Source organism: Sabethes cyaneus, chromosome 3 (assembly GCF_943734655.1).
Source record: "Sabethes cyaneus chromosome 3, idSabCyanKW18_F2, whole genome shotgun sequence".
In the NCBI taxonomy this organism is placed as follows: Eukaryota; Metazoa; Arthropoda; class Insecta; order Diptera; family Culicidae; genus Sabethes; species Sabethes cyaneus.
Genome location: NC_071355.1, coordinates 28,241,434 through 28,313,522, shown reverse-complemented (window position 1 = coordinate 28,313,522; position 72,089 = coordinate 28,241,434). Strand labels below are relative to the sequence as shown.

Genomic DNA, 72,089 nt, shown 5'->3' with positions numbered 1-72,089 from the left:
TACAATTGCGATTTTAAATCCAATTTTAAGTGAAGTAATGATGGAAAACTGCAAAGAAAAGTTGGAAAATTATGTTCTGCCACAAGGAATTTGTTTCCTGTTTATCAATTTCTAATCTGTTATCGATAAAATTGTCCTGATAACATTTTTTGTTGTTCCTGAGTTTTAGCTGAAAAATTTGGTTTTCCTGAATATTTGCCTAACTTAAAAATTCATATCCCATAAACCAATCAACGTAGACCAAATAGTTTCTTATGATGTAACTCATGTAATCAAAAACTGCGGACTTCTAGGAAACAGAAAATATTTTATGTTTCAATAAATTTAACAGAGAAGGTGGGGCATGTGCCCCCACCTGGGCACGCCAGAGAAACATACGGTAAAATCTAGCCGCAATGTGCTAACTTTTTTAACATTCACTGTCAGCGGGATAGCTGGTCCTTGGAACAAGCCCGCAGCTCGCAGAGAATACAGAAATGAAATAATGATATTTTATGGCAACAGTATAAAACAAAACCCAAGAATCCGTGTTTCACTTCTCGGTACTACCAACACAATATTCGAAATCCCTTCAGCAGCCCCAGGCCCAGCCCCAGTCGGACGAAAAAGGAGCATACCGCATTCAATCCCCTACCCCGCAGCACCCCCGTCGAGCACTACCCGCGAGCGCACCCGCAGCGCAGCGAGAAGGAGCATAAACGAGCTCTTTGTGGAAAATATGTCATACACGTCGACTCGACGGTACCGTGCGAATGGTCCTGCTGCACACCCCTGCCTGTCACCACCCGGAAACTGCATCCACCGTCGCGACGTTGCTATGTGACTTTGGTTGCTTCGTCGAGGTGACTCCTTTTTATTCATCCGATCATCACATCATCCTTGCAGCCAGCATCACGGAGCACCAACAACGCCAAGCAATCAACAGCCGTCGGAGGATCGCGCCGAGTTGGCCATGAGTTGGTGGCCTAAAAATAAACCATGGCACGATTGCGCACTTGCGACTCGGCGCAACAGCAAGGAGCGTCCACCCGTAAGTTGTTTCTGCTGGTATTGGTATTTCGTGGAAGGAGACAAAAGCCGAGTCATCGCGTTTTGCCAGCCAGCCAACGCAGCTCCCGTTGAATACCTCCACTTGGCTTGCATATATTTATATACACACGGCGTTCGTGTTTGTACGGGACTTCGACTTGTATCAAGGAACGGCTAAAAAAGGGTGCGATATTTCAGGATTCAACGTCAGCATTATTTTGTTGGCCTTTTTTTCGCTGTGTTGCAGAGCTCCTTCGCGAGCGAAGCGCGATCGGGTTTAGTGTTTTTTTTTTTCTTTGTTAATTTCATTCCAACGAGCGAGGCCACAGCGAAGCCGGCGTTGCCATGTTGGACATCGAAAGGAGCACCACTTTTCAACATGGTCTAGACTGGTTTTGATTTTAAACGGTAGGTTCTATTTTGGGACAACAAATTGACTAGAGTCAGTCCATGTGGCTCATCGGCTAGGGATGGATAGGAATTGAGTTGAAAGGACACACATTTTTATACCGTGGTATGGCAATCGACCTGTGCCAGAATGTGGTTACCGTAGAATTTAGACTAGTATCTAACTTGTTGTAAATTTTTTTACGAAGAGATAGATAATGTCTTTAGCTATTCCTACATCTGGGACAGCCAAAAACTGCTATCAACATTTTTTGGTATTATTTAGTTAACTTGTATTGAAGAATCTTGCCATCAAGCTCTCCTTTTACAAAAAATCTGGCTCGTTGCTTTATTTCTATATTCCTACACTGAAGAAGGGGTTTATACGAAGAATACATTCCGCGTAAAAAACGTATAAGTTCCAAAATCCGGGTAAAAATCGCAAAATTGGTGTATCAAACCGCGTAAATTCCTAAATTTACCTGAAAAAATCCTCGCGAATCCAAAACTATGCATGAAAATAGTCGCGTAAATTCTGAAAACTACGTACGAAGCAGCTTATGTGATTACACGGACGAGACAAAGGCATACAGGCCCCGTGGTGTGACCTAAATATAGAGTACACTAGCTGATTGCCCGATCTTTCTCGGGGCTCATTTGCCTCTCAGTCACTTGTATATTTGTTGTTGTAACAAAAATTCTCATAATGCAAGAAACAAACCCCTTCTTCTTCATTTGAATGTGTCTACTCTTGGTCAGTTCCCCCTTCAGTTGTTCCCAGTCACTTGTAAATCTGTCTTCTTGTCCTATAGCCTTTTTTACGTTTTTGAGCCTCCGCCTTATCAATGGCGCCACCCTTTTCCCGCCTTTCATGTGTTCAATGTGTTTTTGTGAAGAAAGAACATTGGAAGAACTGAGAAAAAAGATATGCAAACAGTGGAAACTAATTGACTCTCTAGGTGGCCCCACTTGGATTTGATTTCAGACTTCAACTTGGACTTGGGTGTTTTATTTAAAATTGAACTCAAAATGAACTTCAAACTAAACTTGAAAATGGACTTAAAGTCGAACATAAATTGGAATTAAATTCGATTAGAAATTGGACTTTAAATAAGACATGAAATTGAACTCGACATTGAACTTGAAATAGGCTTGAAATCAGACTTGAAATTGGCCTTGATGTTGGATTGAAAATTGGACACGAAATTATACGTATAATTGGACTTCATTTGATATTAAAATGGACTACAAAATGAAATTAGACTAAACTTGAAATTGAATTTCAAATGGGACATTATATTGCATTAGAAATTGGGCTTGATATCGGAGGTAAAATTGGAATTAAAATAGACATTAAATTTGACTTAAAATTCTATCCAGCCAGTGGTATCGTTGCATTGGCCCGGTAATTCTCTTCTTCTTACACAGCCGGCTGCGAAGTTTGTCATAAAGAAGGGTCAAGGCTTAGAAAATCGTTTAAGTTCAAAGTGTTGCTTTTTGGACTTGAAATTTGCTTTAATTGGACTTGAATGAACTTGAATTTAGAGGTGAAATTGTATTTAAATTGAATTGACTTGAATTAGACTTAAATGAGGACATTAAATTAGACTAGAACTTGGCCTTCAATTGGCCTTGAAATTAAATTTGTGGTTGGACATGAAATTGCTCTTGAATTTACTCTCCGAATCGTACTTGAAACTAAAATTATATTAGACTCAAAATTACAGTTAAAATTCGACTTGAGACTAGACCAATTTTTTACATTTAAGTAATGTATGGCAAGAGGCTATCGAATTTATAACTTCAGATTTCCCGGTAGAACCTAGAGGTATTATTTGGTTGAACATTAGGTTTTTCAGAGAAGGTAGGGCATGTGCAAAAGGCATTCCTCGAAGTGTAACTAGTAAGTCTGTTTCGGAAGACTAATATTTTAATAAAAGCGGTATTTTTGCGATAAATAAATTAACTGCGTAAAAATAGATCCAGTCCCAAATCCAATTTCAAACCCAGTTTCAATTTCAATCCTAATTTCATGATCAATATGAAATCTAATTTCAAGTCAGGTTTGATGTCAAATTTTAACCCTCCGGTCCCCAAGTTTTTTTTTCTAAATTTTCATAATTTTTGACTTGACTTAAATTAATGTAACTTATCAAACTGAGAATTTAAATAGATAGATTAGAATATAATAACTATCAGAAATATAATAAACTATCAGAAATTACTGGTACCTTTTCAGATTTCAAAGTACGAAATTCTAAAATTTTCTTCGCTCCAGGGCACTGAAACTATGTGACATCTCAGAACTAGTTAAATTACAACATTTTATAAAATAAGTTTTCATGTAGCACTTAAGGGGCTGGAAAGGGGGGGCTTCGAAATTTTTTACCCTTTAAGTGCTCGACAAGGGGTTGTGGGTGTCCGACAAATTGAAACGCTTGTAACTTTGGCAGTTTTCGACCGACTTGGACTCTCTTACCACCCAAAGATTCAGGAACTTATCCACTTTCAGTGTGGTTACAACAGAACTGGAAGTGGTTCATCTGGTTCCCGGAAATCCGGTATTCGAGGATGTGTTCCAGAATTAAAGCACTTTTTATGTTTTTGGATATAATCATAGTAATATGGGTATCCAAAACACCTCAAATTACTCCGAAAGTCATTTTTCATTGTTTTAAAACTATATAATAATTTATCCTCGGAATGGCCATTCTGCAATAAGTTCCCGTGGGACCTCCTGTGGCTATAGAACTGTTTGGATTGCAACACTGGCAATACGGGTATTTAAATTCATGAAATTACTCCGGGGAAGGTCATTTTCTATTGTTTTGGCTCTATCTGATGATTTTGCCCTGGCGTGGCCATTTCGGAACATAACCCGAATTAAACCCGAAAACCAAAAAACCCGAATTAATCCACCTAGCGGCGTGACCTGGCCTTTCTACTGCAACAATAATTATTTTTTATTTCTCAGTACCATCTATAATTAAGGCACAGAACAGAAGTGGAAGTAGAAATACAAACACGTACATGCTACTTTCTACAAATACTAGCGAACCTGGCGGTAGCGAGTCACCTGTTTCTACGAAAACACACGAACACGCATACGAATACACACGAAAGCATGTGAAAGCTACTATGCGATTGGCAGCGAGCGTTCTGCTTATATTGTAGTTATTCGCCTCTATACGAAAACCTTCCCAAAGAAAAAGAAAAACAAAAAAGACTCTGTCACCATTTTTGATCGCCGAATCGTTCGGACTTCCATTTCTGTTCTGTGATTAAAAGGTTATATACTACAGTTAGAATTTTCGAAAAATCGATTTTCTGTTTATACCATGATCGTAGTGTACATATATTTAAGTAGCTATGCACACAGAAAATTTCATGCCAATATGGTAAATATTAACGAAGTTAAACGCATATTTGTAACGTCGTGTCTGAGCGATTGCAGAAGGAACGCGAAACGGGCTTTCAAACCGTTTCTCAAAACCGTATTTTCAATTTCAAGATTTCACAAAAACGGCTGAACCGAATCACTTCAAATTTTGACACAAGTGTTCTAAGGATATATTCTACAGATTAATCGAAGGTTTTTCCTCGCCGATCAATATTTCTCATTTTATGGACAATTTAATAGCAAAATTTACCCCAAAAATCGATTTTTTACGTTTAACAAGCTGCCATTTCGTCAAAAATGATTATATTGCTAAATCCATTGATCAATCTATAGATAATATATTTTATTACCGATTCCTTTTTGGTTTTCCGATTTTCGACGATTCGGTCCAAAGATATCGTGCTCACGCGCATCGTGCACGCCTCATTTTAGAAGAGTTCCAGGAGATTACCTGTAGCAGCTATTTAAATAACTTTTTTCAATAACAAAATATGTTAAAATATAGCCAAAAGCTATTGTAAGATGTACACAAATTTTCACTTTAATCAGTTAAAGGGTTTTCTCTAAAAAAAATCTAGAAAACCCCACTTTTTTAAGCCTGTACTGTTTAACTGTAAGTAACCCTTAAGTTGACTATATTTTTAAATATCTGTTCCTTATTCTTCAAAATCCTTATTTAACAGTAAAATTGAAAAGAACGTACTGCATGCAATATTCTCTCTCCCAGCGTGCGTGTAATATTTGTAAGGCTCATTTAATTTACTTTATTACCACCTTATTTAGTTTTATTATAGTTATAAGTGATTCCTAAAAATATATTTAAAGAAAAACGATAATTTTTGCAGACTTGAAATGAGCAGAATGAATATATGTAGAAAATTATGAGTTAACCGTTTAACGGGTAAGGCTTCGTACGAAGGTCACATACGAATTTGAATTGACAATTCAAATTGAAAAATGTGTTCAGAAGCGATTTCTTGATATTAATGTCACAACATTATGACTATGCGTCAGAGTTATCATCTTTTAAAAAGAATTCAGAAAAATTTTGAAAAAAATATAGCGTGAATATTTCCTTTTTACTTTAAATGAAAATGGGCATCTAGAACAAAATGGTTGATCTTCAAAATTTTTCTATGATTAATTTACATGCTTAATTTCAATTTTGTAATATATCTGAATTGCAGAATATCTGAAAATCTGAAAAATAACTGGGTAGAGCATTAGATATGGAATATTTCAAAGATTTTCGACTTTTTCTTAGTTGGCACTCCTGCTGATAATTGCTTTTGCATGAAAATCGAGACTGGAGCTTTTTTTGAATACTTTCATGAAAAAATAGTCATTGGTATGATCGCATTGCTTTTACGATGTTGTCCGTTAGAGAGTTAAGAAAACGAGATGAGATCAAAGAAACAATACAAAAGTAGCGCCATAAACATGCTTAAGAATGGCAAAAATAATGGTTTTCCAGCGCTAGTCTTTTTTGATGACACAAGCGATCCGATACGCGCAATATTTGTTAGAAATTGGTATAAATTTATATGGGAAAATCCATTTATTAGCATTTTCAGTTCTATACTCCACTATACTTAGGTATATGCCTAAATCAACCGCTTTTCTTAATTTTTCTGCTTTTCTAGTCCGATTGTGAATTACAGCTAGTGATGAATACATACGTCACTCATACCATCAACCCTTCATTGATGTATTTTGGTTTTACGCGTTTTGAGTGATTTAACATACGGTGCTTAAATGTTTAAGTTTGAATATCTTTTGAATGAATCGTCCGATTTTCAATAACTTGGTTTCGTTTGAAAGATGTGAACGGTTATTTTCAAATAATAATGAATCTTAGGATGTTGGATATTTAATTAATGCAAATATGTTACAAAAATGTATTTTAAATGCAGTAGAAGCCAGGACACACCGCTAGGTGGATTAATTCGTTTTTTTTTTCACATTTTTTTATGTAACTTTTAAATCAACAAAGAAATCACCATGAAAATTGGAGGTTATAGGAGGTTAAAACACACACACACACACACACACACACACACACACACACACACACACACACACACACACACACACACACACACACACACACACACACACACACACACACACACACACACACACACACACACACACACACACACACACACACACACACACACAATCCGGAGAGAATGCGGTGATCGCGGTATGCCCGATCCGAACGCTGATCATTTGGTTGAGGTACTGTCGCGAGCATGTGACGCTACCATGCCTAGGAAAGGTCGTCCTAGGTATGGCAGGTCACCGGCTTACTGGTGGACAGATGAAATTGCGGAACTCCGCGGAGCGTGCTTTCGTGCGAGGAGAATTATGCAAAGAGCTCGTTCGGATGAAAGCAGGGCTGAATGTCGAGTAGCACTTGTTGCTGCACGCGCAGCGCTTAAGAGCGGGATAAAAGCTAGTAAACGAGACTGCTTTGAAAGGTTATGTGCTAGTGCCAATGCGAACCCGTGGGGTGATGCCTACAGAGTCGTAATGGCAAAGACCAAGGGTGTGATGGCGCCCGCTGAGCAATCGCCAGAGATGCTGGAGCGGATCATCGAGGGCCTCTTTCCGCGCCACGAGCCAAGGCCCTGGCCCCAGGCCGCTGAGTCGTCCCACGGCCGACGTTCCAGTATCTCAGACCATAGCGTAGGATGGTCGGCCTCCCAGCCGAACATCCAAAGTAACGTGGGCGACGGCGGTTTGGAGGTCGGGGAGGAAGTGACGGTTACGAACGAGGAACTCATTGATATCGCTAAATCCCTAAAGGTGAGCAAGGCACCGGGGCCAGACGGTATCCCGAATATGGCCATTAAAGCGGCTATTTTAGAGGCTCCCGAATTATTCGGGGCAGTAATGAATAGATGCCTGGAAGCTGGCCACTTCCCGGACAGATGGAAGCGACAGAACCTGGTCCTATTGCCGAAGCCGGGAAAACCTCCGGGTGTCCCCTCGTCATATAGGCCGATCTGTCTACTCGATACTGCCGGCAAGGTGCTGGAGAGGGTTATTCTTAACAGACTCGTACAGTACACGGAGGGTACAAACGGTCTGTCAAGGAACCAATTCGGCTTCCGAAAAGGCAAATCTACGGTGGATGCCATCTTGTCTGTCACTAAGACAGCCGAGGTGGCAATCCAGCCCAAGAGGACAGGTATTCGTTATTGCGCAGTTGTCACGCTCGACGTGAGAAATGCGTTTAATAGCGCTAGCTGGGACTCCATAGCCAGCTCGCTTCGGAACGTCCAAGTGCCGGTGTCGCTGTACAGAATTCTGGAAAATTATTTCCAGAATCGTGTGCTATGCTACAACACGGAGGAGGGTCAGAAATGCGTTCCAATCACCTCAGGGGTTCCGCAAGGTTCCATACTGGGCCCGGTGTTGTGGAACGTCATGTATGACGAGGTGTTGAAGCTGAAGTTTCCGGTAGGGGTGGCGATTGTCGGCTTTGCGGACGATATCACCTTGGAAGTCTACGGTGAATCTATCAGAGAGGTTGAGTTGACGGCTGCCCACTCTATAAGCATTGTTGAAGATTGGATGCGATCCAGGAAACTGGACCTAGCGCATCATAAAACGGAGGTTATCGTGGTTAACAACCGCAAGTCGGTACAGCAAGCAAATATCAGCGTCGGGGACTGCACTATTTCGTCAACGCGGTTCTTAAAACTCCTTGGAGTCATGGTCGACGACAAGCTCAAGTTCGGGAGTCACGTCGACTATGCCTGCAAGAAGGCTTCCACAGCTATTTCGGCATTGTCTCGTATGATGTCTAATAGCTCTGCGGTATATGGCAGCAAGCGAAGGCTTTTAGCCAACGTGGTCCAGTCCATACTCAGGTATGGCGGGCCGGTGTGGTCATCGGCGTTAGGTACCAAAAGCTATCTAGCCAAGCTGGAAAGCACCTATCGTCTCATGTGCTTAAGAGTGACGAGTGCGTACCGCACAGTTTCACATGACGCAATCTGCGTCTTAGCGGGTATGATGCCTATTGGTATCATCATCAGCGAGGACGTAGAGTGCTTCAACCAACGTGGAACTAGAGGCATACGGAGTACCACGAGATCGGCCTCGATGATCACATGGCAGCGGGCATGGTCTGATTCCACAAAAGGCCGGTGGACACATAGACTTATCCCGGAACTATCCGGATGGGTCAACAGGCGTCATGGCGAAGTCAACTTCCACCTGACACAGATTCTGTCAGGGCATGGTTGTTTTAGACAGTATCTGCACAAGTTTGGGCATGCGGAGTCCCCCGAGTGTCCGGAATGCGCGGACGTCGAGGAAACTGCAGAACATGCTTTCTTCATGTGCCCTCGTTTCGCGGGCGTGAGAAGCAACATGATGGCAGTTAGCGGACAGGACACTACTCCGGATAACTTAGTCCAAAGGATGTGTTCTAGCTCGGACGTCTGGGGTGCGGTCAATGCGGCTGCTACTCAGATCGTACTTGAGCTACAAAACCGCTGGAAAGCCGATCAACGGCGAATAAACAGCCTAACTACCATAGTCCAGTAGTTATCTAAGAGCGTGCGTGAAGCACAATAGCCCCTCCCTGAAGTAATACCGATAAGGTGGTTCCAGGGGGGATTGAGGCTGGAGACTCGAGTAGGGTTCTAGTGGGTCTGGATCTTCACGATCTTCACGAGATACCAAACCCCACTCCCTGAGCTGTCTTCTCAGGTGTCTGATAGCAGATTTCCCTACTCGTTAAAAAAAAAAAAAAAAAACACACACACACACACACACACACACACACACACACACACACACACACACACACACACACACACACACACACACACACACACACACACACACACATACACACACACACACACACACACACACACACACACACACACACACACACACACACACACACACACACACACACACACACACACACACACACACACACACACACACACACACACACACACACACACACACACACACACACACACACAGAAAATGCTCAGTTTTCGAAAGACCTTCTTTGCATTTTTGGTTTTTCAAGTGATTCCTATACACTCAAGTACTTTTTTTACACGGTTAGTTTTTTCGATTATAAAAAACGGGGCAACTTAGGGCCCATTCATTTATTTCTCAATACATTTGGGACCGGCCCGACATTCGTCACGTAGTTTGTAAACGGTCCCTAAGTTGCACCGTTGTTGAGTAATCGAAAAAAACAAACCGTGTAAAAAAAGACTTGAGTGTACCTTTATACTATATATTTATATAGTAGAAAGGCAAAAAACGTGCGCATTAGAGTTTTGAGTGGGAAAACTTGGTTTTAGGGCAGAATTAGGAACTGATCGGAATTACCTGCGTTCTCGGTTAAATTCTGTATCTAATATCAAGTGCATTTTCCGCTCCGATTTTTAAACTAGTATCAAATGCGATTTCAAATCCAATTTTAATCCCATTTCAAATTCAATTTCTTGTCACCTCAGGTCCTATTTCAATTTGAATTGGAAGTCCAAATTCAAGTTTTGAAATCCACTACAATTTCGAGTCTAATTTCTATTCTAGGTTCGAGTCCGCTGGGGTGCTCAGGCTGGGGCACGTAGCCCGCCTTCTCTATGAAATTTAATGTAAAATCGTCATGGTGCAAACTAGAATTTCGGATTTTTGAATCTAATCATTTGCGATAAGTAAATAAATTGCATGAAAAAAAAATCCGCTATCCTACAGTACCTAGATTTTTTTAGGCCAAAACATGCTTCTGAATGGTCGGTACCTGAGAGAGAGGAGCCACCTGGGATTGTTTTTGTGCATCGAACTGTCAGTGAAAACCGGGCATGAACTGTCACTGTGAACCGGGTAACTTGATTCAATAAAACAGGGGAAGTATTTCAAACCGCTCGCAAACCCGAACATGTTGACTGAAAAGGGAACAGTTTGAATTTTCTGCATGAAAAATAATAATAAGAAGACAACGAAAACAATCAATCTGTCACTGAGCTGGCTCCTCTCTCTCATGTCGGTATCCCACCTTATGTTTAGGTCTAGGCATGTCAGGGATCTGACGTTATTGTTTACCTCGTTGATGGTGGAAGTACCCTGTCCCCTTCCAGTCGTTGTTGTCCAGCGTCAAGTCGGTTTCCTCATCCATTATGAGCAAGACGCGACGTCGCGATATTTTTGACCGCTCCCTCTAGGTAGTTGCCTGCCACTCAGACACGACCGGTCTCAACCGATTCTTCCGCATGTCAATTTTGACTAGGTTACTCCAACTTCTGGGCCCAACCGCGGAGCAATCAGCCTTTCTCACTGCTCTTCTTTAGCATATGCTGAACTTTACAGTCACACAGCACGGTCGGGAGGCCGAACCCAGATTTCCGGTCGACGCTTGCGCCTAAGTACTGGATCGGCTATATCCGGCGGACATGAAGTGCCCCTCGATGTCCACCTCCTTCGCTCTGGGGTGGCGCTGGCAGTACGAACACAGATCGAGAGTAGTTGCTGGACCGTTTTCGCCATGGCTGCTGCAAGTCCAAATTCAAGTCCAATTTGCTTCCGATTTTGTATCGAAACAATTGGTACAGTGATTCAACAATTTATAAATTTAAACGAAGATCTCAAGGCAAAAATGATGATTTTTGGGACCAACATAACTCAAGACGGGGCGCAAAATAAAAAGCAGGTCTAAACGTTTACAAAACAAGTACAAAAGACAAGTACACATTGATTGAGCAAACTTATAGCTTTTTTTTATTTTGATATATTTATTTTCTATTAAATTGCTGCATTTAAACTTACTTTTGAAAAGAGTAGATGTAAATAAAATGATAATATAAATGAACTAGAAAATAGAAGATTCTTGATTATTGAACCAAAACATAACTCATGTTTTCTTATAGTTTAAAAATATTCAGACATAGTAAAGACACGGCTTTCACAGTCGAATGTCAGCCAGCGCACAAACAGTGCACTGATAAGAACCCTGCCTGCTATTTTAACACCCACTAAAATATGGAAATTTTCCAGCTGTGCCAGGAAAAAGTAATAAACCATCAGGAAAAATCAGCCCTCATTATCATCGACCCGCGTCAGGAGGGAAAGGCCCGCAAAACCATTGCCAGTTAGAGGCAGGCAGTGTGCACATCCATCGAAAACGTGCGCTGTGTCGCCGTTTCCAGTAAGGCAAAACATGTCCGTATAAACTAGGACAACAAAACTGCTGATAACGGGAAACTGTACACTCTATCAGGCTGCTGGCTGGCTGACTCGGTTATTGACGATGGTGGCCTGGCCTGGCCTGGCGGAATGGCACTCGACGAGGCTGGCTAGCTGCTAGCTAGCTAGCTAGCAATAACCAACCATTTCGTGTGTGTAACTGTTCAGTGTCACCGAGTGTGTAGCATGGAGTCGGTCTTTTTTCCCTCTCATTCTGCTATAATGCTTTTGTGGCATATCCGCTTTCTGTGGGTTTGTGGTGACGACGACCGAGAGGATCGACCGGCCCGACTGATATGAGTTATTTCACAGTTTTGCTGCCTCGGCAGAGCTACTTTTTTTCCTCAATTCAGTTCAGTTTACTACCAACGTTATTGATTTCACCCTCATCGGATGCAGCATGACAGCCTGTTTCATGGTTGTGATGATAGGAACTGTGCCTGTCTACTAGCTCGTTGTTGCCGCAGCTCTTCGGCAGTTAGTTTGATTAAAATTAATTAATTCGAATTAAAATTGGAACGCTTAGCCCCTTCGCCACCAGCATGCTTCACCGAGTGACGTTTTCATATTTATCTGCGTGTTATGCTTTGAACCTTCCTTGTTGGCCGCTGGTGCAGGATCAAAATGCTACATGTGTAGGAAAGCGGGTTTTATAGAAGGGTAAGGATATAAATGGGATTTTTATTGAGTGATCGACAATGGAAGCTTTATTGTAAGATTAGAAGAATACTAATAAATATTAGACTAACTACTACATCCAAAAGAATTCCAACTTAAAATTAGCTCAAATACTATTATGCTATTTATTTTTACATGGATAGCGTTTAAAAAGCGAAAACTACGACTGGTGAAACACGCGAGACAGCAGCATAGGCCAGTGTCACATTTTTTAATCTAAATGATGACAACTTTTCTCCCATGGCATGCCCGTAATGCCACCAGCAGCAATTTTTTATTCTAAAAAAGGGTGCCTAAATTTAAACCAAATAAGTGCGCGACGACGCGGCATGATGACTGCTGCGTATTCAATTGGAGATCGAGAGCAAACGAACGACGAGTGACCCCGTATGGAAAATTTGACTCCCTGCTGACGACCGCGGTGCGGTGGCAGCGAAGATTACATTTTTTTTATTTGCTGTTCGATTGCACGCACGGGGTGCGGCCGATTCGCTCCTGTCGATTTCGATGACAGCTATTATGAGCTATTCGCTGTCGATAGTTATGACGGTAGCACGCGTGTCAAGCCAGGATTGAAATTACCCACATAAAAACGTAGGTCAGCATTATAGATTTTTCTTTTGCATTCGGTAATCAAAGAATAGTGATTGCATTCGACAATATATCTTCATGCAAAATAAAAGAAAACATTATCACAGGGTGCACAGGGGAAATTGAAATTAGCTAAAAAAGTACACCCAGATTAAAATGCTCCGCATAATTTCGAGCCAGCATGAACGTTTAACTGCTTTTACAGTAATGAGCATCATCTGTCTGAGAAAGAAGTTAGTCCAAATAACTAACGTTTATCTACTTCACAGTTAATGCATACCATCCGCAAATAATCCAACTACGGCTATAATATAATGATGTTTCTAGATAGAATAAGAAGTCTTGTTATACTCTGTCGACCTGGATACGTTTGAAATTTCTGAAATTTCGCCCATCATGTTTGTCGCTGCCCTAAAAAAGTTAAACAGCTCTTACGTTCCTGAACCGGATGGGATTCCTGCTGTTGTTTTTTGTCGCTGTGCTAGTGCCTTTTCTAAGGCATTAGGCTTCATTTTAACATTTTCAAGTTACTTTTCTGTGTTATGACGACTCATTTCTCCCTAAGCCAATAATGTGATGATAAGATGACGGAATAGTCACAAAAAGATTGCCAAAAATCCGATGAAAAGTTGGCGAAAAGACGATACAAATCTAATGAACATAACGTAAAAATACGATGAAAAGACGCCAAAACTGTGACAAAAACCGCAGTGTTACGTTTAAAACATGCAAAAAGGATAACATATAAATGGCGAATATATGTCAGAAAGACGAAAAAACAGCTACGAAAAGACAAGTAAAATACAATAGTTTTGTTATCTTGACCACAAACAAGACGAAAGATGATGAAAGGATGACAAAAAAAAGAAGATAAGACGGCAAAATGTGAATGAAAAGATGCTATTTTAGCAATAAAAAACAACAAGAAGCTGTCGAAAACAAGCGACTAAAAATGCTAAAAACAACTAAAATATAAAGGAAAGGTAGTCATGAAAAACCAACAAAAGCATGACATAAAAATGATAAAGAGGCAGCGACAAGAAAATGCAACACAGAGATGACGAAAACCAAAGATAAAATGACGAAGGGCGACGAAAAAACGACAAAAGGACACTAAAATAAACAAAACAAAGACAACGAACTCACAAGAAATATCACAACGAAAAGACAACGGACTAATGACAAAGAAGTGAAGACCAGTAGACGAAAAGACGGTGAAAAAAAACAAAAGGCGAAAAAATGGCGAATATACATCAGAACGATATCGAAAAACGCCATAAAAGCGATAAAACAATACAAAACGACGAAGAGACTATAAACGGATGCAGAAAACGCAATGAAAAGACAGCAAAATCGCAACTAGAAATGTCAAAAAAAGACTTCAAATGACATTGCCATCAAACCGAAAACGCTACACAATACGATAAAATATGGACACAAATTGCTGAAAAGAGATAAAAAGACGATGCTAGAAATCCGACTAACAATCTTTCAAGATAACAAAACTAAACAACGAGCGGTTAATCTCGGTTTGGTGGACGCGGGTTCAAATCCCAACCCTGCAGAAGTCGCGAAAGACCTAAGCTATTAAAGTGACAATAATCAAATTTAATAAATAAGCAAAAATTGACATGAAACGGACAGCAAAAGGCGACGAAGTACACAATAACAATACGAAGACGAAAAATTAAAGACAAAAGATACAAACCAAACAACACAAAATGAAAATGAAATACGGAAAACATAGACAAAAGGCGAATGACGAAAGTCGAGAGTATGCGTCCTTGAATAAGGGAAAATTTGTAATGTGTCATAAACTGATTTGATTCAAAAAAGTGTTAGTTTCCTCCAAATAGGTTCAATTAAAATGCGTTCATGACACACTGACTCTAAAATATCAATCAAGAATACCTGTACGATAAAACATTTTCACATGTTGTGCAAGATATATCTAGGTGGAATGAAGCTTGGTTTATCCGTGTTAAAAGGAACTCTTGTAGGTATACCAAAAAACTATACAGGTATACCTCGATAGTACGTACCCTCCATAGTACGTACATTTTGCCTCGATAGTACGTACACTTTCCAGCAACACTTTAATTGTTTCATTCCAAGTTTCACAAAGGGCAAAATCATTGATTTAAAAAAGTTAAAAAATACCCGCTATATTAAATCAATACCACTAAAATATATATTTATTCAATAGTGTATGCAAATTTGCAAATTTCATGCAATATTAGGCATAATACAACATTGTTTCAAAGCCTAAGATTTTGATTCGATAGTACATACATTTCGGTAATACGTACGCTAAACGAAGCGAAGGTATACGTACTATCGAGGTATACCTGTACCTACATAGCGAATTTTTTTTACACATTTAAGCAAAAATAATAAGCACATTGAAGCACAAATTTCGGTTAAACTTTCATTTAAACTAAAAATTTGATCAAATTTTGCCTCTTTCTTAGTTTAATGCAAAATTATTACTGTAATGAAAACAAATAGTAAAACTACGGATTTTTCTTCAGCAAAACCTGGCATAACACTACCCAGCATGGTTTTGTTCCACGTAGATCTGTAACTACGAACTTATTGTTAGACTACTTTACCACTTGTTCGACTGTTATGGAAGATAGAGCGCAAGTTGATGACTTCTTTACGGATCTGAAAGTGGTTTACGACAAAATTGATCATGAAGTATTACTCCATAAATTGTTGCCAATGGGAGCACCGAGCAGATTGCTATCGTGGTTTTTATCTTATCTAACTGGAAGAACACTGCGTCGCTTCACCACTGGTTAATGTATCTGTCGTTCCGCAAGGAAGCAAATGGGTCCCAATTTTGTTCGTCATTTTTATTCAACGATGATTTGAAAATTTACATAGTGGTACGCTATATTGAGGACTACCTTCATTTGGAAATGTTGCTAAATATGTTCGTTAATTGGTGTAAGGTATCCGCTGAATAAACTCATTATCAGTATCGCAAAATGCAACATTCTATAGATCCTATTAGCTTTGATTATTATATCGACGGTACTATTCTCAACCGAGTGGATCTTGTAACGGATCTTGATATTCTACTGGATCCTTAGCTTAGTTTCCATGCGCACATGTCGAGTATTTTCTTAAGCATGCGTAGGCGTGCATTCAACCACGCTGGCTTCCGTGGCGGTGCACGAACAGGAACTATCCGATTGATGACGGTTTCAATAATACTGCTGAAACGGCATACAGCATCGTCAATACTGGGGGAGGCTTCGAAAAATGTATTCCAATCAACATCAGAAAACGCAGCGCTGAGTACTAGATAGTAAGCCCGACGAAAATTCAATCTTAGATTTTGAAACGGTTGGTCGTACAGCACTGGTAGAGGAAGATTTAACGACACAGCTATAGCAGGATGAATAGCTTCAAGGTCGACCAGTGGCTCATGCGAAACAGATGCGGCAAAGTTGGGCACAGCTAGATCGTACGCAAGAATGAGATCCAGCATGCGTCCGTCCAGATTCAATATGGTATTATTTTAGGCAACCCATGCAGGTTAAAACCGTCTAACAAGGCACAGCAGCTGACAGGCATTTCTGAGCGCATCGTATCCACTACGGGTAAACCATCATCTGAAATTACCCAGTTCAAACCAGATTGGTTGTAGTCGCCGAACAGTAACGCTAATGTCAATATGCTGTTGAATAAGCTGAGAGTCAGATTTACGGTCGGGGGGCAAATATATGACACCCACACTGACAATAGCACACGACGTTTCTATAATCACCCACAACTATTCGAGAGTGTTATAGATAGGGGCTGGATCGATGCGGCAATTCAAATTATTGGAACCAGCTAACAGTACACCTCCACCGCGCACCTTACGACTATTCAGATGAGAGCGGTCGTTCCGGAACACAGTATACTGATTCTGATTTCCAAATAGCTGCGTCGAGAAAATGCGGTCGTCAAGCCACGGTTCAGTAAGCACTATTACGTCGTAATCTCCTTCAGACACAGCCAGAAAGAAGGAATCATCTCGCACGTTTGGAGCAAAAATTTGATCCATAGTAGCACGAGCCCCAAAACGCCCGTCTGATACTGCCTTACGAATTCTCTTGCTATTGGGGATGGACGACGCAACAATATCTGGGAGACCATCTTCTAGGCGGCGTTGACCAGCGTAATGCCGCGATAATTACAGCAATCCAGCCGATAGACCGTTTTGTAGATGGGACAGATCACACTTTCCATCCACTTCCCCGGTAGTTTCTCCTCCTTCCAAATTTTTGAAATTATCCACTGAAGTGCCGTTGCTAGTGGTTTCTGGCCATTTTTGTAGAAGTCTGCCAGGAGTCGGTCCTTTCCGGCGGCTCTATTATCCTTTAGCTGACCGATTTCTCGCCGGATCCTTTCGAGATCGCTAACCCGCACGCTGTTATCGTTTGTAGGCATTCCTAGGTTAACTTCCTTTGCATCTTCTTCTGTTATATCGCTGTTGAAATGCTCATCAATTGCTTCCACCTGTTGACCACCTCGCGCTCATGTCTGATTAGATTTCCTCCCTCGTCAGATTTTAATGTGTAGCCCTTACGATTCTGATTCTCCTTCCCGTAAAACTTGCGCGTTTCATTAACCCAGAATAGTTGTTCCAGCTCCTCACGAGCTCTGTCCTCCTTCTGGCGCTTTTTCCTCCTCAGGTTCGTGGTCAACTCATTCCGCGCTCGTCGATACTTGGCCAAATTCTCCCTCGTGGATATTATTAGAGCTCTTTTTTTCCTCTCCATCGTTTGTTGGCATTTCCCGCCAAACAGATGGCATGATGTAAGCAAACACAATTGGCGCACGTAACCTGGTGAAAGACATTGTGCGACATTTGTTCACCTTAATTTCCATTCCGTTTATACTGCACCAATCCATGAGAGTGCTGGGTTGAAGTACGCAACAATCCGTCAGCGTCGTGATTACACGGTAAAATTTGAGGTCGTCAGCGTATAATAATTTTGGTGACTTCAAATACGCACATAGATCGCTAATGAATAAAACGAATAGCAAAGGTCCCAGGACGCTGCTCTGAGGTACACCGGACTGTATCTGGAATGGGCTAAAGCAGGCACCGCCAACCTTCACTGAGGAGCTCTTCCTACATTGTGGATAGGAGAAAACATGGTTCCTTGCACAGATATTGGCACCGTTGTGACTGAAAAATTACTTTTAAAAAGGGTGTATTTATTTTCATGGCAATTTATGCTAGAAAAATTCTATCTCGTAAACCATGGTTTGTTCTGAGACCACATTGCTCTTAAATACTTATGGTTTTGATGTTAATTTGAATAAAACTGTAAAAATTCCGATAGTTTCAAGTGTTTAATAAATTATCGTAAAGGCTCCAGACATACCACTATTTTATGAATGTAGCAGATTTCAATTACATATTATGGAAAATTAGTTAGGTACCCTTATATAATACCTTATTATACAAAATGCAAATGTGTGATCTCTAAATTGCGTCAATCAATATTGCTATTATACAAAAAAAAATTCTGCGGGGTGAGCCCCATGTTTAATGACATAGTGTTATTCTGGAACGCCATAATATTTAGGTTCTTCACTCGGTCTGTGAATTAATAAGCAGACATTCCAAACTCAAACACGGATTCGGCAGAGGTAAATAGGCGAATCATCGCAGCAATAGCCATAGCGTGTACGGTAAAATCATGGCTGCAATAAAGATCATTGTCGTAAGGTCCTTCCTGAAGCGCGGAAATCAAGCAGAAATAAAAGATGGGGGCATTCGATGTCAGTTTAACAACGAAAGTGGCTTGCTGCATCTTTAGTCTGCGAACAAGTGTTTTGACACCCTACTCTGGAAGACCGAAAAATAATAGATTTTCGTAAAAAAATTTCAGATGCTAGAAATATAGTTAAGTGTTGGGGTATTTTGGTTATTGGTTAAAGTATATTGGAAGATATATTTTGTATTTTTTGGATACCAGAATAGGGATTATTATGCTGGTGCCAGGTGGGCGCGTGAATGCCCTTTAGGAAATAGTTCCTTGCTGGCGGTACGTGCCGGTAACCAACGGAGTGTCGTAGAACGGATTTCAAGGATGATTTTGAAGCTTTAGGTCAATACCTAAATTGTTACGTAGCAGTTTTTGAAAATTCGTTCTATACACAATTTTGTAGGATTGTTGTTGATATATATTTTCGATATCTTATAATTATCTATTTTTGGGTAGCTGCTGTGTTTTATCTTTTTTCAGATAGCGAACTAAGGCGCTATAACCTTGGTCTATTGCAGCCAGGCTTTTGGTCTAAAAACCATAAGTTCATCCCCGAGGGTCCGGAGTATCACTTAACCTTTATTAGCAAAGATATTCCCAACGACTGCATACTGCACAAAGATATAGCCAGGCTTTTGGTCTAAAAACCATAAGTTCATCCCCGAGGGTCCGGAGTATCACTTAACCTTTATTAGCAAAGATATTCCCAACGACTGCATACTGCATAATGTAATCTGCTAAATTAATCAATATATCTTCAAAGAAAGCGTTTGGTACGGGAGGTCCACGCTTTCTTCCTTCCCCTCGATTTCAATGAGTTGAATGGAAGTAAGTATCATTTCTAATTTCACTTGATTCTTTGGAATTCTCTCTGCGGAACATGCTGCGCAGTTGGCCTGGCCGTTGTCAAGAAAAAAGATCGATTCAAGCAATCGTCATTTTCCAGGATGCTTTCAAGTATTGGCTGCGTTAGTGTGAGATACGATAAGATAAGAACATCATTTTAAATCACTTAACCATAGATGTATTTCATACAAACACAATTCACTGTGTTTCGACTTTTCGATAAGAAATATAATGAATTAAAAATTGTTTTCAAAAAACTTGCATATTTTCAGCTGTTGAAGCGAAACGCCACCTGGAAAGGATCTCCACCTCGCTACCTTGAGCACTCATTGCAGCATTTCTAAAAGTCAAGCACTCAATTCTAACATACCATATTGTAGTAAAAATGTGAGCGCTTGCATCATTTGAAGCCAAAAGAGCGTCACAAGTTTATAACAGTGATAATTTAGGACAAGTCAGCAAAATTCAGGACTGCCTAAGAAAGCACCTTGGTGATTAAAACTAGTTCGTGGGTCTCAATTTCCATTTTCAAAATGTACATTATATCGAGTGGCGTTGTATCGAGGGTACGTAATAACGAGAGTACGTTATATCGAAGTTTGCCTGTATTCAGCTATAAAATAATCAACCATTTGTAGGTATGTGTTTATGAACAAAATTGATCATACTTTGAGTGACCCTTTCGGCAACATTTTAAAACAATAGGCACAAATTGATATAAAAAGGAAATTTTCAAAAATGTAAACTTCCTCAATATGAATCGAGAATGAAAATTGTATAACAATCATTTAAATGTAACGAATTTCAAACTTTGAATGAAACAGCAAACATTGAAAGACTGGTATTTCAAATAGGATATCCATAACTTCCATTGTACATCTCATCAATTGTACACAGGAATACTCGAAACCCCAAAAAATTCATTTACAACTTGACCCCAACCGGTAACCCCTTTTACGTGCGCTGCCTTCCGTTGTGATCCACAGGAAAGTAAAAAGAAAGAAATCAAGTAGGAAGCACCAGTCAGTTCCTCTTTCCCCACGTTGTACTATTTTTTTTATTCCTCCCAATTCTATCGACTCTCACTTAAATTTCTATTGCACGCTTGAGCTCCCCTTCTTCCTTGCTAGCCAAAGAAAGGTACCCGGGGAAGAAACAAAAACAGGCGCACTGAAGAAGCATGAAACATTTTACATCTCGGGATTTTCTAATTCCATTTTTCATTCGCTTCCCTATCTCTCCAACAACAGCAGGTCCCCACCGCCCTGCTTTCCCCAACAAGCTTAGCTTACCCTCACCCTCTCATCCTCTCTTTCACTCTTCCCAGCTATCCATTGGTTTCACAGAAAAATAGAGACACGATTCCTTTCAATTCCCACTGTGACCGTCTCGTTCTATCCAACACGCATCACTCTCTTGCTCTCCCGCTCACACAGCAAATTGGGTAGCAGCTAGCAGCGAGGAGCACATAGTCCGTGTAATAAAAGTTTACTTCGTAGGAAATAGGCGAACTCATACAATTAAACATTTCTAGCCGCAAGCGCCTACCCGAAAATAAAACTAAACGAACAAATTTTTTCGTAGATCACCTTTTAAAAGTTTGATGTTGTCACATTGTAATGTCATTAAGAATTAAATTAAATTTCTCTTTCCATAAAAAAATATTTCCAAGTTGGCGAACGACGGAGCGAATCCTCGCGTATATACCGACAAAAAAATGGGGACCTTTTCAACCCACGTACGTACAACAGTTCGTATTGCAATGTTGCTGGGGCAGCCGAAAAAAGTTAGACCGGCAAGGGCGGTAGGCAGGCAGGCTCGTGGGGGAAAACGGAACTCACGATCTGACTAGATTTTTATTAGAGGATCCAACCGAATGTGTATATGGTATTTAAGCGCAACAAGCTCACCACAAATGTGTAGGTACACACACTCACTCCAACGCCGCCGAAAGGGTAGATGTTGATTCTGTGTGAGTGGGCTGAATGATCGTATCAAATCGTCCGACAGCGCTCCAAACCAAACTTCCCTTGGGATTGTCATAGGAAAAATCCCAGGAAACTGCCCGACTGCTGGGGCCTAAAATGCAAAACTGGGTGTAATAAAATCAACTTTATGGGATTGTGCATTTAAAAGAAAAATTTTATCAAAAAATTGCCATTTGTTATGTATTCATGTTTTTATCATAATGACGGATAAATTCAGTCGAAAAGGGGGCTAAAAACGGCAAACCAATCTATGATAAATTATTTTTCCACATCCAGCGATTCCTCCTGTTGGTGTTGAGTTATCTGGTACTCAAAGCGGCAGTGAAAATGCTATTACATGCGAAACTAAGCTGAAAATTACGGTAAAATGAACATACATAGCGCTTATGAATGATACACTCTGGCAATCAAAGACTTGCGCATGTGTAGGTGAGTGCTGAGTCGATTCAATTCTTCGGGCAGAGAAAAATGCCATGCACATCGGGCAGCGGTTTTCTTTGCTTGGACAAAAACAAGGAAATTCAATTCGGGTAGAAGTAATGTCTAGCCCAATCAGAGTAAGTGTCATATCACTCTTATAGATTGAAAAAATTTGGAAAGTTGACCTGTACGATTAATAAATTTAAATATGGTGCAACCAGGTACGATTTTTGTGATTTCTGTTTTAGAAACGACGAGGACGCCCTAGGTAGATACTTGGAATAACCAGAGCAGAGCACTGTTGGACGCTTGTTGCTAGTTTGAAGGGGCAAAAAATAAAATGTCACATTATAATATAGTATTTTTAGTATACAAGCAGATTTTGTACAGTTTAACAAGAATACATCTCAAAATCACCTACTAAGGGCCAAGTTAAAGTAATTATCCCGTTAGTGTCGATCAACCTTGTTTCATCTGACTGAAGTTTTTGGAGCGTCTTAGTGAAATACGAAACCTTAAATTAATGAAAAGAAAACTTTTTCGGATAAGATTCCACTATTATCTTTATTCACGACAGATACGTATTTCACCTACGACTTACAGGTTTCATTTTTTTTAGTTCGAAAACAGACGCTGATGAAGCCCGCAAATCGTAGGCGAAACACGTATCTGTCGTGAATAAAAATTAATAGTGGTATGTGAAAAACTGGAGTGGTTGCAATCCCAGATAACACAAGATCGTAAAGAAAATTCACATTAAGTCGTATGCATGTCAATATTACATTGTAATTGCGTCATGATTGCTAATCAAGTTAACAATAAGTTGTTTTGCAGTCGCTAGTGTCCTCATATACAACTCATGAATTGTAAAGCAGTTCAGATGATTGTAATATATAGTTATAGCTTAATCATGTAAACAGGAGTATTAAGTTGCGTGTTCTAAAAAATAGACAGGTTTGTGTCCCAGGACACAAAGGTAAGCTTGGCGTAGGACTACGAATGCATGCACCTGTAGGTACAATTGGTACTATGGAACTTTTTATAGATTTCGTATAAAAATATCAAATTTGAACATTATTAAGTCGAATTGTATGCCATAATAGAGGTTTTCCGTCAGATCATACCCCTCCTTTTCTTATTTTTCCTCGAAAGTGCTCCCAATACGAGTGACAATGGTGCAAAAATATATTTTTTTCGTTAACTCTAGAATAAACTACGATTTTTTAAACAATGCAAATTGCAAGAATGTTGAGTTTCTTTTCACCAAATCACGAATGTTGAGTTTTTGAACATTCGTTTCGGCTGCACTGTTTATCAAAATTTTTAGATTTTCTGGCAGCATTCTACAACAGATTTTAACATATGTGTGTCAGCGGTTGAGTGAAAAAGACAAAACGAATGAAAAGCTAATGATTACCTTCTTTTTCGTTTCGTGTGTTGCTTGCCACAAGAGTAATAAGAGACACAAATGGTTTTGAAGTGGTGAAAATAGAGGACACTCAGGGATGCCACATATAATTATGTGTTTTTTGTTAAAAAAATCTGACAATCTGTACGGCGAGGAAAAATATCTGTGCAAAAATCTGTCCAATGCAAAACAATGAGAGTGAAAGAGTTAGAGAGTCATTTTGCTGACTATTTCCGTCTCTTTCACTCTCATGTAAAAGCTCAAAAATCGGTTTAATCTGTGTAATTTGGCGAAAATCTGTATTCTATGCATACAGATTCTGTACAGGCGATTTCTTTCAAATATCTGTTAAACACAGAATAATCTGTGCATGTGGCAACCCTGACACTGATACAAAAAGGCATGTAATACATCCGACGACTGATGGGTTGAAATATACGTATTTTAGTTATTCATTTTTCAGTAGTAAGAGGCTTTAATAAAGAAAGTTTTATATGGGTATCATGTCTAAAAGTCAAAACCGGACATTTAGCGGAAAAAATTTTTTTGACGGAAAACCTCTATTCCAAACCTTGTCGTAAGACGTAATCCTACGTTAAAACCGATAATGCAAAATAGAATTACAAATTATCAAAATTTTCGAACGTATATTGCCTCCACTTTGGCACTTATACCTTCTTTTGTGACGTGAAATACAACTGTTTTGTGCAAATATAATTTCGTATTTCTCAGTTGAAACCGAAATATACAAACAAATCTCCATTATTTCGAAATTTTAATTCATTTTTAAGTAACTAGTTTTTAAATAATCGAATTAGATTGAGGCCTAATTAAACAATATATTGGTGAAATTTGGTATCGCTTTCGACGGAGATATTCCAAATCGCAGTTATTAGCTTCATTCTCGCACAATAAGAAGGACTCTCGTTCTTATTCTTACACCATCCTTTAGAGTGTTGGAAAACTGGTTATTTTGATACTCCCAACGAAATAAAGTAACAAATAACCAGCAACGGTTGATACGAGACGTCCCCATTTCTTCTTTTGCTGTGGAATTTGAAATGTATTTATGTATGAATAACATATTCACACAATATTCATTTCGCATAATCGTCCTCGCGGCAATACTCCACCGTTGGCCTAAAGCACTATTACGCGGGACCAAGGCTGGATTTTGATGTATGTAGTCCATGCGCCAAAAGCCGGAGATCGGTTGATTTGTCTGTAGCAGATCCTTCAACGTATAAGCTTTTGCATAATTTTGCAATTTTGCATCGACTGTAACAAATCAATTCACGGCAATTAACCCTGATGAAAAATCAAGGGGGTACAGTGAGTACAAGCAATGCTTTTTGGATTCATCTACTGAAGACACTAACATGTTCGTCACGTCTTATGTGCCGCTTCGGCTTATGATAGGTGATCAAATTTTGTGGAAGAAAGCAACTCCGTCGTGCACTGTATTCTATCATTCTATTCGATTGGAATTTGTGAAGGAAAATGATGATAAAATTGATGATGATCGACGGGAAGTGTTGTAGTGCTCTGTACGAGAGTTCTTTATGCAGGTATTTTTTAAATCATGATTCTTATCAGGTACTATCTGGTCAGTCTCAATTCAGTCAATTTAATGTGAGGGAAAAATGAGGATTGATAACTTATAAGCCTCCACTTAGGAAGTGACACATGCAATGATGGCAATACAACATGGACATTCTTCAAATGCTCTCAGAATACAACGAAGATAACTGGTCTTAAAGTGCAAGTGCTCGATCGTTGCAGAAGTGTTGTGCAAAGCTTGTCCTCTGGGTACAAAATAAACACCATAAAAATTAAGGAATACGCTATAAACACTGCTCGAATGCAGTAGGATTTCGAATCTGGCAACAAATGCGTGTCGCCGAGAGCCATCTGAACCAAACATTTTTGCAGATGAGTCCAAATTTAATATCTTTGGCTCAGATGGTCGGCGTTTTGTATAGAGTAAGCTAAACGAAGAACTAAATGTAAAAAATGTGAAAGCAACGGTTAAACACCGCGTCGGTGGAGTGATGGTAAAGCGTGGATCTACACTAAAAAAAATCGGCACGTAAAGCTTACGTGAAATCATAAGTGATTCCCATCCAGCACACTTTTCATGTAACATTCATGTGAATTATTGGTAACTCGCCCTCATACTAACCTTAATTAATTAACACTTAATGTACGCACATGGTTACTTTAGAACTGCTCAAAAGTTATTCATACTCCAACACAATCTCCAGGTATCAATTCCATTGGAAACCTTTGGGAATATCTCCACTAAAAAGTTTGAAACTATCAGATTTTTTACAAAAACCGTCTTAGAAAGAACTTGATGGACGAATGGGACAAAGTTCCAACCGAATACACGATAAAAATTCGTGGACAGCATTATAAAAAGACTAAAGGCAGTTGCAATGAGCCAGGGATAAATACTAATCCTTGAAATTAAGCCACATCTGCGACTGCTAATTCTAATCCTGTACAAATATGAATTTAAGTGGATTTTTTCTGGTAAATAAAACCATTTTTCCAAACCCAGATATCATATACCTTAATATTAACATTTGACACTATGATATTACTTAAATAACATGTCCCTAAAACTTCTGTTAAACTTTCAAATGTAGAAAGAGGAAATCTGCATGTTGGTGTACAAATGATTTATGACCGGCCTTCCTAACAATTGGAACCACAGTGCATCCCTGAAGGAGGAAAAATCAATTGTTACGTTACTGTTACTACAGTATTTTCTTATAGACCACATTACATCCAGCTTTTGCTACTTGATAGACCACTGTCCAGCTCCGTTTGTAGCGAAAATTGCCGATGATCAACAAAGGTTCGTATACGCGAGCCTCTCATTTTTTTAGAATCTACTCAATGGAGGAACTTTTCCAAGCAAACTGATATCATTCGGATTTGTATATGAATCGCACACAGGCTCTGCTTGTGTGTGCGCTCTTCATTCAATAGCTCTCATTCTATTATTCAACACCGTTGCACAAAAAGGAATCCCACGCCACGAACCCGGACTATAGCCTCACTTGCGTGCACCCGTGCACACGGTTGCTGGAACGTAACTGTTTATATACGTATACGAGCGTATAAGATACTGTATAGCGATGAATGAACACACAACGGCAGAAGCGAGGCATCATTCATTCCGTTCTCCCCTCTCGTTCTATTCCTTTCAGCTATCTTTATTCAAGGCAGGAACGAAAAGGAATTCTCACGATCGCATCCGAACGAACAGCCGAGCGCACGTATGTGTAGGTGCTCGTTGCCGATTCCACGTCGTTCGCAATGAACTTTGCGTGCTCCTTTTAAGCCTTGCTCGGTTACGATCGATCAAAGTGTGCGCAAGTATCTACCATCAGACAGACTATCAGCAAAGCTGAGTCCGTTTTGTCCGTGTGTTGATGTTGGATAATTGGAAAGGAGAGGGAGCAAGCAGGCGTTCGTTCGTGCGGTGCGCAGTTGCCTGTGACTGTGTTGGTGCAAAAGTCAACTTGGTGTGGCGTGGAAGTCAAAAAGTTATATTTAAAATGCTTTTAGTTGGATACGTGCCGCGGTTTGAGTAAGAACGTTTTCCGCTTTTTTGAGTTGTTGCGCGCAGGACCTTTTGCATTTATACACTACACTGTGTGCACTTGAGCAATAATTACTGTTGCGCCATCAGCAGCAGCGCAAAGTAGAGTGACTGGGCGGCAAGATTGAAGTCAATTATTGGTGCCCGACAGGATTCGGTGTGTCCGCTAGTTGTGATCTTACACGTTAGTTCTGATTTATGAGCAATTCTTCTGCTGGTGATGTAAAGTGTCTCTGGAGAGAAGAAAAATATTTTCCTGGCTTTGTGCGCGGATTGATTAGGGTACGGGAATTTTTTGTTTGATGAAGAAATAAAAGTCGAAAGTCGGGGTTGGTATGTCTAGAGTGAAAATATCTGGAAACAGGAAGCAATGCAGTGTTTTTTCGTCTTTCGACAAACGTGATCTCTAACGAAGGTACCATAAGAAACGCACGGTGTTGGCACTTGATAATATAGGCAGTAAAAAAGTGCAAGCTCTACTGAAAAAAAGGAGTGCAAAAAATGTTTATCGCAGTGCGAGGAAGTTACGAAGGAATTTACAAATACAGCACATAGACACTGCAGCCCTGCCCAGTGAACGAACACCGCACGGACGTAAGACACAAACGAACGAGCAACAAATCGAAGTAGTGGTTCGCAATCACCGCCAGCCAGTCGTCGCGTCGTCCCAGGCTAGAGCTAGAAGGCAGGCACAGGCAGGCGATCAGATTCGTGGTGTGCCGTTTTTTTTTGTGTCCGACCGAAGCAAAAAAAAAAGGAAGCTCGCGCAAGAACAAACTGCGCCAACGAGGCCTCCAAATCCGTACATAATCTGCGTCTATCGGCGGCGAAGAAAATTGCCGGAGCGAACCAGAAGCAATACACTTCAAGCAGGGGAAAACTTCATTCAAATTTCGTTCCGAAGCTGGTCCCGGAATGACGGAAAAAATGTAAAATAGGTACGTGGCAGTTGCTTATCGTAGGATTAAGAATAATCTATGAATCTATGACTTGTTTTGCTAAGAAAACCACTGTTCATTTGTAAGTGACCTTCTTGTTTTGTTCTTGTTGAAGAACCAGATACCTTCTTTCAACGACTTTTCAAGTGTTTAAAAGAATAAAAAGTCCAATTGATCGCTGTGAACAAAGACCATGCCAAAAAACTCCCGATCAATGATTTTCTGCAGTTTCTGCTTTAATTGTTCTTGCCATTAACAAATTTGGTGTGAATTGGGCATTAAATAGAATCCTGTTAGATTGTTCGTTCCATTTTAATAATGCTGACAAAGGCGGTTTTGTTGGAGTATTACACTCTTCTAATAAGACTTTGATTTTGATAAAAACCAACTCTTAGTTAGGTTTAATATTCTACACAGAAGAACCTAAGTGAATGTAAAAGTCAGTAAACAGCGCAAATTAGTGAGTCACATTTCACCCTCGGTCAGCTGATCGAAAACTAATCGGTTTCGAATTAGTTCGAAAACCAATCGGAAAGTTTAATGACTTGAAAACCGCACTGCACTCTGCCTGTAGACAAATACATCTATGAGGCAAAAAAAACCTAAACCACAAGGTAGGAAAGGAGGAAAAACTAGAAAATTGCATGCTTTATCGCCTCCTTCTGCCACTTAGCCACTACTACGCCACCCTCCTCCCCTTGCTTGCCTGCTTGCTTGCTTGCTGCGCAAACCTGAGCCCATATCTGTGGTATCCATCATTTTCCGTTTTCCTTTCTGTCGATATTTTCCTTTTTATGACTCCTTTTGCGCTTCGCCTGGTACGCCTGGCTTGGCTTGCCCGTTGTGGTCTAACCTGTACTAACGCTGGAAAAGGCCACTTTGCTAACGCGCCGAACCAACGCCGGTTGCCACCGGACTCACGAATAAAAGTGGCTAAAGAAAAAAGAAAAAGGCCAAGCCACGTCTAGTTTCTCCTCCTAGACCGGCCTGCCCCGAGTGGGTTCGAAGCAGGCTTCTCGAAAAAGGTTGTGGCCAACTAGTTACAGGCAGCCCAGCCAGAGAGAGCTTGAGCGGTGATTGACCTCCATCGGTGTATTTTTCCTTCTACCTCGTACTCCTTTTCCATTTTTCTCTATTTTAGTGTGCACCGTTTTCGCCACACTGTCTATTTTCTGCTTCACTGATTTCGTCACCAACCATGGTCTAGTCCACCCCGTCGTTTCGTCGGTGCGCCTCCGTCGCTGTAGGAAACAAAACAGATCTTTCAGCAATTATCGTTATTTGATGCGATTTTCGAGAATTGCTCCGCTGCCCGGTCACAGAAGGATCGCAGGGTCAGTTTATGATAAAAAGGAGTTTTGTAACTTCGCAGTGCACCGTGGAAAGCGCGAGTCAAGAAAACAGTAGGCGCGGCCAAGTGCTGTAATAACAATAATAATAATAATAACAGATTGAATGTGAAAAATCAAATTAATCTAACTGTATAATTGACGAAGTTAAGCCAATTTACAACGCAGACAACTGCCGGAGCGCCGACTCGACTGTCTGATGAACGGCTGATTGAGCAAGTAGAGTTTTTATGCCATCATAGCTCCGTTTTGTGTTCACAGCCATGGGCTCACCGAGCAGTGCAGTGTCTCTGTTGGTCGGTAAAATGCGGTCTCCTTTTTCGGGCTACAGCCGAACGGCCACAGTAGTGCACAGTGTTCTAATTTTGATTTATGGTATCGAGGCTAATGAGCCAGTTGTTCAAAGTTAGATACCCGTTGTTGATTGACCATTGAAAGTTTGGAAGAATTTCAGATTACCCATCGTTAGTTTAGTAGACTGGAATTGTGTCATTTGTGGCACCGTTACCAGCTGCAGGTTGGTTTGTCGGTCTGAAACCAGACCGTTCCACTGCATTAAGTCCCATGAACCGAACGGATATTTTGACAAAGTTTTAAGTCCTTTAAAAAGTGCTCACTCCGTTGAAAAACACGACCAATACTAAATGTCAATTAGCACACTGGCTAATTCCGCGTAGTGTCGGTAGAAATTCGGTCACCAAATACCGCACGATTTACTGCTTCTTCAATATTTGCCGAGGGTCGTCGTGATTGGGCGATTATGAAAGAATCCTCGCTCGCTCGTTCGCTGCCAGCTAGCTAGCTAGCAAGCTAGAGCTACGTCGTGGCAATTCCAGGAGCAGTTTACAGTTCTTCGGAAACCTCGTTCGGTTGAGCTGAGCCAGTTTGTTGCGAGGTTAGTTAGGAGAGACAGAGTGAGAGAGAGCACTCAACGGTGTATGCTACTACTGCTGACGTAACCTTCAAGAACGTCGCCTTCCAGTGCTCTCGCTTTCCATCTTATTACATATACTGCGGGCGGCTTGAATGGAACTCCCCAAACCCCGCAATAATGGACGGAAAGAGCGAAACGCGCGGACCGGCTTCTTGCTCTCTGCACACAAGAGCTTTGCGCTTCACTAGCACTAGCACGCGATGTGTTGCTCTACCCAGTCGTATAAACTCATGATTTGTTTTGGTTTTTGATGTGGGAAGCCGTTCGATCTCTCGAGTCGAGTTTCATAGTGTGGGACGGCTAGCTGCCGCTGAGGAGTGTTGGTGCTTGCTTTTTGCGTATCGAACGGATTCAAAATCCTGCCGAATCGTATTACCAACCCATTGCTAGTTGTATTAGGGACAGGCATTTAAAAGTGTTTCGAAATTCCTGCACAGAATTTTTGCTGTCGAAGTCAATACGATGAGGGGGGGGGGCGACTGCTGGCTGATAGGAAACTAGTTACAGGTCGAAGGACGAAGGGAGCCGAGCCAAGTCCGCAAGTGTGAAACGTTGCGAAGACAGACATCGTGTGCGGATGTTTCAAAAATATAGCTATAAATGTTTTAAAGTGGATATTGTTTGCCCAGTCTGTGCGAAATGACGACGAAGACGACACGACACGATGCAGTAGTGGAATAATTTCGGTGTGCTCGTGTAAAAAGCTAACTTCGCTGCTGTCGCCTGCCCTATTGTACCAAGGACAGTAAAAGGACAATACCACAGGATCACAGTGTCGTGTTTTTTCCTGCAACGTGAGTTGGAAACCTATCAAGTGTGCACAAAAGCAGAGTAGCGTAACAAAAGGATATCCAATTAAGGGTGCAAAAACTAACGGAGGATTCCAGTTGTTGCAATTTATTACATTGGGTTGGAATAGATGAGTTCGAAAGAGACTACGTCTGTTGACGTAAGTCTTAAGGATACACTAAGAAATGACTGTTATGGACATTTGGTAATTTCAAATTTGAGGCGTCCTTTTTCTCAGAAAATTTTTGCTGATTTTCTCGGACATCGCTCATATATTTTTTTAAGAAGATGCACGCAAATTTGCTCAGCAATCCTGAAGAATATTTATCTGGAAAAAGTTATCAAATTTTTACACCGTAGGGGAAAACTTCGAAGAAATATCGAGAAAACTATGTTCTACCTTATGGAAAATTTTCAAAATATAATTTTCTTGCTCATCAATTTTGAATCTGTGAATGGTGAAAATTTCATTTTTTAATGTAATTTCTGAGTTATAGTCTAAGCACTGCCGAATAATGGCCGGTTTTTAGCTGTAAAATATATTTTCAAATGCTCAATGTGACTGACGATGAAAAGTGAATTGGTTTTTCTCGCTTTTGAAAATTCAGTTCAAAGCTTTGAAGTCATTTTCTTCTCGATTTTTCAACTTGCCAACTGCAGACGATAAAATTGAACATGGTTGGTTACTTTATTATTGCCATCATTGTTTTATTCAGATTATTCAGATTTTTTGTACAGGCTGCTTGTGAAATGGGACGGACAAAATTGAGCATAAGCTAGATTTCGAATTTGATTTGTCATTCTCCGATTTTATCTTTAGCAAAAGCATTATGACGGACACCATTCGTCATACGTAATCATGATCCATACTTTATTTCGAGTTCTTAAAGGAATTATATCTGCAAATGTCTGTACATGTACTTGCACCAATTACAGCAGAGAAAATATTTCGGAACCCACACTTCTTCGTGAAACAATTTTTCAAGTTCCAGCGGATGTTCTTACTCTTTAAGTCATGTGCAAGAGCTATCCAAGTTACACAAAAAGGTAGAAATAACTTGAATCCCAGCTTCACATTTCACATATTTACTCCGACTGATCAGCAAATTCTCTTCGTCAATTAAAAGCAGCTAGGAAAACAAAAAGGGTCTTTTTGTTCTGAAAAAATAATAAAAAATGGTGGTTTTCTTACATTAATTTTTGTCGATAACGAAGTTAAATAATCGATAAATATTAATACATTTTTTTCTTGTTGGGTGCATTCGTTTTGGGCAGTCTAAAATTGCTCATCTGCCAAAAAAAATGATTAAATTCTAACTACTTTAAGCATATGTATTCTATAGGACACGAAAACTCATGGTTTTATGTTACGAATGAACAATAGATAATAGTTTTGAATGTTTTCGAAGACTACAATGTTATTTTCATACTACTTGCTTTCGTTTTATTACGCTATATTCATTGTATACGGGTCTAAGTTGTGAAAAAAGCTTTAATAGTCAAAGTTTTATCCTTAAAACCTGCATAATGTGGTCTTATGCCAACCATACGTTTTTAGTGTTTTAAGCGAAGTCCCACGTAAATCAGATTCGCGTAAATGCCGAAATTCGCGTAAAGTGATTCGAGTGTATTTTCACATTCTAAAAAAAGCCTGGGTGCTAATTCCGTTATCGAAATTTGATCTTCTGTTTTTTATACGACAGACTTCGCAACCAGCTGTTAGAATACAGGACAGTGCGGGGTCAGTGCTACGATCCTATTGACTCTAACAGCCTCTCCCAGCCGAGATTCGAACATACGACGACTGGCTTATTAGATCAGCGTCTTACCTCGAGGCCAACTGGGAGGCATTTTCACATTCTATGTAGGGTTTAATTCGAATTCCCGTCGTAGTAAGGAAAGCCACTCTAATTTTCATCATTTCTCAGGTGGATTTAATGAATACCCAAAAAGTTTTTGTGCTGATTTGACTCAAACACGTTTACATTCTGATCCGTGCACTTTTAATTCACTAGAAAGCGATTAATAAAGCATTTTATTGAAATTACGAAACTGACTTTATTTCTTAAATTCGTCGTACCGTTTTAAAATCCGTCCATCAAAATTTTTCATCGTCCGAAGTAAAAATTACAATAATGTGTACGAAGCTAGCGTGCATGTATTTGTGTAGGACGGCATTGTGTTATTCTGCAGGTCATGCAATTTTTCCCGGTTGCAAAATAACGACAATGCGTTGCGTGAGTTGTTTTCATTTTATGAATGCCGGAAATTGAAACGATTAGTCGATTCTTCGTCACACGAAAAAAAGTAGGAAATTTGGCTGCTAGGAATTCTTTAATTAAAAATAGTATTTAAATAGAACTCAGCTCACTTTGTTTGATCGCGTATGATAGTCAAAATAGTCAACTAAAATATTAGGGAATAACTAATTTTGCATTGTGTGTCGTAAAAATCGCAGATATTTTCAATAATTTGTGTTGGATAGGACAGGAATAGGCAATTACGACGAGGCAGCAACATACCCTAGATAAACTATTTTTGATTGTTTTTTACTACGTAAATATTTCGATCGCAACCTAAAAATAGTTTCCACGACATTAGAAAATAAATCTAAACGCAATGTGGAAAACCTCAATGGTGAAGTTTTCCTTGTATGCCTGCTTGAAAGTTTTAAAAGCTCGTTGATAATCCACTCATATAATATATAAAATTGTATGGTTTTACGAATCGCCACAACACTGGAAAGCGTAGACAATTCTTAAACGAACTTCACATACATGCTACACTTGATATCAGGGAATCCATGGGAGCCCATGGGGTGCGGCGGCCATTGATAAAGGAGGACATCTAAGTAAGGAAAACATGCTCTTTTCTCTTTCATTATAGAGAATTCCGAAGAGAAAACAGATGTGAAAGTGGTCGGGGGGATTAAAGAGGGCGGCCAATAAGGAGGGGAGAGGCATCCATACGGAAAGGGCACTGTTTCTTGGACTATAAGAATTTCCGGAACGAAGCTACAAGTAGTTAGAAGACAAAAAAGGAGGTGACCCGTAACAAAATCGGGCAGTCAACTAGTTTTAACATAAAAATAATATCCGTCGTCTCATGGAGTGTTGAAATGAAGTGTGATGCGTTTAGTGCATCGACAGATACTTTAGCAAATCATTTTTTGTTTACAGGTGACGAGACCACTGCGACCATCATTTAATCTATGTACATCTATGTTTAACAAGCCTCATAGTTGGCTTCGAGGTATGACGCTGGTCTAAGTGACTGGCTTAAGTCGTCGTATGTTCAAATCTCAACTGGGAGAGGCTGTTAGAGTCAATAGGATCGTAGCAACTGACCCTACAATTGTCCTGCACTCTAACAGCTGGCTGCGAAGTCTGTCGTATAAAAACAGAAGGTCAAGTTTCGATAACGGAATATAGCACCTAGGCTTTGCTTTGCTTTGCACTGTTTAACATACCTTCAGTGATTCGAGTGGTTGTCAGTACTCAGTATGCACAATTATCCCAAATAGGCACAGCACTCCTTATGAAGTTAATTACCTTATTTGGACTTTCAGTCTAAATATCCAAAGACTCCTTTACCTTTATGTTCCTTTACCGAGGACCCTTAATTTGCATTACTTTACCGTACCGCACTGGCATAGTAGATGTGCTGAGGTTTCACTTGTCGTTTCCGCAGAAACGGTATGTTTCTTCACTGAGCATGCTCATCTCGTTTCCTTATACTCCGCTGTGTCCTGAAATCCAGTACAAATTTATTTGGTTCATTCCAGCTTTCGAAGAGAACAGTCACATTCCCATACTAATTTGGAACGACATACAGGTAAACTTAGAACGTTCACTGCTGCCTGCCTATCTGAGAAATTGCAAATATTTGTATGCCTATATTTTCTATGCAGACAAATGCATGAGCTTTCTAAAATCGCATATATTTCCGCTTGAAACACTGTCGGCCAGTGTTCCATAGCTATTGCTCTGGTTATTCCTGGTCCACCAGTAATACCGACTCCAGTACAACGGTTCATTTTTGAGCCGTTGCGTCGGTCACGATGATTTCATAGGGAATTCCGAAGTTTGGCGTAGTTGTCTCATCCAATCGTCTACTCCGGTAGTTATTCTATGTATACGAACTTCTTTCAAGATCGAAAGATGTCCTGTTAAGTTCCCCTCCAGTAAGGATTTGTTGCGGTTCAATCGCAATGCAGTTTTCTTTGCTTCTAACTGTATCACTTGATGGAGAAGAAGGAGGTACAGCGTTGCCTCCAATGCTTTTATTGATTCGCATGGCTTTTGTTATTGAACCACAGACAGGAAAGTCTTTGCAATTTGTTTAGCTTTTTTTGGGTTGATGTCTCTCTTGTTATAGGCCACCAAATAAGCAAGGCATAAATTATCCTCGGCTTCACTATTGTTAAGTAAACCTAATAGACCATGTTAGGTCTGAGCTTTATTTATAGCCGATCCAGGCTAGCTTTTTATCTATTATGACGCCAAGTCCTCCCAGTTGGCCTCGAAGTATGATGCTGGCTTAATAAGCCAGTTGTCGAATGTTCGAATCTCGGCTGGGAGAGGTTAGAATCAATAGGATCGTAGCAACTGGCCCTGCAATTGTCCTGTACTCTAACAGCTGGCTGCGAAGTCTGTCGTATAAAAACAGGAGGTCAAGTTTCGATAACGGAATGCAGCAATAGGCTGCCCATGGATGCATAGTTGACGTAAAAACCGAAATGTACTTTTTCGGTCCTACGCGCTCTTAACTATGTTGTTCACATGCCCAATACTCAAACAACATATGTTTGTTGGAAAATATTCGACAAATTTAGGAAAATTGAGCTACTCTGCTATTGGTTTCACGTAATGCTAATGGTTGACGTAATTCCCCGCATAATCAATCAGCATAGTAACCTATTTGTTTTTATAGCTTTACGCCAAGTTATGTGAATAATCGTTCAAAAAAACTGTCTGTTTATTCGCATAAACTGGCGTTCGCATTTTTCAAACAATAAATGAGGAATGAATCATAAAACCCCATCAGCCCTGTTTTGATTAATAAATTTTACTAAATTGACAGATTATTCGATTGAAAAAGTTTATAGCAAAGATTATATGGCTTTAAACGTTTTTCACTACAAAAATGCGTGTTCTCAACAATCATGGTGCTGGTCGTTACGTCGACTATGCATGCATGGGCAGTAGGCTTTGCTTTGCTTGTCGCCTAAACATTTGACTTCAGCGAATAATTAAGTTTCGATTCCATCCAGCAAGAGCCCCTATATAGTATACTTCCTCTTATGAGTGAACGAAATTATAATTATCTTTGAAGGATTACGTTCAGGTTCTTTCTTTTACATCACGCCAGTGTGTGATTCAATGCTGACTGCATTCTATACTGCATTATATATTCTCAAAAGGTTTTTCAGTTAATGTTTTAGTAATTCGTCCACAACTAGTGGCCTCAATACAAGGGAAAGAACTCTTCCTTGAGGACAGCCTTTTGTTTTTTTTATTCAATCTAGTGAAGAATTAAACTCCTATGACCTACCTAGCAGCTTTTTGTTGTTTTCATCGATTGAGTTGTATTCCCAAGCGAGTAAGTAATTCCGCGAGTTACCAGCATTGCCTTTATCCAGTTTGTTGTATAGATGTCAATTTCATGTTTTCTTATAGCTTCTTGCATTGATCTATGAGAAGCGTTGTCGAAAGTACCCTCTATATCAAGGAGGGAACCAACCTATTGTATCAATAGAATTCTCTAATTTGCCAACTAACATATTTAATGCATCTACTGTAAATTTATTGCTCTGAAATACGAATTGAACATTATTCAATGGAGGTTTCTTTAAATATATTGCTTTAATATAGTAGTTGACAATTTTTCCATAGCCTTCTGTCACGCTTGCCAACTTTCGGTAGGAATATTACCCATGTGTCTCTCCAAGCGGTGGGTTTGATTTAATATAAAACTGGCCCCCGAAAATTTCTTTTTATAATGAGATAGTTAACGGCTAGCTCTTTTACAGCATTACTGGTAATATCCCTTCAGTATCAGGTGATTTGAACGGTTCGAAGGATTCAATTGGCCATTCTATCTTAGAATCAGTAAAAATGGCCTTGGCTATTTCATGAGCGTCTGGTTCAACTTCATTTGTTCCTGACCCAGACTCCTCGATATTTTGCATCTGTTTGTTAGCTAGGCAAGACAAACGCGCAAAGGTAAAATTGTTAAATATCTTCGCATCTTAAAGTTAAAGCATCTTCGGAATTGTACATTCTGAACTAAAGATTACATTATTTTGTTGTCAAAAATTTATATAAATAAACTGGGCATCGTTTCTCAAGTAGCAATTTTAATTTCGGCCAGGAGACTGCAACGGCTAATCATAACCAAAAACCATTTCCTAATATTGCATTCGAGTTTGAGACTTGGATTAAAATAGCAAAATGATAGTGGTAACCAAATATACAAATGTAGTGAGTAAAAATTACGCAGAAACGATTCCTGCCTTGTTTTTCATTATGTTTGTGGTAGAAACCAAAACTGAAGGACACACTGACTGACTGCGGTTTTTGGCTGTGGCCAGCGAACTCCCAAGCTCAAAGCGATAAGGATTCCCTGCGTTTGACAATTTGAAACCACAAATGTAATGTACTCTACTCGTACGCGATGATTGTTGCGCGAGTACATACACACCTCTCAAGTACGATGATAGAAAATAGGAAAGGCAATGTGCCTTTCCCATCAGCTGCTGCTGCTCTGCAGTAGCAGCCATCTCATTTGGATCAAATTTTCCATGCATACCGCAGAGCACGGAACCACACTTCCCAGCACAGAGCACAGTTAGGCAACATTTGCTTCCTAATTCCCAAAGTCAGCTCTAAATAGCTTCTTCGGTGTGGAAAGGATGGAAACGGTGCAAAACTCCCCTGGAAGCGGAGCAGGAGGAGGAGCTAGGGGACGGGATGAAGAGGAGAATAAAACATGGGGAAAGGTTTTGAAGCTACCACCGAGGAAGCCAACAACGGAGCAGCTCTGGGAAACACAACAAGAAACAACACGAAATGAGATTATTATTTTCTCATGATTTTTTCCTTGCTTCTTTTTTTTATGTGAACGAAATACAACCTCTTCCTCCTTGGTTGGTACGCCTTTTTGCGCTTCTCTCGCGATTAACTCCGTTGCGGTAATCATTTTGGTGGTGCACCGAGGCCTTTGGAGGCCTCGTCAAAATGCGATTTTAACGATAGGCGTAAGACTGACATAAACTAAAACTAATCTCCAAGTTGGATGGTATGCCCTAGCCTAAACTAGTGGACTAGTTTGAAGTTTATGATAAGAAAAATAGATGTTTGCATTTTTAGTGAAATCAAAATCCTGAGTTGAGGAGTGGCAGAAACTGGATGCCGCCAAGGACCATTAAATGACATTTGGATTGTGCTGGCCTGGCTTGGGGCTGTTGTTGGTCCATCGAAAGCGGCGGCACTGCCGTGTGCTGCGATGTGACGCCACACCCAGTCCTTCTATTAAATTCGAACAATCGCGCTAGAAGAGTGCGTAGTCGTAATGTGTCACACTAGGTAGCGTGACATGTTCCGATGTGTGCGTGCTTCAAAGGGTTCATAGAACAACCAACACATTGTCAGCGGAGGTAATTATAGGCTGCCTCTTCCAGTGAATCAAAAATAGACGACGAAGCGAGTAGGTCGAAAGTGCCGCTGTAGGTGTGGGGGGTACGGGCCCGGAACGCGGTGGCAAGGGTCTGCCTGCACCTACATACCAGGCGTGCAACGAAATGAAAAACTCGTAAAAAGCGCAACAGTTAGCTTTTGGGTCCGGTGTTTGTTTTGTTCCCCACGACCCCCTTTTCGTGCTGCACCTCCGGTGGACGGTTGGTTGGTTGGTCGTTGGTGGCGTGCGGAGCTGTCGGCGCAAGCTAACTTCCCATGGGCCTCCACTTGTGCATAGGAATGATGAAGCATTCTTCCTCGCTTATTTCTATAACAATAGGATTTTTATGTAAGCGATGGTAACGACACACAGCCAGCCAACTCAACAGTCGGTTGTTTGTTAGCGGAAACTGACAGCATGCGAAATCATTCCGTTTGCCACAAATCTTTTCCATATGCTTGAATGTTCTAGCAACCCTGGCAGTCAGGGTTGCTCCAGGGATTACATTACGTAATAAGTTCGTTCAAAAGTAAGACGCACAATGGCGGCGAAGCTTCCAATCATTCGGGTGGGGCCATCCCTTTTTCGTTTATCTGTTCGACAAATACAGCAGCGGCTTCGCGTCTCCATTCGGGGCCCCCTGTCTCTCGATCCTATTGTACACAGTCATCCGGGGAGCAGCAGCAGCATCAGCAGCAGCAACCGTGGCGAGAGATAGGATAGAATGTTATTTTCCACATTTTTATCGTTTCTGTGCGCTCGTTTTTGTCCTCTCGTGAACCGTTGCTCCTCCGTTTCCACACTTGCCTTTGGTGATAGAATCCTATATAGACAACGAAGACGGGGGGTATGAACGGCGCAAGCGGGTGGGGCTTCGTGTTTCGCTGCCTGTATGCTGTTTATTGGACGATACTTGAGCAGGGGTTTGGGGTGGCCAGGAGGGGGAGGGCTGTGTCTAGCATTAGAGAGGAGGTTTTATGATGATACTGACTGGTTGGTATTCTCGCTCCAGTACAACGGCATCTCTTTGCCAGGCTGGCACACAAAACAGACTCGCACTGTGTGCCGTGCGGTGCTAACAAGAGCGCTCCGCCGAGGATGAGAGGCAACAGGCAAAAATGGCATCCACCGGAGACGAAACCAACTCGGCGTATCGACAGGACGGTACGGTATAGGATGAAACTAGTCAGCGAGGGGCGGGGAATAGCACCAGGAGGCAAGGAAGCGGAAAAATAAATATGGCGATTTTTTACTAGCTGCCTGCCTGCCTGCCAGGCTGTGCGCACAGTTGTGTGTGTGTGCGTGTGTGTGCGGATTTTTTCAAGATGAACCTCTCTAAGGGATGTGGCTATTTGGCCAACGTGGAAAGAGTTTCCTATAGGATCGGTTTTCTTATTGCGATTGGATTGTGATTTCTCATCCTTCTACGTCTCGGAAATTTTGTAGCATGATTCTGACGAAAACCATCGCTTTACTTTACCCTCATTCAATTCACCCCAGTTATTTTACGTCTACTGCGCAGGCACTGGTCGCGGGACGAATCAGCGAATTCTTCGAGATACGAACGCTGGCTGGAATGGGAAACAATGGCAATCGTAGAACCGCGCAGTTTGGAGGGGTTGTGCATTATTTTCCCATCATCCCATCCAATTTCAGCTGCCTGCCACCGTGGAACCCAAAAAACCGGGCAGGCTTCATAGCAGCAGTAGCACTGTGATTGTTCACAGCCGCCCCACCCGGCCGCATAGAGCAGGGACGGGCAGGGCATGCTTGGATGCGCAATTGCCGCTTTGACTCTGTTTTTATGGCCGGACCGCATCGACTCCTTCCTGCCTTTTGTACTTTTCCTCCTCGCAAAACGAGTGAAACTGAGGATGTATTAGTGTAGCCAATATCCGCCATTAGGAAAAATGTAAGCGCGGATAGAGACGCAGACGGTCGGAACGGAGAAGCTGTGTATGGATGGGCAACAAGCACGGCAGGCGACTAGGAATAATGGGGACGAGTCAGACTCTGCCGTTCAAGAGCGTACAGGGGAGTGCGACTATAATTAAATGTAGCATTTCCGGAAGTTGGCTCATCGTTCTCTGTCACTCCACCGGCTACCGACTGCCAGGCACGGACGGATGGACGGACGTGCATGTATCTCGCGGCCTGATGGCCGTCTTCCGCTGCTGTTACTGTTGCTGATAGTTGCTTGATGACAGTGGAAATCTATGTCTATATGACTGTATATAGGCAGATATACAGGAGAGGAACGACACACCACGACTGTTTGTGTGCAGTCAACCTCGACTCGGCTCTGAACGACTAGCGTCGCGGCACACATAACGGACGCACAGAGAGCCAGCCATTGACGAGGCCCCGCAATGCTGACTGTATAGATTCAGATGCTATCGTCGTTTTCCTATGACAGCGTTAAATTTTCATCCATCTTTTTTTTCTGCGCCGCTTTGCCGCTTGTGTCCGCTGCTGGATATTTAGGTCACGAGTTACGACGATCATAGGATTCTGTTTGTTATTTGCGACAGCTTTCAATCTATGTTTGTTGCCATGGTTGCGCGAGGCATTCTGAAGCGATGCGATTACAGTGCAGTGCGGTCACCGTTTTGGAAAAGTAGGTAGTTTTTATTTGTCAAACCTAGGTATTTGCAAAATAATATAATTGTTTTCGACAGTCAAAACGAAATACAGGTCGGACCCGATTATCCAGGTGAAAATTTTTAAACACGTTTCAAACTGATTTTGGCTTCCATGAGTTTTTTGGGTGTTCCCCAAGCTTCGCTTAGCGATGGCCTAATATTTTTCGATTGGGCAAATCTCTGGCGTGTTGAAAGGGTGTTTATCCTTTGGCACCTCCTGCACGTTGGGGTCGGGTGGCGGCTTAGCATTCTCTGGCCTTGATTGCGTTATGGCCGGAAGCTAAATTTTGCTAAAAAGCAAAACGGTACGGATTAATGGTGTCCGAAAGGCAGCAGGGGTTTTTTTAGAAACTCGTTTACAGAACATAAATGTCCTGGTTGCGGTCCCGGTTGTAATGAAAATGTGGCTGTTTAATATGTTTGAACATATCTGCAACTTTTCCTCTTCCAGTTATCTATGAAACTTCTGCTCAGGAAGCTGTTCTTTTGCCAGAAAGTTAAAGTCTGCCATCCATTATCACGCAATTAAACAGCATCATCGTTATAGCTTCCATCTGATCGTGTTTTAGTCATTTTGGTTTGTTCATCATTATAATTTGAAATCACTGTCTTCTCATAAGTTGACTAGTCATCTTGTCGTCGCTGCAGCTTCCGGCTTTCGATCCCCCATTCAATCGATCGAATTTTCGCGATGCGCAAGCTAAATTTGTATGTGTTGATTTCATTTTAATGATGTCCAAACACATTTTGATGACTGAAGAATAAGTGTCAAAATCAAAACAGCATAATGGGTAGTTTTACTTTGATTCATTTAGATTTGATTGAAAATATTTTCTGTATTTCGGCCAAGAATGTTCTACACATCATTCAATTTCGCAATCTTTGCAAGCAATCATCATCTCAATCGATCGGCCCACGCTTTCCCATCCGTAACAGGCTGTGGAAACCACAAAATTGCTTGTATAACCATTTCAGGAAAAAATCCCTCCCATATAAAAAAGTAATTACCATTCTCGTGCAATAGACTGAAAAAAAAACCCTCTAGCCTAGCACGGATGGAGGAGAACAATACAAAAAAATGCACATTCAAATTGCTCTCCTGTCGCGCTCTGCTACCGCATTTTCTCGGAAGCCCCCGAACGGATGATAGATAGCGGTGAAATCAACGAGTACACTCCGCCGGCGTCCAACAGCGAGCGAACGCAGCGAACTCAGCCAGCCAGAGCCAGCTCCTGTCTGCTGTTCGACTAACTAATGCTGTTGCTGTCGTGCGGGTGCGCACACACAACCGTACTACGTAGTTCGTCCATCACTCAGCAGTAATCATTCATCTCGCGGAAAACACCCACCTTCCCACGGCGACGGATATCTACAAGTCTACACGCCGCGTATCGATATGCCTGCATTCGACCGACACACAGACTGTTCCAAGCCGGCCATCATCACACAATCACCATCACAAACCGCCGAACCTGGCACTGGCACTGGCACTGGTACTGGCAAATACGGAAAACACACCTACGATCAACGGATCGGCGGCGGCGGCGGATCGCACACACCATGATGTAACTGTAAAGAAGCGGCTTCTCGCAGCATCGTCATCATCGCGCATCGCGAGAAGGTAATTTCCGCGGACGCGAACTAGCCGTCTCTACGCCACTGCCTGCTACCTTCCGGGCGGATCCCCAACGCAAACCCCAACGCTTTGCGCTGATTCCTCGTGCGCAAATTACGTCATTAATTTAGCGTTTTATTTTAACGCCCCGCGCACCGCGTTCCACGCGGCTTATCGCTGCCTGCTGCCAATTGGGCTGTGTGCACACATGTGAAGAACCGCGACTTACCGAGCGGTACTCTCGGTTCGGTTCGGTCGGCGAAAGATGGCGGTACGGTGGAGGAAAATAATAAATAAACTCGTGGATTTGTTGTGGCTGCGTCAACACTCTCGCCCCTACCCGTATCTTCGATCATTCCAAGCTCTTCCATACGCCCGTACGCGATGCTCGCCGTTTTGCATCTTTTATTGATGCTTTTGGCCTACTACCGGTAACTTGATAAATATGCAATTAGTTTGACAGGTTGACAGCTTGAAGGTCGCGATCCGGCAGGGATCGAACGAAAGCGACACTCCGTTGTTTTTTTGTGATACTTTGTCACGCTCCTCGGTTCCTAGTCAGCTTTTTGAAGCATTCGCTAAATATAGGGTTCGATTTGGAAGACCACACAGACCGCCAGAGCCGGAGTGCCAATGATTATCTAATCGGGTTCGAAAAAAGATTGTTTAGACAAACAAAAGCGGTATGAAGCACATAATTCCATAACGTTGAAGATCCGCCGCTGATGATGAGCTCTCTTCAGCTACTTTTGCCACCGTACCATCCAGGTTGCGAGCGATGGATGCTGTGCTATTTGTTTAGTTGAGCCGCGGTGTCGATTATTATTGCTGTTGTTGGTATTGTCCTTCAGGGGCTATTTATCACCTTCTTGGCTCATTCCAGTTTTTTTTTTGGGCATTTGTCATCATCCTTATAGCTCGATCCGACCGTTGACTGTGGGTGTTTTTTTCGCGCACATAGCAGCAGAAGCAGCAGCGACGAAGAAAAGGGTCGAAAAACCGGATTTGAATTCGGCAGAATAATGTTATTTACCCAAGCAAGCAAGCAAGCAAGCACCACTACAACGCAACAACGGCACGAAAACGAGAAGATAGAAGCTCCGGAATGGGACCTTTCTGGGGACTTTTTGTCACGCTAGAAAATCTACTCTCAAGGTTACGGCATTTTAGGATCTTCACAGGCAGACAGGCAGAGTGAATGATTGATGCCAGCATCAGCCAGCAGTGCCGTTCAACATCGGCTTTTAAAGTTCGCTGGTGTATCATTATTTTGAAATTAATTTTTCATTCGTTTAGTCAGTTCTGGTTCCTATTGAAAATTATAGATTTTTCTTAATAACATATTGTGAACACGTAATTGTAGTAACCATTTGCCGTTGTAAACGAGCTTGTCAAAGGGTTGTTTCGTTATCAGGGCATGAAATTTCTCTAAAAACGGGAACTGCCAATAATTTGATAAAACTTTCTCTATCGAATACGACGCTCATTGGATCAGAATTGTATCTCGAACTTAACTGGGCAGTCGTGAATATTCCATGTATGAGAGAATTCTCGTTTGAAACAGTCAGATTTAGGTGTTGACAAAGGCCGCTTAGTTGGTTACGAGGTACGATGCTGGTCTAACAAGCTGCTAGATAGAGTCAGTAGGATTGTTGCAGCAGCCCCGTAACTGTCCTGCACTCTAAAAGCCTGCTGCGTAGGGTGTCGATAAAGAAGGGGCAAGTCTTAGAAAGGATGTTTAATCACACGGCTTTGCCTGCGTTGGCAAAGACAATGATAGAAAAAAAGTAATCAAAAAAAAGTGTTTTATAGTATTCCTAAGGTGAGACGTAAGGCGAAGGCAAAAGACCGCAAAATTCGTTAAAGGAAGATCATTGAAGCTGTTAATAAGCCAAAAATTCGTGGCTTTTTGCCAAACTAGGAGTGAAAAAAACCAATTATAATCGGATTCGAAGCCAACTTTTCTACTGAACTCCATGATTTGCCGATATTGTGTAACTGTTAAATCGTAATTCCTTAAAAAAGTATTATTTGCGTAACTTACATTGAAAACTTAACGTGTCCTTCGCCTATATTCCGTCTTGCGTCCACTCGGCCTCACGTCCGTATGACTTGCCGCCGCATGCCTAATATCCATTATGCCAAGTGCCCAGCGGAACCATATCTTACTCTGTACAGGTCGTAATCTTTTCCGACAGGGGCATCTCTGAACGAAAGGTTAGGACTACGTTTGAAACCATAGGCCACCCATTCAGATTTTATTTTAAGTTGTCCTCTACGCGATGGATAACATGAAACATCTGAAAGACGTACGAAGATTTTAGACTAAAGTTTTACATGAGCCGTCAATACATTATGCCATTGAAATTCCACTATTAATATCATTTACGACAGACACGTATTTCGCGTAACCGGCCAGTTAGTGTCGAGGTACGATGCTGGTCTAACTAAAGCCTGGCTAAAAGAAAATTTGGACGCATAAAACAATTTACCCGAGTTGTCTGGAGTCGTTATTTGACAATTGCCCAATTTCAGAGGATCGAAACTTCGGACAATTGATGTCATTGTTGAGGAAGTGATGAACGGGTTCAGATTTGCGAACTTATCAGCAAACACGAACTTATAGCTTCCTGACACATTGCCACGTCCAGTTGCAGTGTAAAATTTTTGACCGAGAAGTTGCTGAAAATCAATTTCACATAGGTTTCGTCGTCCATCAAAATACATCCGTTGAATTTCGTTAAAACTTGCTCGAACAATCGCCTTGCGCACTTCTTGGCTATCAAATTCTGCTTCCGCGTTCGGTCCGTAAAGTTTGCTTCATTTAGAATTGGAACAAACTTTTGCTCATATTGTGGCGCTCTTGGTGGACGGATTTGGAAGTTCTTGGCGCCTACGTGTCGGAAATTTTGTTAGCTTCACCTATGTATTTTTGACATTCCGCAAAACGACTGTATTTTGTAACACGAACAACATGGAAGCCAAAAGAAGGGAAAAGATTGAGCACAGTACACAGTTATTTGAAAAATCCAGTGGTCTGCATCTAGGTCGAGCTAAACAGGTGAAATTGCCAAGAAATACCGTATGGCGCGTTATCAAACCGTATAAGGAAACATTGACGACGATTCGGAAGCCTCAAGCTAATCATCGGAGTTGAACTGCGTGGTAAGATTTTGAAGACCATCAAAAGGAATCCGAAACTGTCGGACCGTGATTTGCCGAGAAAACCGTGAGCAGAATTCGACTCCTGGCAGGAATCAAGTCGTATCGAACTAGCAAACAGCCAAACCGAACCATAAAACAGAATAGTGTGGCCAAAATCCGTTCTCGAAAGCTATACGACCGGGTGCTAACCAAGTTCGACGGGTATCTTCTGATGGACGATGAAACCAATGTCAAGGGTGACTTCGAGCAAATGCCAGGTCATTTTACTTGGCAACGGCTCGGGGGGATGTTCCACGACAAATTTGCACGTAAATTTATGATTTATGACAATGACATCGGAACTATACCAAAAGGAGTGTCTCCAGAAGCCAATTTTGATGATGTGATGTTTTGGTCAGATTTGGCAAGCTGTCATTACAGCAAAGTCGTTCTAGATGGTATGCAGATAAAAGGGGTCCAGTGTGTTCCGAAAGACCTTAACCCACCCAATTGCCCCAGTTTCGCCCTTACGAGAAATACTGGGCAATCATGAAGAGGAGACTCAAGGCAAAGGGAAAAGTTGTCAAAGCCATCAATCAGATGAAGACCTGGTGGAATAAGATAGCTAAAAAGATGGACGAAGAAAGTGTGTGCCACCCAATGAGTCATATTACAGGAAACGTTCAAGAATTCCTTCGAAACCATGACGAATAATTTTATCCGTATTTTTTCTGAAGAAAATGCTACATTTGTGTAAAAAACGATCTTGAATTCAATAATAAATAACTGAAACACAAGCAAACGTTACCAATACCATCTAAAGCAAGCTTTAGTTCCGATCTGTTTGAAAGTTTTTGCCCTTCTTTCCACTACTTGGTTCGTCAAGGACGCTAGCTCTTAGGAGCACAAAATAGGGCAAAAACTTGTTAAGCTTGTGCTCCCGACCAATTAGACAACCTAACCGAAGATTGAAACAACAAACAGTGGCCAAAGTCCGGGCTCGTAAGCTGTCTGATTAAGCGCAAAGTGAGACACATCCACTCGACGATGGGGACCTTATGCAAAAGCCGATTTCAACTAAATCCTTTCTGCAGCTGGTTTCTGCTCGCGGTTCTAGCAGATGGGGTTATTTTACGGGATAAATTCTGTTCCAGTGACAAGAAAACCAGCATTTTCGTGACGAATAAGACCACGGATTAAATCCCATGATTGTCCAGTTGAGTCCGACAGAGAAGCTTTAAAATTACACCATTTTAAATTATTATTCGAATAATAAACACGGAAAGAAAGAGTTAAGAAACTAGGGGGCTCCAAATTGGATATTTGCCAAGGGCGCCTGCACTTCAGAACATTTCACGCTGTTGATTTTGGCATTTTTAGCACTATAACCAACATTGATCCAGGCCACTCTCCAGATTTTCCAGGTTTTGTGCAGAATTTTTTAACCGCAGTTTGTATCACAAAAGGACGTACGAGGAACGTCCAGATTTACCTTCAGTCAGACTTTATGCCAATTTTCAGATCTTCCTTATTTTCTGACTTCAAAACAAGAACTTAGCAAGAAACAACATGAAAATCACTATTCCGGTCGGCTGCGGAAAGCTGCTGAAAATATTTGACAGCGAAAATGTTTTCATTCGAACGGCACACGACGTTTGCTTTGATCTTGTACACAAAATGCTATGTTACTTTGTTGGGCACTGAAGTTTGTAAAGGGCCTGAGATTGGGCTTCAGTAATTGAATTCAATTGTTTTTGGGGAACGTGACCAACTGCAATTGAACATTACATCAATAATTTTGGATAATTGATATTGTGCATTTCAGCGCATTGGAAACAAATAAATTGCACAAACTAAATTAAGGTTACTTGTGTTTCTCATTAGATTCTTTTTAGTAACTCGTAAAACGCTTTTTGCCTTTGTAAATGCTTTTGTAAAACGACTTGTAGGTATTTAAATGTAAATACACCAAATTGCTTTTCACAGCTTTATCATAGGAAAACAAAAGAGCTCTCATTCGGATTGTTTACATTTACAACTGCGTCGTTTTGCAGAAATGTCTGAGAAATATTTTTCAACCTTCCAGTCTTCAAGGACTACTTGATTCTAATTTCCATTCGAACCCGTGTTTTAATGTGTTTCTTTACACTTACATTTTTAATGAAGATGATCATTAATGGCATATCCTACTAAACTCGTATAATGGAAACAAGCCACTAATCGCCACCACACAGTGTTCCGCAGTTGAGTAACGCCTGCTCTTTCCTATATGCATATCATTACTAAAGAATAGGTACCTCTAAATTCACACCGAAGAAGCGAACTAAACCTGCACAATGTGGCCTTCAAACGACGACGGCGTCGTCGTCAACACCGACGCAGGACGGGCGAGGCTGTGGAAGTGTGTGCTGGCGCTGGCTCGGCCGACCATACTAGATAACAAGTGGGTGTATTCCCCATCAGCATATTTGTACGCTCCCCCGAGAGACTGGTTTCAAAGGGAATTTTCAGCTTTTCAGCAGAGCTGTATTGCCTGCCTAGTCGTAGGATGACTCCAACTTGGAGAGAAATTGCGCAACAACTAACTAATCGTAGGTTTCGTCTTTGTTTCCTCTATCTTACAGGAGCGAACATTGGTTCTGAGTCGACTGAAACGAACAATTCATAGTCATTAGGAAAGAAGGAAGGACGTTGGTATCGCAAACGTACTACGCAACTGCAAGAGAAACCTTAGTCTAATCATCAAATCATGTCGTCCCAAAGATTCTGCTTACGGTGGAACAATCACCAGACCAATTTGCTGTCGGTGTTCGATCAGCTATTGCACGCAGAAACCTTCACCGATGTCACACTGGCCGTCGAAGGCCAGTACCTGAAAGCGCACAAGGTAAGTGTCCTAAATTCCCCACAACTATCAAAACTGTCGGAGTATACAAAGTAATACTTCGAAGTCCTATTCTTGGAACGCTTATCGCAAATGCCTCAGTGTGGGTCTGTATATCACATGGCTGAAAGCAGCACGGAGCAGCTCCTCGACGAATCAGTAAAGCATATTTCGTAGCAGGAGAAAATCAATTCTCCTGATAACAGCAAAATAGCCACAAACAGATAAGACCACAAAAGATTGAGTGGTAACGGTCGGACCGAGAGGAGCAAAAGGATCCAATCCTCTACAAAGCGTATTGCGTTATCAGTAGCCGAGCACTTGGTGCCTTTTCAAAATTATCTAGGTACGGCCGCTTCGCTTGTGTAAGGCTTTGCGATAAGCATAAACTTGACTGAAGGAGATAAGCGTGTACCACACACAGGACAACAACCGCGATAGGACGATGAATGATGTGCGGTGTTTAGAAGCAAGTAAATAAAACATTTCCTTTTTCGTTACAATTTCAGATGGTTCTATCCGCGTGCAGTCCATACTTTCAAACAATATTCATCAGCCATCCGGAAAAGGATCCGATAGTCATCCTCAAGGATGTACCGTTCAAAGACATGAAATGTCTGTTGGATTTTATGTACCGCGGCGAGGTTTCTGTTGATCAGGACCGGCTTGCTGCCTTCCTGCGGGTGGCTGAAAGCTTACGAATAAAGGGTCTCACCGAGGTGAACGATGACAAGCCGCCCCCTCCGACGCCATCGTTGACCAGCAGTGGTCTAACCACACACCAGCATCAAACGCAGTCTTCCCACCAGCAACTTCAGCAGCAGTTGGCCGCTGCAGCAAACCGAAATACGCAGCTCGCTGCCCTGCAACAGTCACAGCAATTGCTCCAGCAGCAGAAGCAAAAATCTGGCCAAAGCATGCTGCTGACGAATCCCCTGCTCGGTTCTGCTCTGTCACAGCAAAAGCGTAAACGCGGCCGACCGCGAAAGTTGTCCGGCAGTGACACGGGTGGTGACGGCGAATACGATGGCTACGAAAGCGATAGTCACGTGCAGGGTTCTCCGGAACTGATGGATACCAAAATGACCACCGTTGACGGAATGTCCAACTCCGGCGATGAGAACGCCATCAGCCGGTCCGAGGACCCAGACCAAGAAGAATCATTAAACCCACAGAGTAGCCCACCTCACGTAGTGAATAACAACAACAATAGTATCAGTAAGAATGCCAGTAGCAGTCCCGCCCCTTCCGGTCCCACATCCGCTACCAACGCGAAGAATACCACCACCAACAGCAACAGCAAGAATAACAACAATGCCTCTACCAACTCTACCAGCAACGCGAAGAGTTTGGCCAGTAGTCTTAAAAATGAAAACAGCATGTCAGGTACGTGAGTTGTCCAAGAGCTTCTTCACCTCTAATCTTTCCTGTTTCCTACACTTCCTCCTATTTCGCTCATTCTCTTCTATTTCTATTCAAAATTCACCGTTACTCGATTGTAATCTTGCCCACTGACTGGTTAATGAAAGAAGTGATTTCCCCACTCATTAAGCTAACACCATCATCATCATCCTATCATTCTTTTCTGTGTTTTTTCGCCTTCTGGCTCTCTGTTATGCAATATCTAATAATTGTCGTAACTCCCCGTAACTGCCACATTAATTCCGGGCCTCCGCGGGGAAGTAATTTATCTATCTTGATAACCATTAAATAGGTTTAGGTTTATATATTTATTACATAAAATGCAAAGTGACAATAACAAACCGTGCTCTTCCACTCTCTGGCATTTCTTTCTCTATTTCTATTCCGGAAAAGCTAAAAGGGATTTGATTCTCGGAACAACAAGAGTTCATTCTAAGAGAAAAATGAAAAATCATACTAGCGGAAATGTTGAATTTCGGTCGCGCGTTTGTTTTTAATTTTTTTTTTTTTGCGTGTGTGTGTTTGCGTGCCGGTATATTGCCAACCGGGTAAAATCGGAAAACAGTTCGAAAAAGTGTGTTGTTGTTCCACGCTGTCATATGCGATCGATTTTGCTATACGAAAAGAAAATACATACCGAGCGAGACACAACAACGGAAAAACTCAATGAGGTGAGTTTCCGGCTTCCCAAGCGCCGCAACAGTCGAAAATTAATCAGAACAACCTCCTCGCCTATCCTCGACGAGACAGAACACATCTATCTAATAACGAAAACTGGGGAGCGCGTAAGCGCGCGCTTCCCAGCGAGAGAGTTGAATTCGGAAGAAATATTTTTGAATGTTCGATCTTTGCTTTTACCTTTGCTGCTGTATACGACGTCGGGGATTTTGATTCGTGATACTGCCGTTACTGTTGTGTGTTTTTTTTTTGCTTTCGAGGGATAGAAATTTTCTACCGTTAAGCATGAAGGAGGAAGCAAGCAAGGGTTCAATGGGTTCAGCAAAAGTACGGCAACTGGCTTTCCAAGCCCGTCTAGATAGAGAAGATATTATCGCTGTTCCTAGAAAATTGAAGTAAAATTATATTTTACCCAAATTTATGCATTATTTTGCGCAAATCACGTTGGCACGTGAGTAAATTTAAAAGCTTCTTTTAATTTAAAATGGGATCTTTTGGTGTGTTCTTTTCTGTGCAGACACAACCACATGGCTGACCTTGTACTAGTCTAGACAAATTTCTGTGACGGGTCTTGGACTGGAATCTTAACTTACACTTGGACCTGGGCTTGGAATTGGACTTCAATGTAAATTTGGATTTAGACTTAGACGTAGATAAGGTCTTGGCTATGCCATGACTGGTCGTTCTTCATCAATCGTGGTGGTGGGATCCGACTTAAATTGAGGAGAAACAGCTAACAACGACACGGGACAGTGACAGAGACTTTCTTTATCGAATACCGTCAAAACCCCTGATAATTCACTATATTCAAAGAGCCTTGTACCAAATACAGAATATTTTCACTATTTAAAGCGTCGTCGAAAGCGTGGAAACAATTACTTGCGTCTTGCCGACGTCGTGCGACAAATTCTTACTAGAAAAGAAAGTTTTGCAACAAAGGCTAATAGAGAAACTTAAATAGTATTCACGGATTGATAATATAGATATATTTTCTGTGATAATTCTCACAAATTATTACTTTAGAATAGTTTAGTTCTTGACGTTAGCAAAGTAAACAAAGTCATACTTGCCATAATTCTCCAACACGACAACGTTTCCATGACAACTTTACGGATTTTTCCAAAACCAAAGGATCGTTTTTTGGCGTTTAGGTATACTAACTGAGCTTTATCAATTGACGAACAATTAAAGATACAAAACATCCAGTACGATTCAACCTTTAATCCACCCGCGATAGCACACTCAAAAGCAAAGATCGGAATAAATTCCTGTAAATAAAACTTTCCGTTCAAGCTAAACCGTTAATCCGTATCCGAAATCAACTGAAAAAAAATCTACTGACTTGTTGAAAGAATGTTCCATTGTATAGAAAACAAAAAAAATAACCTGTTACTGAGCAACGGTCAAAACGTGTGCCAAACCTCTGGAGGAAATGATCCCTTTTAGCTTTTCCTGAAGTTTGCCTTTGCCCCACCAGCGGGCAAAGGTTAGCTCACACACACATTTGTACAGAATATTTAAAGCATAAGTATCATTTAACGAAACAAAAAAAAATGTGTCTAATAATTTAATGGAAACATGCAAAAATATTTCTTACCAGAAATCAAACAGTAAAAATCAAATCGCACAAATCTCATTAATTTTTGCTGAAATGCGGCCTGGGAAATTGGAATTTATTGTATTACACGCTAATGTCCCCCACTAGTTGCAAATCGATCATACGAGAGTCACGTGTTTCCGTGCTTCATATTTCGTTGCAGATTCCAAAGATTCATTTCCGGAGGACGATGCTTGCGGTGGCCCCATGGACGAAGACGATGACGACGATCAGGAGGACGATTCGGACGAGGACCGCGAGCTGAACTCGAGCTACATGGAACCGCAGATGCTACTGGATGAATTTGACGAACCCGTGGAATTCAAGTACGACCCGAAAGGGTCCGACAGCGGAGCGGTAGATTCCACGTCCAGCAGCTTTCCACCTCCGCTGCAAGCCAAGCCCGGTACACCGACCAGCAATTCCAGTCGAATGCCGCTGATCAATGTGGTTCCGACGATGGCACTTTTGAACACGCAGCTACCGAAACTGGCACCACTTTCGTCGAGTGCTGCCGCAGCAGCAGCGGCGGCTGCCTCGGCCGGATTCCTCGGCACGAAATCCTTACCAAAGCTTCAAAAACGTCCACGGTTGATGGGCAAATCACAGAATGGTATCACCGCGACGCAGACCATCCTAAACAATCTTAATAATAATCTAAACGATAGTTTGATCTCGACTTCAACCAGCGGATCGGCAGCAGGCGCAGCTGCTGGTATGCAAATCCCCAATGTCCTATCCGGGCTGAATACGTCGGATTTATTCGACATGTACTCGAGCCAGGTGATGAACTCACCGACGACCCGGTCATGCTCGAACTCCCCTTCCACCAAAGGTGGTGGTTCTGGAGGGGAAGGAAGCAGTGGCCGTACGCACAAATATACGGTAATCGACGATACCGAAGGAAGTGTGCGAGATTTTTGTACCAAAGAGGGCGACCACGTGTACCGGTGTAAGGTCTGCTCGCGAGTCTATACCCACATTAGCAACTTCTGTCGACACTATGTGACATCGCACAAGCGCAATGTTAAGGTTTATCCCTGTCCGTACTGTTTCAAGGAGTTCACGCGAAAGGACAACATGACGGCCCATGTTAAAATAATCCACAAAGCCGAGTACGCCCAGCAGAATCCCGGCGGTGGTTCGGATTCGGCACCTCATCTGATGAATACCAACAGTAACAGCAGCACGAATGGTGGTTCTACGACGCCAGTTCCGACTACTGCAGCCAGCAGCTTTGCGAATGCAGCCATCATAAATGCCGTGGCAAACGCGGTTGGTCTGCAGCCCAAAAATGTTACCAATTCCGGATCCGGCATTCGGATAGTGTTTCCGCCGGTTGCCTCTTCATCCACGACTGCGGCCGCAACAACAACCACCACTGCCGGCAGCGGCACTATCAGTATCAAGAAGGAGTTTCAGGAGAAACCATCCTCGTCGTCGCCCGTTGATGGCGGTTCGGTTTCCTCCAGCACCGTCACTTCGCCGAGCTCGACGACGCTGGCCAATAGCAGTGCACCGGCAGCAGCGACCGTCAGTCAGTAAAAAAAAACCCCGGGACACACCCGCAGAAACACACACACACACACATAAAAGAGGCTACTAACACTAAAGTATATCAACTGTCGGATGGCACAAGAAAATCAAAACTCGGTTAAAGCCGACGACGGCCAGTGGATGAGAGGAAAAGATGGAAAGCGAGCTGCAATAACTGTTTTTTTATTTTATGTTCTGTTGTTTATTTAATTATTCTTTCGCAGACCGAGATCGTTAATCATTCCTTTTAAAGGGTATTTGTAATTTTAATATAATTTGGAATTGTATAGCAAGCAAGAAGCAAGTAAATGCGCTCTAACTGGGCGCACAAACCTACAGTAAGATTGACATTCGAGAAAGCAGGAGGAAAATTACTTCTCGTAGAAAGAGAGAATTACAAGCGTCCTAAAAATTTACATACATATTCTGTGTAACGTTTTTTTTGGCCTTTATATTGTAATATTGTACTATGTATTAGTAGTAAAGCATTGCAATCGCAAAAAATATAAACATGCAAAAATCTATAGGTACACATCAGTACATATGCAACAACCATTTCACGCAAGTCTTCCCATTTTATCGATTGCGAGGTAATTCGCGTAGAGTGTAACCCCCCTCGCCGATTGATTCGAAACCTTAAAGCAAGTATATTCTAGAAAAAATAGTACAATAAAATTAAAATCAAATAATTATCACCTGAAGAGACGAGCAACCTATTTAAACTATTCTGATTGTCTGTTACGTCGATCCCACAATAAAAAGCAGCGAGCCGTAATCCAACGTTGTTTCAAACTTTTACCCCAAATAAGTTGATGAAAAATAAGATGTTAATTACGTTTATCTCCCAATCCCTTTTATCTATCGTCTCCAATTCTTTATGTTACCAATCTCTCTTCCTTCATGCACTGCAAAACGAAACAATCGACCCATTGGACAATCTTATCATCCGTAACTATTTTTATTGTAAAATCAGTTTCCGGAATTCTTGCTTTGAAATGAGCTGTCCAATACAACGGTGTAGAGTAAGAATAATACGCGATTGCTTGTTAAAATTGATCGACATAATAAGCCTAAACCTGAAACTGAACCCCTTTTGTTATTTGCCTCCAAGGCTACCCTTCCCCGCTTCCCATTTCCCCCTTTTTTCAATCGATCGAAAAGATCGAAAACGAAATCGTACTTCGGAGCAACACCGAGCCCGAGCTCCTCCCCGGGGGCCGGTTTGTGCGTGTCACATACGTGCGGCAGAAGCGTAACAAAATTTCTGTGATTATTTTACGTTTATTAAAAAGTGTACCCCACTTCTTTTTGTTCGTTTTTAGTTTTGTTGTTCTTGATTAGATTTTCCTGTCGGTTTTAAAAGCTGTTCTCTTTCGAAACTTTGGGACACCCCGCCCCCTTATGATAGATTTGTCACACAATCAGAAAAAGAAATAAAAAAAAACGAAACGATTGAAGAAATAAAAAAAGAAAGATGTGAAAATTTTAAGTCTGAGATAATAATTTTACGGAAAGTAAATTAGAGAAGTTCCCCGTAAGCTTGTTTCGTAACATAGAAAGGGTCTATAACTATTGGAATTTTAATCAGGTTAAGAATATCAGCGATAATGCGTCTAATAAACTGGAGGGCAGTAGAAATATACAGTAGAAAGTAATATTTATATATGAAATAGTTCAAGAGAGGGTTAGTTTATTTTTTTGGCATAAAAATTAAACCAATGTCTTGAAGCAATCAATCAAGAAAACAAATATTTAAACAGGAAACCATTTTAGCCGCGTAAGAAATTTTTAATTACGATCTAGTTTTAAGTACTTGTTGTATCTTTTTGTTCACTATTTTTCCTATTACTAGTTCACGTGTACATATTTAATCAAATTGGAGTAGCCGCTAACGGTAAAAGTACTGCAATATTTTTTTATAAATCGCTCTAATTTTTGCGAGCACCGATCCTCACACCTCCGCACTAATCAGTTAATTTTAACCTATTAAACGTTATGCAAAGGTAGATAGTGCAATTTTACGATTAAGATTTTCACCGCAGCAGTTTTTATTGTTTTCTCTGATTCTTAGTAATGGCTGATAGTTGAATTTTTAGCTGGCATGACCTGTTTTTAATGTCTCACGCGAACTCAGCAAGCAATCGATTTGTTATGATTCGTTTAGGTAAACTGTTCACCCGCAATTCACCGTCTTAAATTTAGGAAGAACGCAAGTTATAACGTATAACAACGCACACTTGGCACCCGGTTTCACACTTGACTGTTAGTATGATAATAATTTGTCTCGGTTTCTAACCCCTGCTTTGTTCGATTGCTAAAATCAGACAGCGGTTAAATAAACTAAACAAAAAAAAAATAATCGGAAAAGTAATTACTATGTTTTAATCCTAGCTTAATGAATAATCATTTTTGCATTCTTTATTGAATATATTATAAAATATATTTTATTGATAATAATAATAATAATATTAATAATAATATATATCACGCAAATACACACAAACATATATTTAAACAAAAAGGAGTAAGCATATAGAAGGAAAAAAAGAAAATTTCAATAAAGTGAAACATGGTACATGTAAAACTGTTGTTTTTCTATTGTTCAAAATGTTAGAGATTTTTGATAATTTGTTGACGCCAGAGTTCCATTCCTACTCCTCGTGCTATGGAGCAAAACCTTCAAGGCTTACCTTCTAAACGTACCTTTACACTCATTGGACTGTCCTGCTTCATAGTCTAATCTAATCTAATCTAATTTCACACTAACGTAGCCAATTCTTGAAAGCATCCTGGAAAATGATGAATACTTAAATCAATCATTTTTCTTGTCATCGGCCAGGCCAACCGCGCAGCATGTTCTGCAGAGAGAATTCCAAGGAATCAAGTGGAACCAGAAATAATATATAATTCCATTGAAATCAAAGGGAAGAAAGAAAGCGTGGACCTCCCGTACCAAACACTTTCCATATAGATAATGATTTATTTACAGTCGTTGGGAGTGTCTTTGCTAATAAAGGTTAAGTGATACTCCGGACCCTCGGGATGTCGTTTGGTTCAATGGTTGCCTAAAACTACAGTTGTAAGGTTAGGAATGGCAAATTGCAAAACTCAACATTTTGGGATGGCTAAAGCTATGTTGGGCGCGTTTTCCTAGTTGCCTTCCCATTTCAAACCGTCACTGGACTGTCCTGCTTAACAGAAGCAAAATATGTGAATCTGGTCGCTTTCCTGTGTGTCCGGAACACTCCCAGAACGTGTCCGAATATGACCAATGTGATCCTGGACACTATATGTGACAACAAATGAACTATTTCAAACTAGTTTTGCAATTTCGAGTACCGACTTAAAGATGCCACATGTTGTATTTTAGTTAAATTCAGAAACTGATCCCCGTAGAGGTATCCGGAACATTCACGGACATGTTTAGATGTGGCCAATGACGTCTTGAACACTTTATACGACTACCAATAGTCTAAATTTGTAAATCCATGTATTTATAGGTGTCACATGATGGGTTTGTTGTGATTCAAAGTGCTTCTATGTTCAAGTCCCATATATTCCAGAACTTGTTCCAAATTCTCCTCAATAGTGTTCTTCTAGGCCATAAAATCTTCCGTTTGGTAGTTGCTGCAGTCGAATCGGTGCAGGCATTTCCAAAAAACAGATGCTTATTGATATATTTTTACTACTGTGACTGTTATTCGTTTATTTGTAACATGGGACTGACATAGTTTGATTTTTTTTCAACATTTTGGGAACAAACATAACTTTTTTGTTTGAAATATTGAAAGAACAGTTAGCTTAAAGATGGTTCCCAGGTTTATCTCAAAAATTGTGAAAAGTCAGATGGGACTGTTATGCATTTATGGGCAGTGTACATACAAAAAATAAACTGTTCAACTTCTATGAGTTCTCACTCTATTCTAACTGTGTCCTTCTATAAGGTAGTTCAGTCCGATGAGCGTAACTGATCGCAGCAACCCTGCGGCTTACAATGTCTATCGTCCGCCGAGGAGGATATTTCAGTCCGCGGTCCATTTTCCAATCAAAAAAAGACTGGAAAAGTGAGAGAGAATGAAAGAGGGAGTAAGAAAGATAATGAGAGAAACGGAGAGAGAGCGAGAAATATAATCTGAGAATGAGAGAGAGAGCAAGTCAGAGAGGACGAGCCAGTGAGAAAGAACGAGAAAGTGTGTGTGTGTGTGTGTGTGTGTGTGTGTGTGTGTGTGTGTGTGTGTGTGTGTGTGTGTGTGTGTGTGTGTGTGTGTGTGTGTGTGTGTGTGTGTGTGTGTGTGTGTGTGTGTGTGTGTGTGTGTGTGTGTGTGTGTGTGTGTGTGTGTGTGTGTGTGTGTGTGTGTGTGTGTGTGTGTGTGTGTGTGTGTGTGTGTGTGTGTGTGTGTGTGTGTGAGAGAGAGAGAGAGAGATATCGATTGAATGCGAGAGAGAACTAGATAATGAAAGTGAGTGAGAGAGAACGAGTGTTTTTTTTCGCGAGGAAACGCTCAATGCCTGGCACACTAATGATGATGTACCGTTCTAATTCAAACTTCGAACACTTAAACTTTGCTGAAACTTTCTTCAAAGAAAAATGTTCGAAAACATCTTTATTCTACTCCCATAAATGGTTTAATAGTATGACAATTTAATTATTTTCGTGTTAAAATTTTAAAACTGAGGATAAAATGTTAATTTACATTGAAAAACACTAAAAAACTGCTGTTCGGTTTTGATTCAAACTTCGAACACTTTCATGGTCGACATTCAAGGCTCGAATATTTCAGTCTCAGGCATCGAACACTTGTATTACTTTGATAAGTATTAATGTTTTTAGTGTCATTCAACTTAAATAAGTGAAATTTTATCATTTTTCTAATGACTGTCTTTTTATATCCACCTAACAGTATGATTTAAATTTTTCACACCATAATTAGCTTCTGCAGTCATTTGCAAATATTTTCAAACTCTTTGAATCACATCTAAATCAAGTTAACTTTGTACAGCTTTACAATGCAGATAATTCATGTTTCCGATGAAAATCCGGAAAAACTGGATATTATTCGTGGGTGTTCGAAGTTTGAATCACACCTCAAAACGTGATTCAAACTTCGAACACTTTTTATTTATCTAGTATCTTTGAAATAATGCATGAAATATTGTATTTTAACTATGCATTTGTACGTATATATCTTGCGCTTACCTAATAATCGCGAAGTGGGAAGGTAAATGTTCTAAAATTGGTAAAATAATGCAAACGAAAAAACTGCTACGTGTTCGTTAGTATGTCCGGATAGCGGACATACTAACGAACACGGTGGTGTACAATAAGCATAATATTTTATCCTATTAGCGATACTACGAGCATTTTATTCTGAAGCGTTCGAAGTTTGAGACTGTGTGAAACTCTTGCTCACTAAAAACCTTACATGCTGCTGGTCAAGAACCCCCACCCCGAAATTACCGCAAGGTATTACTTCGGAGGAAGGCCCCGTACAGAGTAAACGCGACAGCGACGCGACACGACTTTGCTCTCATGTTGCTAAATGCACAGTCCTGCTTCGGGCGAAAAAGGGCTGCGCGTATAACTACAGCAAGAAATGTCGCGTCGCGTCGCATGTCGCTTGCACTCTGGCGGTACCCGAAGGCTGTGTCATCGCTCTGCTCCATACACCTGTCAAGACGTGTACCGATCCAGAGCTGGCGACCGTCTTGACTTCCATCTCCTCACGGGCATTCTCGCAGGGTTCCTTGTTACGCTAACTCTTGCTCCGTCTAGATGACGTTGCTTGTTCCTTGGTCATCCCTCCACTTTCGTTGCAGTTGTCTCTCTAATCTGCGCTAAGACGCTGCTGACAGCATTCGAAATGCTCTCCTCCCGACACATTTCGGCCACCATGTTCTCCACGGCTGACAGAAGTCATCCCTGCAATGACCATGAGCCGGCCATTGTGCTGTTTAACTTCGCTAGGATTCGTTTGGTTTTCAACGCTGAAATTTATACCGGACCTCCGTATATGAGGATCGATAAGGAAACAGTAGCCAAAGACGACGCTTACTACTACTAGGTCCCTAGCTGGTCTTTGGCGCTTTCTTACAGCTATAATCCACGTGTCTGTTAAAATTTAGCCGTACAGCGATCATCACCCCCAAGTGCTTTACTGCTCGCTTCGAGGTTATGGCATACACTATAACTGTGATTTCAGCCTGTTGCACCGCTTTGCAGTTAATGACCAACACCACTTCCGTTTTATGGTGTGCTATTCGCAGCTTCGCTTCTTGCATTCAATTTTCTATCATTCCGATCACCTCGATGGCCAAAATCCATACCACGGCGTCTTCGGCGTCTCTCCTCCTACCGACATTACAATGTCATCCGTAACCGATCATTACCCCTTTGGGCAGCTTTAGCGCCTGCATCCCATCGTATATATCATTCCAGAACGCTGGACCAAGGATGAAGCCTTGGGAAACTTCCGCTGTGATCTCCATCGATCTCTGCCCTCTGGGAATCTCATAGGCCAGTACCATGCTCTAGAAGTAACTCCTCAAGATCTTGCACAGGTATAGTTAGGGATCTTCATTCTGTGTAGTAACGCGGTGATGGCTTCCCACCTGGCACTCTTGAAGGCATTTTTGACATCTATCGTTATCGTTCGTGCGCAATATCGGTCGGCCCTTGACTTTTCGGCCTTCTCGATTACTGTTTGGATAGCGTCAATCGTTGACTTGCCTTTCCGGGACCCGAATTGCATCTCTGACAGACCGTGTGCGCGCTCCTTGAATTTCGTCAGTCTATTGAGAATAATTCTTTTCAGCAATATCCCGAATGTATGTAGCAGACAGATTGGTCTGTACGATGCTGGATCTCCAAAGGGCTTTCCTGGCTTCGGCTGTAAATACTAGCCTCTGTACCTTCCACATGGAAAGGGAACTGGAAAGGGACCTTCTTCCAGACAGTTCTGTCAGGGAACTTATCGGGGCCTGGCGCCTTTTTCATGTTTAGATTTTTTGTCACCGCTATAAGTTCTTCGGTGAAGACCTGTTCACTCGTCGTATCTTTATCTGTGTAAGGTGTAGATGGCCACAACGTTGCGTCGTACCTCGGGAAAAGGTTCTCTTACTTACCTTACTTACTTATTCAGCCGAGAGCCCGGGTGGCTCTTGCCGTATCAAGGATTCCTCTCCATTGTACTCAGTCCTGGGATACTCGTCGCCAATTCGTTGCGCGTCTCGACACATGCAAGCCGGCTTCAACCTGCTCGAGCCATCTAGCATGTAGGGCAGCCCCTCTATTCCTGGCGCCGGTCGCTTTTGGCTCGTGAAGTTAAGGAAAAATAAAGCTTAAATAAGCGATAACTTTGTAAGGAAAGGTCCTAGAAATTTGCAATCTTCTGCAAAAACGTGTATTTTGAGTCCTTCAATAATTACCTAGAACCATATATTCCTGTAAAATGCAACCAACATAAGCTAAGTATGAAAAACTTATTTTTTTTTAAGAATTTCCAAGGAAAATGCTCTATAGCTCTGCACTCGATAGGAATAGAAATGTCATTCCTTTAGCGAAGTTGTTTACCTTTATATTTTCCATAACTTTGCCGAAGAAATCATGTGTCTATCTACGAACACAAAAAATGAACGAGTATCGAGCTTTTCGCGAACGCGAAACACATAAAACGTATGCTTACCGTACTCTAATTTGGGAGATTGAAAACAAGCGGAACTCATACAAGTTTATAGTACTCGACTTAAGCTTTAAGATGAAGCGCTGATTTCCTAAACCCGCTTGCCCCATTTTACCCCATAGGCTCGTGGAGCGATGGAATTTTAAAGCTTGAATATGCGATAACTTAGCAAGTAAAGGTCCAAGAGATTTGCAGTCATCTGCAAAAACGTGTATTTTGAGTGCTTCGATAATTGCCTAGAAGATTGTATTCTTGTAAAATGCAACTAAGAAAAACTTAATATGAAAAACCAATTTTTAAAGAAGTTTTAAAGAATATGCCCTATAGTTCAACACTCGATAAAGATAGAAGTTGTATTTCTTTAACAAAGTTGCTTGTTTTTACAATCTTTACAACTTTGCCGAAAAAACTATGTCTATATTTCCAAATACAAAAAAGTTATTTTTTTATTTTCATTACAGCAAGCGATAACTAACTTTTGACAGCTTTAGATTAAGGGGGATATTTATCCGAACAAAAGTGCTGAAGACCATAAATGATAAAATGAAAACTAAAGACACTAGGAAAAAAGTTCCACTTGTCGCCCTTTTGGACTACTGTGCGCTGGTCACATTCATCCTTCATTCTCGCTACGTGGCGAACCTAGCGTACCGCATTTTACTCGCTTGTCAATATCCACATCACCTGATATACTCGTTTTTCACCACAATCCATCTTTTAGCCGAGAATTGATCGCAGGATCTTACGTCTCAGTCACCAATTCGTCGGTCGCTATCCTTCAGCGTCTGTTCCTAAAGTGCAGCGGCAGTCCGGTATAACAAAGGGATGAAATCAGAGATCTCCACTGCCGATGCTTGCCCGCCGTGCTTTTCACCTATCGCCAGGACAGATTGTCATTGTTTTTCACTTTTCTTCACTTGTATATAACTACTAGCTGACCCGACAAACTTCGTATTGCCACAAATTAAACTGTGTTGTACATAAATCGTGAATCTCGGATGATCTTTGTCACAATCTCGAGTTTGGCAAGTTTCTGGGGGGTTCAAGGGTGTTTAAATATATAAATTTTCCTCACAGTATAGTAGAAAACAACTCCCCCCATTGCTTAGCCTGATCAAATAAAGCGGATAGCATTTGAACATTCGCCATCATTACAAACCATTTCGCCGAATACCCTTTTGCGGAACACACAATTCTCGATTGACCATAACACGGAATATAGAGTTTCGCAGAATACCATTTCGCGAAAAACCTTACGCGGGATGTACCATTTCACGGAAAATCTTTTCGTAGAAAGTACCATTTCGCAGGGTAACCCAACTGAAGGAAAGTAATAGAGGTCAGTAGACCTAGGAAAATAAATAAACCGGGGGGCTGCCCCCCGCAGTGGGAAATTTGTATTTCATTTGAAAAGGAACCTTCCCTTCTGAAGTGGGGAGGGGTCCTAATTCACCATAGAAAAAATTATTGCCTCCAAAAACACCCACTTGTCAAATTTTGTTCCATTTGCTTGATTAGTTCTCAAGTTATGCAGAAATTTGTGTTTCATTTGTATGGGAGCCCCCCCTCTTAGCGGGGGAAGGGTCTCTAATCATAAGAACCTTCCCTGGTCCCTAAAACCCCTATATGCAAATTTTCACGCCCATCGGATCAGTAGTTTTCGATTCTATAAGGAACATACGGACAGACAGACAGACAGAAATCCATTTTTATAGGTGTAGATTAAGCCTCCCAGTTGGCGTCGAGATATGATGTTGGCCTAAAAATCCAGTGGTCGTATGTTCGAATCTCGGCTAGGAGAGGCTGTTAGAGTCAATAGGATCGTAGCAACTGGCCCTGCAATTGTCCTGTACCCTAACAGCTGGCTGCGAAGTCTGTCGTATAAAAACAGAAGGTCAACTTTCGATAACGGAATGTAGCACCTAGGCTTTGCTTTATATAACTATATACGCGGTTAGTGTCTGATGCGAAGAATGATTAATCATTAATCGTAAAAAAAACACCCGAAGGTGGTTTAATCTGAGACCGGCCGGGCGAACGACGGCAACGCACTGCTTTGCTGATCCATATACAGTGAGTGAAACATTCGGGTACCAACCGAAAGATCGAAGTTTGCAGCCACTATCATCCTCTTCGAAAAGGTTTAAAAAATGAACGTCAAACACCAAAAGTTAAAAATCCAAGGTCGAAAGTCAAAAGCCAAAAGGTAAAAATGAACAGTCAGAGTCAAATTTTGAAAACCAAAAGTTAAATGCTGAAAGTCGAAAATCAAAGGACAAACCAAAAGACGGAAATCAAGTGAAACTACTACTACTACAGACAATTTCGCGACTCGAGGCATCTCCGAATATCATGGACTGGCTCAGTTCCTGGTAGTCAGTAGAGTTATTCGTGTGTAGCTTGACTCCTGTTTCTCTTCCCGATTTACTAACTTATCGGGTGTGCCTTAAGGCAGCAACATGGGATCTCTGCTGTTTGTGCTGTTTTTCAATGCTATTGCCTCGCTGCTTGGAATTGGATGCAAGCTAATGTATGCCGATGGCTTGAAACTGTATTCGCCAGTTCGTTCTATAGATGATTGTACGCGGGTTCAGAGGCTCAGTGATCCTCAAGCACGTCCATTGATCGAAAATGCTTGCATAATTGGTACCCTTATCAGCTGACATGGAATCTGCAACCAATTTCGACCTTTTTCTGTAGTTGAAAGCGTCTTTGAGAACTTCCGTATTACACTCTGATTTTTAACTTAACACATTTCGCTCTACTGGATCGTATGCTGCCTGTTTATTTCGTTGACCTTAGTCCATTTACATCCCCGAAAACAAACTAATCGATACTATTTCTATCTTTTCGCTTTAGATTTGGCCGACAAACCGGAAATCTCCATTATTCCTCAAGTATCGAAGCCAGCAACGGTGATGCCCACAACTGCACCCGAAGGATCTCCAATGGAAGCAGACGACGCCGAAGATGCCGATGAAGACGACGACGATGAGGATCGTGAGGATAGCGACAGTGAGCTGGAATTCATTCTGCCTAAATTTGAGACCTCTGACGATTGCACCATTATCGAATCCACTCCGCCAATGGAGACAAATGAACACCAACAGCCAGGACAGCAACAACAACAACCATGCCCATCATCCGAACCGGTGCAATCGAACCCGAACCAGCAGCAGCAGCTGTTTTTGCACCAACTTCAGCAGCAACATTTCCAGAACCTACACTTTCAACAGCGCTCTCTAGCTAAAATGCGACTGGTACGAACACGTAAAGGTGAAAACGGAGACAGCAACGGAAGTTTCGCCGTTAGAAGTGATCCAGAGGACGGTGAATTCGGATCGCCCGAAACGCCAATGTCGCAAGGAAGAACTCCTTCGCAGGATTCATTCGATGAGCAAAATGCCAACAACAGCCACTACACTCCTTCACGTCAACCGGCTCGCCGCCGAGCCAGAAGGAAAAATCTGTCGCCGGACGATCAAGCTGAAGCCCTCACGGAAATGTCCGTCCGAGGGTTAAATCTATTCCGCTATGCCAGCATAAATGATGGGGTTTATCTCTGTATGGAATGTGCTAAGGAGAACATTCAGAAGACATTCAAGAACAAATACAGCTTCCAAAGACACGCTTTCCTGTATCACGAAGGAGCCCAGAGAAAAGTTTTCCCCTGCCCGGTATGCAATAAGGAGTTCTCCCGTCCAGATAAAATGAAAAACCATCTCAAAACAACCCACGAGTCGTACATGCCCAAATCGGACCCCGTCTATCCGATGAATTTCATCGTTGGAACAGCTGAACAGCAGAGCGCTCAAGTCCCACCGAATAACCATCACCATCAGAGCACGAAGGCCAAAATAGAGTCCGTACTGAATGCGTTTCAGTTACAACAGCAGCTTACGCTACAAAAAGAAATCCACACGCAACAGGCCAAATTTCGCCTCCAACACCAACTGATCTCGCCCAAACTAGGAGATAATGGCAACACACCACCGATCGCCGTTGTAGCGGCAAACAACAGCTCGCAGTGAAGATGCTACACCTTTTAGAAGTAGATAATAACCAGATTTCCAGTGCATTTTTATTCTTAGCAACTAAGAACAACACACATTTTCTGCGAGCACTGATTTTCCTATGAAAAGAAGAAACACGAGACTGCAACTAGTCTTCCCATGAGATTGAGCTCAACCAAGAGACGATCTACGTGCACCGATTTTCACAACAGAGCCGAGACGCATGGAAAACTGAAATCGGACACCAGCGCCATTTAATTTTTTTCTCTTGTTTTAATGCCTTTTATTGTATAATAGCGGTGCTTGCTGTCACAAGCACCGAATTCACCACGTGTGCCTTAATCTGCTAGACTCGCCCTCACGCACAAATGTCTATGTATAATTATTACATTATAACTGATAATCAAGAGTAACAGAAGACTGTCGTTAGTTCGAGTTTTCTAGAGAGTAGTAGTAAACTATCAAGTCGCATGGCTTCTCACTTGGAGAAGGAAAAATAAAGAAACAAACCAGCGCAGCGGAGAGGAAGGAGCTAGGATAATTTTCCGATCTCGTCATTTAATAATTGTAAGTTTTTTTTTAAACCAGCGAGCTGCGTTCTTTCTAATCGAATACAACATATTTGTGTATGATAGCAGTCAAATATCATTTCTGTTTATTTTTGTGATATGATTTTTCTCACCTTATTTCCCAATAAGTTGCATTTTAACAGCTTTTAGTATCGACTATCATTATAATGAAAAACTGAGAACAAGAATTCAAACACCACGGATCTCTTTATGAAAGAGACGACACGCCCAGAACTGATAACCGCACGTACAATGATGTACTGTTTTCAAAGTAGCAATTTATGCACACGCGCACAAATGTTAAAAGCATTTGCATTTGTACTGATTCTGTTTTAAATTTACGATAAAATATGATGAATAGTCATGTTGAAATTCAATTTGGAGGATAAAAATATCGTAACATCCTAACTGGTTGATTTTGACAGGAAAATAAACCTCCGTACTAGTTGTTACAGTGAACTGACATAGATAATGGCAATTTGGTTCTATTATAAGTAGTAATAAAAAAACCTATGAAATAAGATTATCAGTGCTTTGACTAAATGGCCATGTGTTTGCGCAAGTGCACGGACCACACACGCACAAACGCACGCACAAAATTTGAACTTCGAATAAGATAGATATAGTGTACACGACGCAATAGGTTGCAAACAAGATCGGAAAACGAAACGTTAAAACTACTCATCAAGACTCATTTTTCCTCACCCACACTGATCTAACCTCGGCGAGCGACGCACAGTTGATCTTGATTAAAATACATAATCTGGAACTATATTCTGGCGGGAAAAAATAAATGCAAATATATAATTCAACAAAGGAGTTTTGTAAAACCAAATATCACATACGTTTTAACTTCCGACCTAGTATTTAGCTCAACTCGGCAACACCAGTTTCAAGTTTTCCGATCAACGAAGCACACAATGTACAAGCGAAATTGTGACGTGCTCAAACGAGACCGCCCATTATTTGCGTTTTGTTGTTCCTTCGGCTTCGACCCTCAAAACAGGCACACAAGCAAGTGGTAGGTAGAACCCGGAGTTGCTAAAAATCAGATCGAACATTTTCGGGAAAATCCCAACACCGAACCTACCGGGTTAAAAATGTAGGTAAGTGAAAAGAAAATCGGATCAAGTTGTCGGCAGGAGCACGGAATTCCCCACCATAACCGAATCCTTCACCGCCCACCTGAACCTCTGCACTGCTGACGGACGGACAGACGACCCAAGCAGAGCTATCGGCTGAAAACGGATGGGGATTTCCCAACTCGAACACGACGATAACTTGTTCGTTCCTCCTGAGAGGTAGGCGCATAACGGTGCTATCCTGAATCTGTCTATGCGGTGTGTATAGAGAACTAATGCATGTGAGTGCAAATTGGAGTGGCTCTAATTCAAATGAAGAGCTCAGATGATGGGTTTGGTTTCTGGTGCCGGATTGTTTAGGTGTCTAATAAATATGCAAATAAGGAAGAAGTCGCTTACCTCCACAAGCCTAGCCATCGGTATCCATTCACAGCGAGTACGGTGTTTTACAGCTTACTTTTGATTCTTGCTTTTTGCTGGTATTCCGATACGACAGTAGGCATCAAAATTAGCACCAACAGGCAAAGAAAACTTTTGTTTGTTCCTTTGTTCTTTCGTCCTATGTGTCCTTTGGGGTTTCTAGAAGAATAAATGCATTTATTAGAGTACGAAATTAAATTTAATAGAATGTCACAAACTAATGTAGTGAAATTTTTAACACAATTGTGTTTTTAATTTTAATTTATCTAATGTCACATGACTTACGAAACAAAATTTAAGCATCCTTGAAGTTGGCATGCAATATTCTAAAGGACGATTGGAGGAAAATAATATTAAAGATCTGAGTCGCATTACTAGCTTCATTCAAAATGAAACGTAACACAACTTAGAACGCAACCAGTTTTTGTTTCGAAATTACTGTAGTAACCTTCAAATACTTTTAAAACTCATAATAACAATGACTTTTCATTAATTTACTTTGACAATCTAAACTCTTAACCTACTACTAAAACAACATTAGATTTTTGCTGTTTTACCGGTCTCTGACTCTGGCGCGGCCCAAAGTAAACATTTTTTGGAAAGTGGAGGAGCGTGAAAAGATCTGTAAACTGAATGAAACAAGGAAATTTCGATATGAAGCCAAAAATATATTGAGTCGTTCAATGGCAGATGGAACTCCAAGCCACACTCTCTCGGTTGGTACCCGACAGTTTTCCCAATTAAACTACAGCCGCACTCTTCTATTAGATAGCCTCATATCTAATTTTATTCCTCCAGTCTTACTATTTCATACACGCACAGATACGCTCCTACGCCGACGGTAATCATTTTTGTATGATTGCCCTTTGCTTCTACCACTGAAAAGATAGACGGTTGCCGTATGTTTTATATGTATGTCGTAATTGATCTTTCATCATTCGCCTTTCATCTATGCTTTTCCGTCTTTTAGCTTTCATTTTTCTTCGGTTATTCGGTTCGGTGATGGTTCAGTGGTTCGTTCCTTTAAACATGTGGCATTTTTCCTTGTCTCTAATACTAGCGATTTGTTGTAATTTTTATTATCTTTTGTTGGTTGCCCTTGATGGCGTCTGTTTGTTTTCATTTTAAGTCTGTTTTGGTCTCTCACTTTTGTCGCTGATTTCTGTCATTTTTCGACTTTTATTTTGTCAACCTTCCGTCACCTTCTCGCTGTCTTTTCACCAACCTTTCGTTGTCTTTTTGTCGTCTCTTTGCCGTCGTATTTTCGTTATATTTTTGTAGTCTTTTCGGCGTATTTTCGCCGTCTTTTTGTCATCTCTCTGTTGTATATCTGTCGTCTTGTAATGTCTATGTAATTTTTTCACATTTTCATCGTCTGTTCGTCATTTTTTGACCTCCGTTTTTGCCTATTGCGTCGCTTTTTTCATCGTTTTTTCACCGTTTTTGTCGTCTTTTTTGTTATTGTTTTGACACCTTCATTTTAGCATCTACATTTTTATTGGTTTATCTTCTATTCATCGTTTTTTGTTGTCCTTTTGCCGTTTTTGTTGCCTTTACATCACCTTTTCGGCGCCTTTTCTCGTTCTATTTATTGTCGAGACAACCAAATCTGCCACAAAACATGATCCTTAAGACTATCACAGTGGTCTTTTAACCACATGCCTTTCTAGCATATACAAAACGACAACCAACATCTCGTTTCGTCGTTCTTTCGTCATCTATCCTATATTCGTCGTCTTTTTTACATATTTAATCGCCTTTTTGAAGCGTTTCAAATGATTTTTTGTCATGATTGTTTTTTGTCTTTTTTGTTAGCTGCTTTAGCTTTTTTTTCGTCGTCTCTATCGTATTTTTATATTATTTCCATCGTCTGTTCGTCATTTGACACCTTTACACGTCTTTTCGTCGCGCTTTTGGTTTTCTTTTTCTTTTCTTTTTTGTCATTTTCTCGTCTCTTCGTGTTTTTGTCATTTCTCTGTCGTATATATCATTTTTATCGTATTTGTTCTTTTTGTTGTGGTTTTAGTGTCTTTTCATCGTATTTTCACCATCTTTATATCGTTTCTTTGTCTCTTTTCAGGGGTTTGTTTTCGTATTTTATCGTCGTTTATGGCATTTTAGTTGGTCGCTTTTCTTGACGTTTTTCGGCAGATTTTCATCGTACCGTGACCGCTCCTAATTCTGCGCAGCTCCTGCGCATTTTTCTTTATATAAGTATTTTTTAACATTGTGCATAACTATGATCATTGCGTTATTTTTTTTATAAATGTCTGTTGAATAGTACGCCATTATTCACAAACGGGCCATAATATTTGAGAACGAAATAATTTAACGTGAAACTGAAAGTATTTTATATGACATTGTCATTAGCACCAACGTTATGATTGTCCTTCTAGAAAATTAACAAATTTATGATCGAAATTCTTTGCAATGATCAAATTAGTCAGCATAATTAGAAAGAACAATTAGTTTTAGTCATGTTGTAGACAAAAAGAGTGATTCCATGCATTGCTTTCCTTAGAAAAATGCGAAGCAATAATGCGCAAATTTAGGCACAGGCATGTCTTCTATTTTTTTTAATGTCCAACCTCATAGGGGGGAAGTGGTTTCTATATGAAAACACAATTTTTAGTATTAGTCTAAAGTGTAATGTTCAGTATGCAGAAAACCCGAATCAATTCGCCCTCCACGTTATCGAGAATAAAATATTTAGAATGAGGCAATAAAAATGATAGCAATATTCCTTTGCCACCTGGACAGCACAAGAAGGCCGGATCTTGGATTTAATTATGGTAGTGTCTAATGCTGAATTTTTTGGTGTGCTTTTAGCGTATAAAGACATAAACAGCATGGCAGGAGCATTTATTTTCACTTTTTGGGTGCGCAGAATTAGGAGCAAACATGCGCAGAATTAGGAACATGGATAAGAAAGTGCGCAGAATTAGGCACCGTGGATAAGTTTACAAAACGAAAAATATATTCAATTGTTGGTCGACTTATAATTTCTATATTTTTTACCAGATATTATAGACTGTAGCACTACGCGTTGCCGCTATCCACATTGTTAATTTAAATCTAGAATGCTTATAATAGCGGAAGAATCATAAAAATGTCTTAACTGCGCAGAATATGGTACTTTCCCGGTATTTTTGTTATCTTTCTTCTTCTTTAAATTGGCTTTTCAACTATTTGTCATGTTTTCGTCGTCTTTTTGCAGCCTTTTTGTCGTCTTTTTGTCATTTCTTTGCCGTCTTTCCGTCGTTCTAATGTCGTGTTTTCGTTATCTTTTTGTAGTTTTTTCAGCGTGTTTTCGCCATCTTTTGTCATTTTTTTATGGTCTTTTCACAGTTTCATAGTCATTCACATCGTCTTCTGTCGTCGCTACGCGAGTTTTTTTCCTATCTCTTCGTCACTTTTTTGCCATTTTGTTACCACTTTTTTGCCATTTAGAGATTTGTGTTGCCTCTGTGTTATTCTTCCGTCGTATATTCGACATCTTTTCGTCGTCTTTTTAGCATGTTTTGTCGCCTTTTTGTCTGTCTTGTTGATGTTTCTTTTCAACAACTTTTAATCATATTTTCGTCAAATTTTCATAATTTTTTCGTCATCATTCCGTCTTCTGCTGCCTTTTTGCCATCTGATTTGTCTATTTTTGTTATCTTGTCATGGCAAGATGGCAAAAAGCATCTTTTCATTGTATTTCTCTCGACTGTCTCGTCATTTCTTGTTACCTGCTTTAGACATTTTTTGTCGT

The 72,089-nt window shown here is 41.0% G+C and overlaps 1 protein-coding gene across 2 annotated transcripts; it reads left to right on the top strand.

The window, feature by feature from the left end:
* The first annotated feature begins 27,353 nt into the window (after positions 1–27,353).
* On the top strand, positions 27,354–67,566 carry LOC128741286 (protein tramtrack, beta isoform). Of its 2 annotated transcripts, none has more exons than XM_053836989.1 (4): positions 27,354–28,305; positions 49,080–49,342; positions 49,849–50,725; positions 65,111–67,566. In XM_053836989.1, the coding sequence occupies exons 2-4, from the start codon at positions 49,205–49,207 to the stop codon at positions 66,280–66,282; spliced, it is 2,187 nt and encodes a 728-aa protein (XP_053692964.1). In that variant the 5' UTR covers positions 27,354–28,305; positions 49,080–49,204; the 3' UTR covers positions 66,283–67,566. The 2 variants fall into 2 exon arrangements, with proteins under 2 accessions (XP_053692964.1, XP_053692963.1); XM_053836988.1 differs by lacking the exon at positions 65,111–67,566 and adding an exon at positions 53,200–56,973.
* The last annotated feature ends 4,523 nt before the right edge of the window (positions 67,567–72,089 follow it).

Bases quoted from the DNA above. Each gene is read 5' to 3' on its own strand.
- LOC128741286 (XM_053836988.1), top strand. From the start codon at position 49,205: ATGTCGTCCCAAAGATTCTGCTTACGGTGGAACAATCACCAGACCAAT. The intron at 49,343-49,848 runs GTAAGTGTCCTA...TTACAATTTCAG, and splicing joins AGTACCTGAAAGCGCACAAG to ATGGTTCTATCCGCGTGCAG. The intron at 50,726-53,199 runs GTACGTGAGTTG...ATTTCGTTGCAG, and splicing joins AAATGAAAACAGCATGTCAG to ATTCCAAAGATTCATTTCCG.